At 45.9% G+C, this 71,549-nt stretch overlaps 3 protein-coding genes, 1 long non-coding RNA gene and 1 pseudogene across 7 annotated transcripts; 2 read left to right on the top strand and 3 right to left on the bottom strand.

Annotated features, from left to right (window-relative positions):
* Nucleotides 1–1,538: 1,538 nt before the first annotated feature.
* Nucleotides 1,539–6,810, top strand: LOC123187460 (probable galacturonosyltransferase 7). Its single transcript, XM_044599329.1, has 9 exons — nucleotides 1,539–1,813; nucleotides 1,975–2,006; nucleotides 2,098–2,193; nucleotides 2,588–2,687; nucleotides 3,640–3,701; nucleotides 4,109–4,407; nucleotides 4,737–5,094; nucleotides 5,176–5,718; nucleotides 5,984–6,810. The coding sequence occupies exons 1-9, from the start codon at nucleotides 1,702–1,704 to the stop codon at nucleotides 6,263–6,265; spliced, it is 1,884 nt and encodes a 627-aa protein (XP_044455264.1). The 5' UTR covers nucleotides 1,539–1,701; the 3' UTR covers nucleotides 6,266–6,810.
* Nucleotides 6,619–8,614, bottom strand: LOC123187461 (putative serpin-Z8; annotated as a pseudogene).
* Nucleotides 8,615–38,547: 29,933 nt separating this feature from the next.
* LOC123191497 (ervatamin-B) lies at nucleotides 38,548–42,239 on the bottom strand. The gene is made up of 5 exons (XM_044604210.1): nucleotides 42,140–42,239; nucleotides 40,624–40,859; nucleotides 39,981–40,109; nucleotides 38,993–39,285; nucleotides 38,548–38,909 (listed from the first exon to the last, which is right to left on the bottom strand). The coding sequence occupies exons 1-5, from the start codon at nucleotides 42,237–42,239 to the stop codon at nucleotides 38,906–38,908; spliced, it is 762 nt and encodes a 253-aa protein (XP_044460145.1). The 3' UTR covers nucleotides 38,548–38,905.
* Nucleotides 42,240–42,726: 487 nt separating this feature from the next.
* On the top strand, nucleotides 42,727–44,288 carry LOC123187458 (uncharacterized). The gene is made up of 3 exons (XM_044599328.1): nucleotides 42,727–42,913; nucleotides 43,609–43,901; nucleotides 43,985–44,288. The coding sequence occupies exons 1-3, from the start codon at nucleotides 42,839–42,841 to the stop codon at nucleotides 43,986–43,988; spliced, it is 372 nt and encodes a 123-aa protein (XP_044455263.1). The 5' UTR covers nucleotides 42,727–42,838; the 3' UTR covers nucleotides 43,989–44,288.
* A 30-nt stretch (nucleotides 44,289–44,318) lies between these two features.
* LOC123187459 (uncharacterized) lies at nucleotides 44,319–60,736 on the bottom strand. Of its 4 annotated transcripts, XR_006494013.1 has the most exons (8): nucleotides 60,404–60,736; nucleotides 59,720–60,311; nucleotides 59,292–59,412; nucleotides 58,669–58,784; nucleotides 58,515–58,578; nucleotides 58,099–58,384; nucleotides 44,652–44,707; nucleotides 44,319–44,540 (listed from the first exon to the last, which is right to left on the bottom strand). It is a non-coding gene; the product is annotated as an uncharacterized lncRNA (long non-coding RNA). The 4 variants fall into 4 exon arrangements; XR_006494014.1 differs by lacking the exons at nucleotides 44,319–44,540; nucleotides 44,652–44,707 and adding an exon at nucleotides 44,754–44,924; XR_006494015.1 differs by lacking the exons at nucleotides 44,319–44,540; nucleotides 44,652–44,707 and adding an exon at nucleotides 54,194–54,212.
* Nucleotides 60,737–71,549: the final 10,813 nt, after the last annotated feature.

Here is a 71,549-nt window from a genome sequence, read left to right as displayed (position 1 = left end):
TAGTCAAGTAGAGGCATACTAGTGACACTCTGTTTGTCTATGTATTCACACATGTATTATGTTTCCGGTTAATACAATTCTAGCATGAATAATAAACTTTTATCATGATATAAGGAAATAAATAATAACTTTATTATTGCCTCTAGGGCATATTTCCTTTAGGGAGGGCCTCCACTTGACTTGGGAGGCACTCCTCCCCCCTTGGCCGCCGCCCCCAACCCTAGATGGGATCTAGGGGGGCCGGCCCCCTCTCTCCCCACCTATAAATAGTGGAGGGGTGGGAGGGCGGCCACACCCTTGCACCTGGCGCAGCCCCTCCCCTCCAATACCTCTCCTCCTCCGCGTGAGCTTGGCGAAGCCCTGCCGGAGAACTGCCACTCCATCACCACCACGCCGTCGTGCTGCTATTGGACTCTCTTCCTCAACCTCTCCCTCCTCCTTGCTGGATCAAGGCGCGGGAGACGTCTTCGTTCCGTACGTGTGTTGAACGCGGAGGTGCCGTCCGTTCGGCGCTAGGATCATCGGTGATTTGGATCACGACGAGTACGACTCTATCAACCCCGTTCTCTTGAACGCTTTCGCTTAGCGATCTTCAAGGGTATGAAGATGCACTCCCTCTCTCTCGTTGCTAGTATCTCCTAGATTGATCTTGGTGACACGTAGGAAAATTTTGAATTATTGCTACGTTTCCTAACATGAAATCAGCCCCCTTTTGGTTGGATGGGTTAAGCTCAATGTCGGATCTTTCTCTACTGGAGATGGAAGTGCGGGTGCCGAGATGATCCTTCTAGACCATGCTGGTGTCATTACCTTCTCGGCTTGCCGCTCATTATGGTCTTGCGCCGATGCTTTGCAAGCTGAATTGGCTGGAATGATGAAAGGGCTATCCTTGCTATCAATTGATCGTCCGGTCATTCTCGAGTTTAACTACCCGCAAGGGGTGAATATGGCGAACTTGGAAGCCAAGGACAAATCTCAATATGCCATGTGCACGAGGTGAAGGGACCCATGGGAGAAATGGAATCAATGTTACTCATACTCGTAGAGAGCAATATAATGCTGGCCATTTCCTTGCAAATTTTAATAGGACGGAGGATCCAACTGTTGTTTGGCTTCGCTCTGGTCCGGACAATGTCCCTAGCATGTGTAGGGTTGGACTTTTGAGCTCTTGAGCAATACACACTCCATCGCGCGAAATGTTTTTTTAGAAGATTTAGGAATCAAGTTTTTTTAGAAGATTTAAGGGTTTGAGTTTTTTTGTTGTTGTTGGGAAACTGTAGGGAACTGAGTTGGTTCCTGGTGCCTTCGCTGGCAGCCTGGCGCACGACCCGTTTCAATCGGAGCGGACCTTCGCTGGCAATTTGGCAAAGACGATGACACGAGGCCCATGTGGCACATGTGCCGCACGCACGGCGGCCCACCCACCCACGCCACACTGGCACCCCCCTCGTCCCCGACTCGCTTCACTCCCTCCCCTCCCCTCCCCCTGGCGCAACCAACCCCCCCCCCCCCCCCCCCCCCCCCCCCCCCCCCCCCCCCACGCACGCACGCACGCGCGCCGCTCCGCCCCGCGCCGCACCGATCAAACCCTCCCAACCCCGCAACCGCGTCGCCCAACTCGAAGCATCCCCGCTGGCCCGCACCGACCACGCCGACCCCCACTGCGATGACCAGTAGACGCGCCGCCGGGGACCGGAGCCGATGAAGGCGACGCCGCCGCAGAGGCGGAGGGGCCCGCGCCTGGTGCTGCTCGCGCTCGTCCTCTGCTCCCTGCTCGTGCCCCTCGCCTTCATCTTCGACCGCGCCCCCACCGGTACCCGCCCCCCTCCCTCTCCCTCTCTCTCCCCTCTCCCTCTCTTCCCCCGATTGGGGGTTCGGCGAATGCGGCGCGGATGCGCGCGCGCGCCTGCCTCCGGGTGGATCTGGAGTTCTCTGGATTATTAACCGCCTCCTTTTGACTGGTTTGCGATGCAGGCTACGTGACCACGGACGAGCGGCGCCGACAGGTGTGGCACTGGTTGTTTCCGCCTTTATTGCGGTTGGAGCGCGGCCGGTGGGCGATTCGTGCTGATTTTTTCTTATTTTGTATGGATTTAGGAGGTCGTCTTTCATTCATTCGATCCCGTGGAGCCGATTGGTGGCGGTGGTGGCGGTGGCGCTGTCGATCCAGTCCCCGTCAAAGTAGCGGTACAGGTTGGATGTGCTGCCATACCCCTTTTATCCACGATGTCGACTCTTTTGTAGTAGTAGATTTGTATTGTTCCGTGATGGCGACCTTCGTGATGTCTAGTCATCATCGTTTATGGCGCTTCGTGGTGTGAAGATTCTACTCGGAATTAAGCATATGACGTTCATGGAATGGCAAACTTTTTTTTGGTGTAGTGTCTGTTGTGTGTTAGGCTGTTAGCTTTGTTGAGATACCGTTCTCTTCTTATAATCTTTAGCACCAGGGGGAATGTATTATACTCGATTTTCACTTTGTTTCATGTTCATGGAGTATGAAGGATAACAAAGTATTTCAACAGTGCAGTTCAAGAATGGTCAAATTTGCATCTGCGATACCTCACACCTTCTTTTTCCTTCTCAGGATCCACCCAGGAAGATTTCGAATGGCAGCAGTGGGGTGCCGCCGCCGCAGCATATGCAAATTGATCGCCCCCCTTTGGCTGTCAGTGTTAAACCAAAAGGTACCGCATAGTAACAGAAATAACCCGGTGCCCAGTTAGTTTTGTATTTTTGTCTATGCTTTTGAGATAGGAGTGAATCAGTGAAAGTGTTGCTAGTGCTAGAAAATCATTTACTGAATGTAAGTATGCCTATGCAATTGCAAAGAAACATGGTATACTTATTAGCAAAACCCTGCTGTTTGTGCCTTTGAGGTCTACTCGAGGTAAGTGTACATCACGAATATACCACGTGGCATGATTTAAACCAGTGCTCTTAGGCTGATAATGTGATATGCCCTAAGACTTGCATGTGCTATCTCGGTTTTTCTTTGGTCTCTACCTCTAGCTTCCCTTAAAATTCCTAGTTTACTTTACATAGAAGAAACAATTTATTCTACCCAAATATTTCCAAACAGACTATAACGTGCATGTGCTATCTCGATTTCTCTTTGGCCTCTCACTCTTGCTTCCCTCAAAATTCCTAGCTCACTTTACATACTATTCCCTCTGTTCCTAAATATAAGTCTTCTTAGAGATTTCAATGCGGGCTACATACTGAGCAAAATGAGTGAATCTGCACTCTAAAATATGTCTATGCATTCGTATGTAGTTCTTATTGAAATCTCTAAGAAGACTTATATTTAGGAACGGAGGAAGTAGAAGCAATTTATTCTACCCAAATATTTCCAAACAGACTATGACGTGCATGTGCTATCTCGGGTTTCTTTGACCTCTCACTCTTGTAGTTTACTTTAGATATGAGAAGCAATTTATTCTACCCAAACATTTCCAAACAAACCAGTGTTGATGTTTCGAGAACAACCTCCCTTTCTTTGGATGAGCTGTCTATATGTTTTGTTTTACGTGGAAGCTATTTGTAGGTTGCAGTCCTTTCTTTATTGGTCTTTTATCCTGTATGGTGCATCTGTTTGTTTAGCTTTACATCTGACTCAGTAATTGACGACATATGCAGTTCTTCCGGTACCAAGAACTGAAACGCCAAAGGTTGTGAAGGGATCAACTGAAAGAACAATTGTACGCCTTCTGCATTCAAATATGTACTGTATTTTTCAGAACTGGGCTCAAGCTCTGCTTATGTTTTGACATGTTTAGTCAACAAAATGGAAATTTGGGGGGGGGGGGGTTCTACAGCAGTAGCAGCAAGTATATAATTTTTAGATATTAGATTGTCAGCTCAATCTCATAAAAGATCTTAGGCACACAATGCAAATATTTTCAAATAATTGCGTTCCATATTAGTGGATTGATGTGATAGTGTACTTAGGTAAGCTAATCTTAAGACAATGCTGAATGTACTGCAACCCAGTATCTTTTGGAGTATATAGTACTTAATTTTCCAATCAATGTTCTTATCCCTCCCCTTATCTTTGCATCAATTAGAGTCCAGTGGTTTTGCTATAATGCACATGCATTGCTTTCAGGAAGTTAGCAAGGATATAAAGAGACAAAAGAAAGACCTGAAACCAGATGAAGTGGAAAATTTAAAGGCTTGTCAGCTTGAATTTGGGAGCTACTGCCTCTGGTCAACAGAACATAAAGTAATTATGAAAGATTCAGTAGTGAAAAGGCTAAAAGACCAACTATTTGTGGCCCGCTCATACTATCCAAGTATTGCCAAGCTTCAAGGACAGGAGGCACTTACTCAGGAAATGAAGCAAAATATACAAGACCATGAGAGGGTTCTCAGTGCATCTGCTGTTGATGCTGATCTGCCATCCTTGTAAGAATACATTTTTAACGGTTAAGCTTTTGTTATCTTTTCGTCATTCATTCCATTGTAAATCTTAAATTTCAGTTATGATGACTAGGTTATGGTACCATATCTTAGCAACACACATCAGACTGAAACGGACATTAGAGTGTTACTCCCTCTTTGAAAATACAGTGTATTTACCTGTCTAAATTTGAACTTTGACCGTAAATTTCTCGTACAATATTTTGTTGTTTTTGTAGAAGTAGTAGAAACCCAACCTGCATATAATTTATCAGTTTTCAATATATGAGTTACTACTTTGATAATTCAAATGACAACTGTGCTATTTCGTTCAGTATCAACAAGAAGATAGAGCAGATGGAGCATACAATAGCAAAAGCGAAATCATGCACTGTGGAATGCCACAATGTTGTCAGGAAGCTTCGGCAGATACTTGATATGACCGATGATGAAGCTCATTTTCATATGAAGCAGAGTGCATTCCTCTACAATCTTGGTTCTCAGACATTGCCAAAAACTCACCACTGTTTCTCTATGAGGTTGACATTGGAATATTTCAAATCCCCTTCATTGGATTCTGATGTTTATCCGGCTCGCAAGTTCAATACCCCAAACCACAGGCACTATGTTATACTATCTAAGAATGTCCTTGCAGCTTCTGTTGTCATCAACTCAACAGTTATCAATTCTAAGGTATGTGGGTGATATTTACAATGACTAGCTTGCTGTTATCTTCTGCTATGGGCATTCCTGATGTTCTTATTGTTCTTGTAGGAGCCAGCAAACAATGTTTTTCATATCCTAACTGATGCTCAAAACTTCTATGGCATGAAATACTGGTTTGCCCGAAATTCATACAAAAAGGCACCTATCCATGTCGTAAACTATGAAGAAATGATTTTAGAGAAGCTACCAAAGTTTAGTACGCGAGAGCTGTATTTGTCTGAGGAGTTTCGTGTTCTCATCAGGAGCACCGAGCGGCCCACTGAGCAGACAAGAATAGAGTACTTGTCATTGTTCAGCCATTCACATTTCTTTATTCCTGAAATATTCAAGGATCTAAAAAAGGTGGTTGTATTGGATGATGATGTGGTTGTTCAACGTGATCTGTCTTTCTTGTGGAAACTTGATATGGGGGACAAGGTAAATGGTGCTGTTGAATTTTGTGGTGTAAGACTGGGTCAAGTGAGAAATCTCCTGGGTAAGACAAAGTATGATCCTAAATCATGTGCATGGATGTCTGGGGTGAATGTGATCAATTTGGATAAATGGAGGAAGCATAAAATAACAGAGAATTACCTGCTGCTCCTTAAACAGGTTGGTATAAGCCTTGTCTGTTGGTTTCATGCTACAGTGTATAAAAAACTTAGCTCGCATAAAAAATGGCATGGAAGAAGATTTGGACAGTTTATATGTGGTGTGAAATTCAGTTTATAATAATTACTTGCATGGAATAGGTAGCATGCTGTATTCATTTTTGTTACTGGGCAAGTATCATCATTGTATTAATTTCTGTGTAATACCGAACAATGGTGCTTCATATGGTTAGGACAATATTTATTCTGCTGTTGTTGTGTTGCAGGTCAAGAAAAAAGACGAGGTATCTCTGAGAGAAGCTGCCTTTTCTTTAAGCCTGTTGTCTTTTCAAAATCTCATCTACCCCCTTGATGGGAGGTCGACTCTGTCTGGACTTGGATATGATTATGGAATCGATCCGGAGGTTGCACAGAGCTCTGCAGCATTGCACTACAATGGCAATATGAAGCCTTGGCTCGAGTTAGGCATACTGGACTACAAGAAGTACTGGAGGAGGTTTCTCACTCGAGAAGATCGATTCATGGATGAGTGCAATGTAAATCCGTAGCACACTTGATCAGAACTATCGACAACAGTTTGAGACATCCACTGGCCTCCTCCTTTGAATCCTTCTCTGTCTGACTGGATGCCTGTAGCTCCCAAGAGTTGCACTGTCATTGGCTACCATCTACAACAAACTACACGCAGCAGTTGAACAGGAGAAGAGGTGCTGCCATTGGCTACCAGTGTCGACAGTATTGAGCAGACGCAGCATCATCTGCCCATTGCATTGAACAGATTGATTGATGGTTTCGGGGTCTTGCGATTTTTTATGTAGCAGGTAAAGGATGATGTCTCGTTGTCCAGATTGTTTGGTCAGATCGTCGATGCAAAGATTCATTTCATATTTCTCTCTTTTGCCAATAAGGGCACACACATGTAATCTCATTTTTTTGGCTGTTAGCTGTAGCGTGGTGATTAATTTTTTGGGGTAGTTCTGCGCCTGTGAAACTGTGGATAACCTGTATATTGTTTGCTATACTTCCTCGCGAGGGGCGCACTCATTTGTTATCCTGAGTGGTGCAGTGTCCATGGCTCCTTTCTGCGTCTGAATTGGTGTGTCCATGATTTGGCATGTATCAGTGCACTGAAGGCATGATTAGCACCTCTAATGGCCATGCTATAGCATGTCAATTGAGTACCTAGGCGTGGAACTGAAACTTGGGCAACGACGAATCTGAAACTGACAACAACGAGCCAGCGAGCAATCACTCGAGCAGATCAAACGACCAATGGCTGATTGAAGAAGCAATCAAATAAGCCCGAAGGAACAAATTAACTTGTAAACCTTGCAAAAATATGTAAAAAAATTTGGTCATCATCTCATCTGAAACGCATGGATGTATTCGAAATAGGGGAATTCCAACATCCTACGTAGCTCCTATTGTTTCGAGGGATCGAGGACATGGCCGGCGAAGACGACGGCGCCGGTCCCCTCGTCCACAATGAAATAGGCAAACGGATGATCGGCGACAAAATCCACCACCGGTGGCGGTTGCCTCGGCCTGGCAGCGCACCCTTCCTGCATAAGACACATGGTGACGGCCGCGGCCCTGGTGCCCTCCTCGTTCACCTCGATGACGGCTTTGTGGACGACCTCGCTCAGGACCAGCGGGAGGCCGGAGCGGTCGTCCTCCGTCATGTCGGACAGGTCGGCCGCCTCGCTGAACGGCAGGCGGAGGCCCAGCTTGTTGAGAGACGCCGACGACGCTGTCGTGGAAGGAGAGCTTGAACCTGGGCACACGGAACTCGCCGACGTCCACCTTCTCAGTAGGCAGGTGCTCGTGCAGGAAGCACGGCCGGGAAGCAATCGCGTCGACCAGGCTGCGCAGGCCGTCGTCGGCGTCCGGGAGGAAGATGCACATGGAGAACTGTGTGGAGCTGGAGCTATAGCTGTAGCTATCATTGGAATGGGAGCCGGCGACGGCGAGTCGGGAAGGTGCGGCAGCATGAGAGAATCGACCAGGACGGCCGAGCGGGGCACGGTTAGGGAAGAACGGGGCGGGCTTCGTGGGATCACGATCAACGTCTCTGGGATGAAACGGCGGGCGCGGGCGCGCGCGCACTTCCCCCATCTTGTACTCGAGCTTGAGCACCTTGAACCCGTCGTGCACGGCCACGAACTGCCTCTTCCAGCTCTGCATGAAGGGCACGTCGACGGCGCCGGCGCCGCCGGCCCGGCGGAACGGCGCGTCGGAGGTGTCGCTCTCGTGGAAGGGCTGGTCCCACTTGCCCTTGAAGTAGACGGCGTTGCCGAGCACGACGCGCGTGAGCTCGCTCACCGAGTTCCGGCCGAGCACGGACTCGATCAGGTTGTTGGTGGCGCGCGCCGCCCACGCGTTGATCAGCTGGCGCGACCCCTCGGGGTCGCCGCGGAAGTCCACGGTGGAGGCCTTGGCCCCGTACGGGCCGTCGACGACGGCCTTGCGGAACGCCGGCTTCAGCGGGCAGGCCATGTCGCTCCAGACGCCGCACGCGAACGCCACGCGCGGGCCGCCGGAGCCCGACTGGTCCTGCAGCGCGGCCCCCGCCGCGCGCGCGACGAACGCGTCGAGCTCGCCGCGGGATGGCACGCCGAGGACGCGGAGGATCTCGTCCAGGGTGGCGCCGCGGGCGCCGGCGGCCACGAGGGCGAGCGCGGTGTAGATGGACAGCGGCGAGAAGACCAGGTTGCTGTTTGCGTGCTTGTCGGCCAGAGCCCGCGCGAGGCTGGCGGATAGCGCCAACAGCCCCTCGGAGCCGGCGGAGACGCCGCCGGCAGGCTGCGGCTGATGCCTCCTCGTCGGCCCGCCTCCTCGGAAGTCCATCGTATCGTATCGAATCGATCGCAGGTTTAGACTTTAGAATCGCTGACGGATCTGATTACTTTGCTTCGGTTGCTGTTACGAGTTGCTAAGAGTTTTTGCTATATTTTTTTTTGACACATTAAACCCCTCTTTATTCGTTGGACATCAAGGTTACATCTTTGATAGGGAGAGGGATTAAATCTAAGACAACGCTAACGCACTACAACATACAGACTGCGCCACATCATCGCATGCATACGTGTGGGATTTTTTTTTAGTTTTTAAAATGTTTTATCTTTTAAATGAAAAATCCGATTGAAGATCCGTTTTCATCATTAAATCTCTCGCGACGAGATCTTTGAAACTAGATCTCATATCAATATATTTTGATGAATTTATTTTTGAGTTAAAAGTTACCATGTCTATTGCACATGAATAGCCATGGTGTTCACACTGAAGTTGCCATGATATATTTTAACTATTTTCTACTATATTTAAAAGTAAATTTTGACATATTATAAAATAAGGAATTAAGAAACTAGACTTGTCATGAACCATAAACTAAAAATTGTCATGATACATGCACTTAAAATTGCCATGGTTCATACAAAAAATAATTTTCATGATCAAAGTACTGGAATTGCCATCATAAAAAAACTAAAATTGCCACATGACAACTTTAGTTTAAACACTATGGCAACTACAGTGTAAATGTCATGGCAATTTTTGGGAAAAAAAATCATTGAAACATATCAATATGGGGTCTAGTTTTGAAGATCTCGTTAAGATGAATTTAATGGTGAAAATAGATTTTTAATTAGGAGATAAAACATTTTTAAGCCGTAAACCAAAAAAATTCCTGCTGATGTCATCTGTTCATACGTGGCAAAATGAGTGGTGATGGAGGCGTGTGAGCGATGTGCAAGATGCCACACATGTGGGCGTTAGTTTTTTCATAAATCTATTGGAGCATCATCTAACCAAGTACTAGGAGTAGAAAACCTTGCTCTTCTAGCTAGATCATGCGCTATAACATTTGCCTCTTTGGGGCAGTGTTCATAAACTACATGAGAAAGATCAATGTACATGTTGTAGCAATCTTCGAAAATTGCAGCCGTGGCACCTGCAAAGGACCCGCCCTCTTGCATCATACTGATCATATCAGTATTATCCGAGTTGATAACCAACCTATTGCAACCAACCATCTGTGCTAAATTCAGTCAAAATCTTAGAGCTATAGCTTCAGCTGTAAATACATCTGAGCATAATCCAATCCTCTCATTTGTTGCTGCAACGAAATTACCTTTGTCATCTCTAATGATTGCACCAACTGCCCCTTGGAGTGAATCAGGGTCAAAAGCTGCATCAACATTGAGTTTGACATGTCCCTTCATTGGTTTAGACCAGCCATCATGTTTTACCTTTGCCTTCGGTGAGTTTGAAGTGAAGAAGTTTGTTGCAAGGGTCCGAACTGACATACTAACTTGGCTTGGCGATTTCACCAGCTCTCCATGAACCAACTTTCTTATTTCCCACCAAAGGTACCAGGTTGTCGTCGCCACAATCTCCATGAATCTTGCCTGACCGAGAAGAACGACCTCATAATCAGGAACATTTAGGAGATACTCCAACACCAATCGTCGCATATATGTTCTTCTGTATCGTGTTGGCTCGGGTTTCCTGTTCGATTTCTTTCTCTCCTTTTCCTATACTTACTTATTTTCTCTTTTCCTTTTTTCTAACTTACTAGAGGAACATTGTGCGCTGCAATGAGAGAGAAAAAAAATGCCCGTAGAACATGGCTCAAGATCTACCTATGAATCCAGGTTCTCTATTTCAACATGATGCCCCACCGTGATGAAAAAAAACTTGTTGCCCCACCCGTGTCAACCAACGGAAACAAAAGGAAAACCGTTCTTCAAGGCTTGGTTTTCTAAGAGCAAACATGCCTGCAAGATACAACGGGAGAAGAAAAATACCACACATGTATTCTCTTTCAATACAATGCCCTATTTGTATAGCAGTTTATCATATATCTAGGTGTGTTAACTCTTTACCATAGTCTGAACCTGGATAAACATCATGTCTTTCCTACTTCCTGTGACCATCTAGTCGAGAACACTAGCAGGGGATCCTCTGCTCGAGATCCGATGGTTTTAGCACCGACACCGGTTGGCATTAGGTTTGATTACAGATAAGGAGCTCATGGAGCACCTCGAGGCCAAAGTTAGGGATGGCGGGGCAAGATATTACACTTTGATTGATCGTTTTATATCAATCATAGACATCGGAGAAGGTGTATGCCATACCGATCCTCGAAGCCTTCTAGGTTAGGCGCACATAAATTTGACTGATCATGTGTATCGAAATGATCGCGGATTTGGGCGCACCATGATCCGCAAAAAAAAGTAAGGACGATGCTACACAGCGCGCGCTATGGGTCAGATCTAGCGGCCGGCCATTTTAGGAAAGTTCCCACGCGCGCAACCCCCTCTGCTGGAAAAAGGAAGTTCCTTCCTTCCCCTGCCTTGCCACGCCCCGTCAAAAAAATCCCCCACTTCGCTGCGCGTGATCCCCTATCAACCCAACCAAGAAAACCCTACGTTCCCACCAAATCGCCCAGCAACTTCTTTCTCTCCCCCCCCCCCCCCAGCCACCGCCGCACGGCATGGCCTCCGAGGGGAGAGCTTCCTCACAGCAAGAGCATATAAGAGAAAAAATCAGGCAACAAAGTACGAAAAATATGGGAACGTGGAGGCCTTTGCCGTGCAACTCTCTGTTGCGGATCAGGCAATAATGTGAATAAACGTCTGCAATAAATTGCCCGAAACACAAAGGTAAGGATCTCCTTTTTGGGCAAAAACACAAACGAAATCATGATCCCCTGTAACTAGTGTGACTATCCCTCTGTACCTCCCGTGTTTCTAGTTTTGTACAAAGTCTCTGTACACCCATGCATTCTGAAAAAACTTGACTTGGATCTTGCATCAAAAATTGGATTCTCCCTCTGTACCTCCCCCTGTTGGACCTTGACGCCGTCGAAAAAAGAGGCCGAGCACATGATTTGTGTTTGTGTGCTAAAACTTCCCTACTGCCTTGGACCTTGTTTCTGCAAAAAGAAAGAACAGTGCAGTTGCTTCAGTAGGGTGGGTAAGATGAAAAACTTGCATCGTGTGAACTGTGAGGAGTCCAAACTAAAAAACTGTTTCAATGCATAAGCTGATTTGCCTACTAAAAAATCCCAGATAAAAACTGAAAACTGAAAATGACAAAAGAAGAGTTGCTTACAAAAGGTACAAAAAGTCTGAACTAGTAGCAAAAGAAAATGCCTACATCCTTTTAATTCTTCTCTAGCATTCACTAAGTTTTTGGGGATGATGAAAAAAATGCATATACCCTGAGTTGCTTTACAGATTGTGTATATGTCTATGTTTCTGAAGTTGTCGCTTACATGTAATTTCCTTTCTATTCTAAAAAATGTGCAGATGGCTGGGCTTGATTTGAATAAACTGACTGATGACTTTGCTGATTGTGATGGTGGCCCACTATACTGCTACTGCACCCAAGCCTCACCTGAAAAAGTGCCTATTTCTATTTGATGGGGTGGGTGAGGGGAAATACCCAATGGTTCCCGGGGACATCTGTCCGCGGAATCTCACCATTCATTGCGACATGATCTGCCCCCCTGCTATATGTATTTTGACATTTTCCTCTGTATAATTTCCCTACGTTTAATGGGCCCCTCCATTGCACTGAACGCGTCTGCTACTTGCCAACTGCCCAAGCGTCTTACACACTCCACCTGCGCCGTAGCCTTTCGGCCTCCAGGTTATGGTCCTGTCCTCTACTTACTGGACATAGTTTATCCAGTCCATCAATGCCAATTTACCCATTAGGAACTGTGCGTATTACATGTCTCAGTTAGGGGCTTAACTACGACATGCACGCTCACTCAATTCGCTAAGCAACCAAGTCTTATTACCACTCCTGTTTTGTAGACATTATTGCCCGACTTAATTAATGGATGTGTTAGGCTGGTCATAATGGGGAGTAACTTAGACTAGTGTCATGCATATGATACTAGCCTAAGTTACTACCTTCATAATGCAAAGTAACATAATAATAGTATCTTAGATGGCTTCATTTATTAGCTTGTAGACTCATCTTATCTTGGAAAACGATATGTTACAGTAACATATTATGTTACCATCTCTCATTAATTACTTGCCACATAAACAAAAATTTCTTGGAGGGCGCTATGTTACTAGCTAAGTTACTTCCACTATGAGTAGCCTTATATGACTGGATTAGTGGCATAACATAATTTAAGAACTCGATCTTGCCTGGCGATGCTCTTTGTTCTTCCCCTCCCAAGCAAAACTTGATTGGGACACCACGAAGGGGACGACACTGTTAAAAAAGGCCTTATTTTAAGTATTTTTCTTCGGATATTTGAATATTTATTTTTCAGAATATATATATCAAAACACTTTTGGGACGCAGCAAATATTTTTGGTGGAATAACCTTCAGGATATTCTTGGTGGAACAAAACTTGATGGGAGATTTTCTTCACGAAACTTTTTATACGAGTACACAAGAAGGTCAAGTTTATTTCCAAAAAAAGTTTCAGATTTTTTCGACTTTTTCCGTAGTTACTAAAAAAATTCACATATCAGGTGTATATACAATTTGAATATATATATATATATATATATATATATATATATATATATATATATATATATATATCCAAAAAAAACTGGGATAACAACATAATTTTTGCGGAAAAACTTTCATGATATTTTGGCAGAACGAAACAAAATCAACTCTATACAAGTTACTACTCACACTTTTTGTCCTTTAATTTTTTTTTGCACTGGAGTCAACGGTAGTTTTTCCTTCATGAAACTATTTATATGAGTACGAAAGAAGGTCAAGTTTATTTCAAAAAAGGTTTCAGCTTTTGCAAACTAGCTTGCAAAAGCGTCTTACATTATGGGATGGAGGGAGTACAAACGATTCCCATATAGGATGTATATACTTTAAATGAACAATTTTTGGATATTTGGATATTTGTTTTTCTTTTTTGCGAGGGGAATATTTATTTTTCGGAATATATATATACAAAAACTTTAGGATAACAAATAATTTTGGTGGAATAACTTTCATAATTTTTTTGGTGGAACAAAATAAAACCAACCATAGCTGCGTCAATTAATTTTGATCGGAGGGAGTACTTGTGCTTAACCAAGCCAAGAATACCATGCGTGAGACTAAGATCGTTTCATAAAAAAAAACAGCATAATCTAGCCACCGAAACACATTAAAAAATGTAGATAACTTTTATCTTCACATGGACTGCTTGGAACAACAACAAAAATTGTTCATCATAATCATGTGCTTATCTTAACCAAATTAGGACTGATTAATTACGCAAATAAAACTAGACTGGCGTATTAAAAGTACCGTGCGGCTTACCAATGTTCAGTCGTCCACATTGCCTAATGACAGGTTCTGACACGAGCCACCTTTGAATAGAATAAAGCGTGTTTCAGTAGAGTGGCATTTATCCAGTGTCAGAATGGACCGCGTCAATAACTCAATACACTGCTGAAGATCCTGTTCCAGCCTGTACTGATGTCTGTATCGCATTGTTGTAGCAGCATATAACTGCTTTACCATCCGAGCTAGCTGACCGTATATCCATATTCGTTACTTTAGATACTGATCACGAGGCACCTGCGCACGCTGTGGATACCGGAAACATATACCATAGACAAACGTCCACCTCCGGTGGGTGAGTCTCCAGATTTGCTGACTGCTCCTGTCCACGAAGTTCTGGGTGTGAAGTTTTGTGTTTCGGCCGCTGTTGCTACTCGTTTGTTTGATGCGACGATAACTGAATCACACCCGCCCCTGCCTTGTTTGGCCCAGCTACAACTCTGCCTACAACTGGAGTTTGATGGACTTTGATGCAAGTGATGAGACTGAGGTTTGGTCTAGCCCTCAAGAACCTTTTGTTGACATGGAGTTTGAGTCATTGATGTGGAGTGAATTGCAAAAAACCACTACATTGAAGCGTAGGTTTGCAGAAAAAACTCTTCTACGAATTTATTACAGAAAACACTGATTTCAGATCTAATCATTTGCAGAAAACACTGATTTCAGATCTAATCATTTGCAGAAAACACTAATCACTCGCTTTAGGCATTTTAATCTCGATAGATGACGTGGCATAACGATCACATAGACGGCGTTAGGTGACTAAGTATTTAGATTTATAAAACAGTCCCTGTAACTTTACAGGGATACCCTTCAATAAAAATAAAGGAATCAGCTCCAGATTTGGGCTGCCCAAGCACCCGAGCACAGCAGCAACACGCTGGCCATGGGGCTCGTTGCCGGGGAGCAGAGGGCAGGGGCGGGTGGGCCGCACCTCGTCCTCGCGCTTCGCATCCAGCCGCCGCGGCTCGCCTCTGCTTCCTCCCGCGCCTCCGCCGCCGCGCTGTTGCAGGAGCATGTGCTGCGCGCCGCTTGCGCTGCTCGCGCCCGAGCTGAGCGCGGATGCGTTTTGCATCCTGCCATGGCGGCTCGCCTTTGCTTGCTCCCGCGTCTTCGCGTCGCTTCCGCCGCTCGCGCTCGAGCTGAGCGCGGCCAGCGCGGCTTGCCTCTGCTTGCTCCCGTGCCTCCGCGCCGCCGCTGTTGCGCGCCACCATGCCACTCTAGGAGCCTGTGCTGGGCGCCGCTTCAACCGCTCGTGCTCAACCTAAGCGCGGCTACGCTTTGTGTCCAGCCACCGCGGCTCGCCTTTGATTGCTCCCGCGCCACCGCGCTCGCGGCCGCGCCGTCGCCTTGCGGTCGCCCCCCGCTGCTGCTCGTGGCCGTGTCACCGCGCTGCCGCCGCTGCTCGCATTGCTCGCCTAGGCCGCGGCGGCGCTGGCCTCCGGTCCCGATTGGATCGTGTGGGGGTTGGGGTAATTGTTTTTTGTAAGGCAAGGGTTGTTTGCGAAGAATACCAGTCAACGTTGTCTATTGTGCCGTTATGCCACGTCACCAAAATCGGGCCCCACCTATTATGATAGTTCTTAAAATGCCCAAACAGATGGTTCAGTGTTTTCTGCAAATGATTAGGCCAGAAATTAGTGTTTTCCGCAATAAATTCGTAGAAGAGTCTTTTCTGCAAACCTATACTTTAATGTGGTGGTTTTCTGCAATTCACTCCATTGATGTGTGCTAAGGATTACTACAATGCCTATGCTCCCAGGCTTGGTTTATCGGTTAAATCTACGACGCCGATAAGTGCCACACGTGTGAGTGTTAGGGGTCTGCCCATACATTTTATGTGGTGTATAAGAGGAACAGCCCACACACCTACGTGTGGGCAAAACAAGTAATGCCCACACACCTCTTTTCTCCCCTCCTGATCCCTCTCACATGCGTGCGTGTGGGCAAAATAGATAACGCCCACACGCCCCATACGTCAGGCCTTGTACCTCGTGGTCCCGCACGCCCCGCGTGACAGTCACTGCGCGTCCTGCAATTGCCATGGTCCAGACCCTCGTCCATGTTCGTTTAACTGCATTTGCCATGTATGGTCTGGTCTACTGCAGTTGCCATGATTTCAAAACTTTAGGAGTTGTCACTCACTAACACTAGGCAGTTGCCATGTAGCACTACAAAAAAGTATGGCAAAAAAAACATGTTCGGGTATGTGCTCACAAGCACGCTAGGGCAATTGCCACGTAAAAGGAGTTGTCATCTGCTTACGTGCACGCTAGGGCAGTTGCCATGTACCATGCAAAAACACATGGCAACTCGGGTAAAAGAAAGTTGCCATCTGCTTACAAGCAAAGCTATGGCAGTTGCCATGTATCCTGCAAAAACACATGGCAACTGCCAGCTTTGGGTATGGGCGAGGAGACGGGCGTGTGGGCGAAGTGATAAACGCCCCCACACCAGCCCCCTCGCGTGCGTGAAAACTGGTGTGCGGGCAAATTGCTAAACGCCCATACACCAGCCCTGTGTGGTGAAAAAAGACGTGTGGACGACCGGATGAACGCCCGCACACCAGTTTAGTCCTACGTGACATACAAAAACTGCTAGAACGCGCCAAGATTCGTGCAGAATTGGTTGGACGAGGATCCATGCGTGTGAGCGAGTTGCCAGACGCCCATACGTGTGGGTGATAGTGTTTTCGTAAATCTAACACGTCTAAGCGCTCTGCTTACACTGGTGTGCTTGAGAAACAGACTTTTGTGTGCAATAAATCTAGGAAGCCAAAAAATGATGATGTGGGTCAGACCCCTTTGACGGTTGCCTCCTGTTCAGATACCAAAGATAGTGCTGGTGATGCTGCTGCTGTGGGGAAGTGTGCAAGTTCAAGCTCTAAAAAACCCTCACCATCGCCAAGCAAAAATGCGAAGAAGAGGAGGGAGTTCACGTCGAAGAGGCCACTTAGCTTATTGGTCTATGCGATTTTGTTCTCTTTTTGTTTGCCGGTAACTTAGTGTATTGGCCTTAGTCGAATCCGTTTGAGTGGCGTGAGTGTCTTGTTATTGGGGGTTTTGGCGACTTAGTGTCGTCGGGTACTCGGGTTGCCCCCCAGATCACCCACATCCCCCATGTGGGTCACGTCGGCTATGTGTTATGTGCTGGTAGGCGACTCCGTGCCTTGCCTTTGGGGGATGTTGTTGTGAAACACAACTTTGCCATGTGTAGGCTTGGTTCTCAGTGTTCGTTCCCGTGGGCGCACAGACCGATTCACTACTAGGAGAAAGCTTATAGATAACATCTTAGCATTAGTGTTGGTCAATGAGAAGGCACTACTGCTAATTAGCAATAACGCGTGCTACACACCAGCGCTACAGATAGAAAGTTAGCAGTAGCACTGGCCCGCGGACAGGCGCTACTGCTAAGTGGTCTCACGCCATGATGTGACCGTGCCCCACAGGTTTGCCATAGCACCAACGCGGGTCAGGGGCCCATGCTACTGCTAAACATGTTAGCAGTAGCGCGTGCTTTTGGCCGGCGCTGCTGCTATGGCCAGCCCGGGCCCAGCTGCCCGTCCCCACTTAGCAGCAGCGCTGGGCTTGGACCAGCGCTACAGCTAATGTGGTTAGCAGTAGCATTGATCCATGACCCACGCTACTGCTATGTTAAACATTATCCGCCCGTGCCTGTTCATCACTCTCCCCTGTGCTACTCTCCGTCTGCGCCCAACCGTCCTCCTTCTCCTCCCTCGTCGCTGCCGTCGCTGCATTGCGCCGTTCTCATCGCCCCGTCCTCCTCCCTCCTCTAGCTGCCCCTCCTCCCTCCCCCTGCTCCTTCCTCCTCTAGCTGCACCTCCTCCTCCCTCCTACCTCCCCTTGCTCCTTCCTCCTCTAGCCGTACCTCCTCCTCCCTCCCCCTGCTCCTCCTCCTCTAGCCGCCCCTTCCTCTCTCCCCATGCTCCTTCTCCTCTAGCCGTCCCTTCCTCCCTTCCCCTGCTCCTCGTCCTCTAGCCGCCCATCCTCCCTCCTCTCTCTCCTCCCTCCCTCCCTCCTGCCTCTCTCCATCCTTCCTCCCTTTGTTCTTGTAGAATGTAGTTTTTTTTAATGTTTTTCAAATACAATAGAATGTAGAATGTAATTTTTTAGTAAATGTAGGGTTTATAAGATATTTAGTATTGTAGATTATTCGAATAGAATAGAAAATTTTCAATAATGTAGATTATTTGAATAGAATAGATTTTTTTAGTAATGTATGGGAAAAAGAACCAAATACCTTTAAATATTTAGTTATGCTTCATATACAAATGAAATGTTAGGGCTATAAGATGTACTGCAAAAAAAATCAGGTATGGATTTTTTTAGTATTCTACTACTCCCTCCGTCCGGAAATACTTGTCGGGGAGATGGATGTATATGGATGTATTTTTGTTCTAGATGCATCCATTTTCATCAATTTCTACAACAAGTATTTTTGGACGAAGGGAGTATATAATTAAGACAAGAGTAAAACAAGCCATCACGTTTGTTCACATATGCGAATATTTTTAACCCCGTTTGATTAAAATAACAACAGTTGAAATTTAAAGTTTCTTATGTAACATGTAAAAATATATGTACAAACTGTATTGAACTTTTATGTTGTGATACGATTTTTCCCAGACGTCCCGATCCCCCCCCCCCGCGGCTATCGTGTCGCCCCTCACGGGCGACTCGAGAGCGACCTAACCCTAGCCTCGCCGCCCCCTCCCTCCCCTCTTCCCCTCCCCACCGCCACCCGAGGCGATCGCCTGCGCGGCTGCCGGTGAAGGTGGTGGCGAGGCTCTGCTGCTCTGCGCTGCAGGGGGCCTTGGATCTCAGGGTGGCGGCCCTGATTGGCGAGGGCGTGTCGATCTCGTCCGGCGGATGGCGCCGCCGGTGCTGGCCGTCCCCACTGAACGTGTTGGCGGCGGGGGGGCGGTGGAGGCTCGTCGCTGTTGCGGGCTGCGCCGGTTGCCTCGGTTGGCTTGCTTCCCGGTCTCCTCTCCTCTGTTGTGGTCCTCCCTCGCCGATCTGGGCGCTTCTCCTCCGGGCCGCCAGATCTGGCACATGAGGGTGGGTGGTGGCTGTCCTAGAACGGGGGAAACCCCTGGTTGACCTCCCGTCGACCCCGACGACGGCGGCGCTCCGGTGTCGATCTCCCTCCTGAGGGCGTGTCGGGCTTCTTCGTCACCGCCTTCCTCTTCTCCCACGATCCCGGGCGAAAGCCTTGGCCTTGCTGGTCGAAAGGCGGTGGCGCTGTGGTGTCTCGGCCCTCCTTGGAGGCGTCGTTCAAGGGAGGGTGAGGTTGTGGTCTCGCGTCAAGGTGCTTGGTGGCGGCGGCGTTGCTCCGCTCTCCGGGATGACGGCTATGGTGTGACGAGGTGGCCCCCTGCAATCCTTCAATGGCTCTTCATCTTGTTCGGCTCTGGGCAGCCGGCCGGTAGACGACGTCTGCGTGTTGTGGCATGGTTCAGACGTAGGGGCGATTGGATCTCCCCTCCGGCAAGGCTCGGGGCGGCTAGATCTGGAGCCATGCTTTTCTCCATGCAGCTCAGGTCCTCTCTGTCTTCACTTGTGCAGTCTATTGTTTGCAGTTGCTCCGCTGTTCTAGCTTGCGTAGAGTTCTCCGGCAGCTTGACCCTGTTTTCGCTGTGGTGGTGCCCTGCTCGCCATTGCTCTGCTTAGCTCTGTAATGTGTGTGCACGCCGCCAATTTTCTTTCAGTTTTTCTTCAAGATTTCACCTTTGTAGCAACACTGTTGTATTCTAGCCGGTTGATGGCTTCATTAATTTGAAGTCAGGCTTTACGCCTTTTTCTCTAAAAAGAACTTTTATGTTGTCACGTTAGATGCATAGAGGAAATAAAAAAGGAAAACTTTTAACTTAAACCGGCTGATTTCTCGCTGCGTCAACCGCGTCGCGAGGCGTCGGATCGAAGTCGATCGTACGGCGCGCTTTGCTCGCATGCAGACTCGCATGAGTTGGCCCGGAAACACAACCACGTTCTCACGGGGGCCACCAACTGGCAACCTTATCTTCCTGGAGACCAGCATGCATGGACCACCAGTTCCTCATCTTCTCCAAAACGCGTTCCTCTTTATTCGTCTCTAAGCTCCAGTTCTCTCCGCCATGAGAGTACCAGCGGCGGCCACCATTTGCAACATCAATGGAGCACGGTGACGCAGCGTGCGACAGTGGCAGTGCGTGGTGGAGATGGCGAACGCCGCGACGCGCGGCGCGACGACGGTTGCTTCTATGCAGTACGTGGCGGCTACGGGGGTTGCTGTTATGCAGAGCGTGGTGGTGACGGTGCATGGCGGCGACGACGGATGATGTAGCACGCGACGACGATTGCGATGCAGCACTCGCCGGTGCTGCAATGGCTGTCGGCTACATCAGTCATTGCCGCAAGAAGTGGGGTATCCTCATCGGCGTTGACTGCTACAAAGCAACAACACGGCGTCCGCGAGCTGCTGCAAGGCGGCCTGTGCAGCGAGGGACCGACGTCCACCGGTTCTGTGGAGTGGAGCTCGTGCTGTAGCCCATCCACGACTGCTGCAAGTCATATTACCTCGACGGTCCGACATGGTCTGAGAGTGGTGCTGCAATGGAGCATCGCCGGAGAGGGCCATCGGTGCTTGCTTTGGAGCTTTTGCTGCGCTACACGGTGCTGGCATGGAGCTCCATTGGAGCATCGCCAGAGCCGCGGTGCTGCGTTAGCTTTGCAAGCGTCACGCACTGCTCCCATGAAGTTGCAATGGAGCATCGCCGGCGGCCGTCATGCGGCATACTAGGGCCGGCGTGGTGCCTCCTGCAACGTCACCGCTGCTGCTGCATACTATGCCCAACAGCCCTCCAACTTCTGTAGCATTGTCATTGTTCCGTCGGCGAGGGACGCATCGGGACTGTGGCTAGCACTGCACTCATTGGGGTCGCAGCGTCACCGTGTCAGCGCCTCCAACTCTACACGCATCAGACAAGCACCTGACGAGAAGGATTCAACCGGCAGCGACCCAGTCGCTGCCCAGCGGCCCACCAGGGAGAAGAAGCCCAACCCACTCGTCACCGGCCCACAGTGGACGAAGTGAGCCCAACAACCTCCGGGTACTTATTCCACCCCGACCGAAGAGGAGAGCATCCAATGGATCAACAAACCGGCGGCGGCACGAACCTTAGTTCATCTCCATCTCCTGTTCCTCCCCAAATTCGTGTACCCTTGCCTGTAATCGCCATAGTAATACAGATCAATACATCCCTACCCTTACATCTGGTATCAGAGGCCAGACCACCACCTTCCTACCACCCCGATCTGGTGCAATTCGTGGAGACCAGACGTCTTCGCCATGCTTGTTCGCTTCTTGAGGCCATGGATCCGTCGATCCAAGCCTTCCTCGACTGCTGGGAGTCGCTCATCGCCGCCAACACCAAGGCCCAGCAGGTGACCGCGGCCAAAATCAACGACCTCCTCACCTGGAAGCCGGATCTGGAGCGTCGCGTCACCGATCTCAGTGAGGCCGTGACGGCGCTGCAACTCGCAGCGTCGACTTCTACACCACCAAGCGAGGACGCGCTCCAGGCTCCACCACCGCCAGCGATGCTCGGCACCGATCCCGGTGTCAGGGCAGGCGCGGCTCGCGTTCCTCACGGGTCTGATGACCACGGCGGCTTCAACATCTCACAGGGCCCGTCGAGGGCGCAGTTCCAGACGCCCCCACCGCTCTCGGCAAACGGTCAGAGTGACCCTCCCCCCTCTCCCAACGTGCTCTCTCCCTTCGTGCACGCCAGCCAGCTCCTCACCGGGCTTGGGCAGGCGCATCCGTCTATTTCCTTTCTGCAGTTCTCGGGAGAGAACCCCAACTTGTGGAAAACGCTCTCTGAGCAGTATTTCACCATGTTTGGGATCGCACAGTCGTTCTGGGTACCCATGGCTGCTTTGAATTTTTCTGGTCCGACGTCAATTTGGCTTCAGTCGATCCAAAAACGCCTCTCTGATTTCGACTGGAACTCTTTCACTCCACACCTATGTACACGATTCGGCCGTGATCGGCATCAGATGCTGATCCAACAGTTTTACACTGTCCGGCAAACTACTTCAGTCGCTGGTTACATTGAGAAGTTTGAATTAATCATAAATCACTTGAGCTCCTATTCCGACACTATACATCTGTTTTATTTGCTCACTCGATTTGTGGAGGGTTGAGGAAGGACATCCGGGCGGTGGTCCTGGTTCAGTGGCCACCGGACCTGGACACGGCTTGCGCCCTCGCCTTGCTGCAAGAGGAAGTGGCTGATGGCGCGTTCGGCGCGTTACCACGGCCACCCGAGTCGACTCCAAGGCCAAGCATGGCGCTACCACTTCCTCCACCTCCACCGCGCCCCGCTCCTCCGTCAGGGGCTAGTGATTGTCGAGGGACGGAGGCGGCACGCGCAGACACATCCAAGGTGAAGGCGCTGCGCGATTACCGTCGGGCCCACGGCCTCTGCTTCAAATGCAGAGAACGCTGGGGCACGGCCACACCTGCCCGACTACAGTCCAGCTTCACGTCGTCGAGGAAATGGTGGAGCTCTTCGACGTCAACGACAACCAAGAGGACAACGGAGCTCCCACTCCACCGTGTGACACTGCCATGGCCATCTCACGCTCAGCGCTGGACGGTAGTGTCTCGCCCAAGGCGTTCCAACTTCTCCCCACTATGCAAGGGCAAGAGGTGCTGTTACTTGTCGACAGTGGCTGTTCTACATCCTTCATCGACCAGAAGCTAGCACAGCAGTTGAACGACGCCACCCCTCTCAAGCAACCGTGTCGTGTTCGTGTGGCGGATGGGGGCGAGCTGACATGTACTGCATCCATTCCAGCCTGCCAACGGTCCCCTCAAGGCCACGATTTCGTCACTGATATGAAGATACTTCTGTTGGGGAACGTAGTAATTTCAAAAAATTTCCTACGCGCACGCAAGATCATGGTGATGCATAGCAATGAGGGGGGAGAGTGTGATCTATGTACCCTTGTATATCGACAACGGAAGTGTTAACTTTGGTTGATGTAGTTGTACGTCTCCACGGCCCGACCGATCAAGCACCGAAACCACGACACCTCCGAGTTCTGGCACACGTTCAGCTCGATGACGATCCCCGGACTTCGATCCAGCAAAGTGTCGGGGAAGAGTTCCGTCAGCACGACGGCGTGGTGACGATCTTGATGTACTACCGTCGCAAGGCTTCGCCTAAGCACCGCTACAATATTATCGAGGACTATGGTGGAAGGGGGCACCGCACACGGCTAAGAATATGATCACATGGATCAACTTGTGTCTCTAGGGGTGCCCCTGCCTCCGTATATAAAGGTTCAAGGGAGGGGGGCTGGCCGGCCAAAGAGAGGCCCGCCAGGAGGAGTCCTACTCCTTCTGGGAGTAGGACTCCCCCCTTTCCTAATTGGAATAGGATTCAAGGAGGGGGAAAAGAGAGAGAGAGAAGGAGGGGGGCGCCGGCCCCCTCTCTCCTTGTCCTATTCGGACTAGGGGGGAGGGGCGCGCGGCCCAGCCCTAGCTGCCTCTCCTCTTCTTCCACTAAGGCCCATTAAGGCCCATATCGCTCCCGGGGGGTTCCGGTAACCTCCCGGTACTCCGGTAAAATCCCGATTTCACCCGGAACACTTCCGATATCCAAACATAGGCTTCCAATATATCAATCTTTATGTCTCGACCATTTCGAGACTCCTCGTCATGTCCGTGATCACATCCGGGACTCCGAACAACCTTCGGTACATCAAAATGCATAAACTCATAATATAACTGTCATCGTAACCTTAAGCGTGCGGACCCTACGGGTTCGAGAACAATGTAGACATGACCGAGACACGTCTCCAGTCAATAACCAATAGCGGAACCTGGATGCTCATATTGGCTCCTACATATTCTACGAAGATCTTTTATCGGTCAGACCGCATAACAACATACATTGTTCCCTTTGTCATCGGTATGTTACTTGCCCGAGATTCGATCGTCGGTATCCTATACCTAGTTCAATCTCGTTACCGGCAAGTCTCTTTACTCGTTCTGTAATACATCATCCCGCAACTAACTCATTAGTCGCAATGCTTGCAAGGCTTAAGTGATGTGCATTACCGAGAGGGCCCAGAGATACCTCTCCGACAATCGGAGTGACAAATCCTAATCTCCAAATACGCCAACCCAACATGTACCTTTGGGGACACCTGTAGAGCTCCTTTATAATCACCCAGTTACGTTGTGACGTTTGGTAGCACACAAAGTGTTCCTCCGGCAAACGGGAGTTGCATAATCTCATAGTCATAGGAACATGTATAAGTCATGAAGAAAGCAATAGCAACATACTAAACGATCGGGTGCTAAGCTAATGGAATGGGTCATGTCAATCAGATCATTCACCTAATGATGTGATCCCGTTAATCAAATGACAACTCATGTCTATGGTTAGGAAACATAACCATCTTTGATCAACGAGCTAGTCAAGTAGAGGCATACTAGTGACACTCTGTTTGTCTATGTATTCACACATGTATTATGTTTCTGGTTAATACAATTCTAGCATGAATAATAAACATTTATCATGTAATAAGGAAATAAATAATAACTTTATTATTGCCTCTAGGGCATATTTCCTTTAGTCTCCCACTTGCACTAGAGTCAATAATCTAGTTCACATCGCGATGTGATTTAACAGCAATAGTTCACATCACCATGTGATTAACACCCATGGTCCACATCGATATGTGACCAACACCCAAGGGTTTACTAGAGTCAGTAATCTAGTTCACATCGCTATGTGATTAACACCCAAAGAGTACTAAGGTGTGATCATGTTTTGCTTGTGAGATAATTTTAGTCACCGGGTCTGTTATATTCAGATCCGTAAGTATTTTGCAAATATTTATGTCAACAATGCTCTGCACGGAGCTACTCTACCTAATTGCTCCCACTTTCAATATGTATCTAGATTGAGACTTAGATTCATCTAGATTAGTGTCAAAACTTGCATCGACGTAACCCTTTACGATGAACCTTTTGTCACTTTCATAATCGAGAAACATATCCTTATTCCACTAAGGATAATTTTGACCATTGTCCAGTGATCTACTCCTGGATTACTTTGGTACCTCCTTGCTAGACTTATAGCAAGGCACACATCAGGTCTGGTACACAGCATTGCATACATGATAGAGCCTATGGCTGAAGCATAGGGAACATCTTTCATTTTCTCTCTATCTTCTGCAGTGGTCGGGCATTGAGTCTGACTCAACTTCACACCTTGTAACACAGGCAAGAATCCTTTCTTTGCTTGATCCATTTTGAACTTCTTCAAAATCTTGTCAAGGTATGTGCTTTGTGAAAGTCCAATTAAACGTCTTGATCTATCTCTATAGATCTTTATGCCTAATATGTAAGCAGCTTCACCGAGGCCTTTCATTGAAAAACTCTTATTCAAGTATCCCTTTATGCTATCCAGAAATTCTATATCATTTCCGATCAGTAATATGTCATCGACATATAATATCAGAAATGATACAGAGCTCCCACTCACTTTCTTGTAAATACAGGCTTCTCCAAAAGTTTGTATAAAACCAAATGCTTTGATCACACTATCAAAGCGTTTATTCCAACTCCGAGAGGCTTGCACCAGTCCATAAATGGATCGCTGGAGCTTGCACACTTTGTTAGATCCCTTTGGATCGACAAAACCTTCCGGTTGCATCATATACAACTCTTCTTCCAGAAATCCATTCAGGAATGCAATTTTGACATCCATCTGCCAAATTTCATAATCATAAAATGCGGCAATTGCTAACATGATTCAGACAGACTTAAGCATCGCTACGGGTGAGAAGGTCTCATCGTAGTCAACCCCTTGAACTTGCCGAAACCCTTTTGCGACAAGTCGAGCTTTGTAGACAGTAATATTACCGTCGGCGTCAGTCTTCTTCTTGAAGATCCATTTATTCTCAATTGCTTGCCGATCATTGGGAAAGTCAACCAAAGTCCACACTTTGTTCTCATACATGGATCCCATCTCAGATTTCATGGCTTCAAGCCATTTTGCGGAATCTGGGCTCACCATCGCTTCTTCATAGTTCGTAGGTTCATCATGATCTAGTAGCGTGACTTCCGGAACTGGATTACCGTACCACTCTGGCGCGGATCTCACTCTGGTTGATCTATGAGGTTCAGTAGTATCTTGTTCCAAAGTTTCATGATCATTATCATTAGCTTCCTCACTAATTGGTGTAGGTGTCACAGAAACAGTTTTCTGTGATGCACTACTTTCCAATAAGGGAGATGGTACAATTACCTTATCAAGTTCTACTTTCCTCCCACTCACTTCTTTCGAGAGAAACTCCTTTTCTGGAAAGGATCCATTCTCAGCAACGAATAACTTGCCTTCGGATCTGTGATAGAAGGTGTTCCCAACTGTCTCCTTTGGGTATCCTATGAAGACACATTTCTCCGATTTGGGTTTGAGCTTATCAGGATGAAACTTTTTCATATAAGCATCGCAACCCCAAACTTTAAGAAACGACAACTTTGGTTTCTTGCCAAACCACAGTTCATAAGGCGTCGTCTCAACGGATTTTGATGGTGCCCTATTTAACGTGAATGCAGCTGTCTCTAATGCATGACCCCAAAATGATAGTGGTAAATCAGTAAGAAACATCATAGATTGCACTATATCCAATAAAGTACGGTTATGACGTTCGGACACACCATTATGCTGTGGTGTTCCAGGTGGCATGAGTTTGTGAAACTATTCCACATTGTTTTAATTGAAGACCAAACTCGTAACTCAAATTTTTTTTCTCTCCGCGATCAGATCGTAGAAACCTTATTTTTCTTGTTACAATGATTTTCCACTTCACTCTGAAATTCTTTGAACCTTTCAAATGTTTCAGACTTATGTTTCATCAAGTAGATATACCCATATCTGCTCAAATCATCTGTGAAGTTCAGAAAATAACGATACTTGCCGTGAGCCTTAACACTCATCGGACCGCATACATCAGTATGTATTATTTCCAATAAGTCAGTTGCTTGCTCCGGAGAACGGAGTCTTAGTCATCTTGCCCATGAGGCATGGTTCGCAAGCATCAAGTGATTCATAATCAAGTGATTCTAAAATCCCATCAGCATGGAGTTTCTTCATGCGCTTTACACCAATATGACCTAAACGGCAGTGCTACAAATAAGTTGCACTATCATTATTGACTTTGCATCTTTTGGTTTCAATATAATGATTATGTGTATCACTACGATCGAGATCCAATGAACTATTTTCATTGGGTGTGTAACCATATAAGGTTTTATTCATGTAAACAAAACAACAATTTATTCTCTTACTTTAAATGAATAACCGTATTACAATAAACATGATCAAATCATATTCATGCTTAACGCAAACACCAAATAACACTTATTCAGGTTCAACACTAATCCCGAAAGTATAGGGAGTGTGCGATGATGATCATATCAATCTTGGAACCACTTCCAACACACATCGTCACTTCACCCTTAACTAGTCTGTGTTTATTCTACAACTCCCGTTTCGAGTTACTTAATCTTAGCAACTGAACTAGTATCAAATACTGAGGGGTTGCTATAAACACTAGTAAAGTACACATCAATAACATGTATATCAAATATACTTATGTTCACTTTGCCATCCTTCTTATCTGCCAAATACTTGGGGCAGTTCCGCTTCCAGTGACCAGTCTGCTTGCAGTAGAAGCACTCAGTTTCAGGCTTAGGTCCAGAGTTGGGTTTCTTCTCTTGAGCAGCAACTTGCTTGCTGTTCTTCTTGAAGTTCCCCTTCTTCCCTCTGCCCTTTTCTTGAAACTAGTGGTCTTGTCTAGCATCAACACTTGATGTTTTTCTTGATTTCTACCTTCGTCAATTTCCGCATTACGAAGAGCTTGGGAATCATTTCCGTTATCCCTTGCATATCATAGTTCATCACGAAGTTCTACTAACTTGGTGATGGTGACTAGAGAATTCTGTCAATCACTATCTTATCTGGAAGATTAACTCCCACTTGATTCAAGCGATTGTAGTACTCAGACAATCTGGCACATGCTCACTAGTTGAGCGATTCTCCTCCATCTTTTAGCTATAGAACTTGTTGGAGACTTCATATCTCTCAACTCGGGTATTTGCTTGAAATATTAACTTCAACTCCTGGAACATCTCATATGCTCCATGACGTTCAAAATGTCTTTGAAGTCCCGATTCTAAGCCATTAAGCATGGTGCACTAAACTATCAAGTAGTCATCATATTGAGCTAGCCAAACGTTCATAACGTCTGCATCTGCTTCTGCAATAGGTCCGTCACCTAGCGGTGCATCAAGGACATAATTCTTCTGTGCAGCAATGAGGATAAACCTCAGATCACGGATCCAATCCGCATCATTGCTACTAACATCTTTCAACACAATTTTCTCTAGGAACATATCAAAATAAACATAGGGAAGCAACAACGCGAGCTTGATCTACAACATAATTTGCAAAATACTACCAGGACTAAGTTCATGATAAATTTCAGTTCAATTAATCATATTACTTAAGAACTCCCACTTAGATAAACATCCCTCTAATCCTCTAAGTGATTACGTGATCCAAATCAACTAAACCATGTCCGATCATCACGTGAGATGGAGTAGTTTCATTGGTGAACATCACTATTTTGATCATATCTACTATATGATTAACACTCGACCTTTCGGTCTCCGTGTTCCGTGGCCATATCTGTATATGCTTGGCTCGTCAAGTATAACCTGAGTATTCCGCGTGTGCAACTGTTTTGCACCCGTTGTATTTGAACGTAGAGCCTATCACACCCGATCATCACGTGGTGTCTCAGCACGAAGAACTTTTGCAACGGTGCATACTCAGGGAGAACACTTCTTGATAATTAGTGAGAGATCATCTTATAATGCTACCGTCAATCTAAGCAAGATAAGATGCATAAAAGATAAACATCACATGCAATCAATATAAGTGATATTATATGGCCATCATCATCTTGTGCTTGTGATCTCCATCCTCGAAGCACCATCGTGATCACCATCGTCACCGGCGCGACACCTTGATCTCCATCGTAGCATCGTTGTCGTCTCGCCAATCTTATGCTTCCACGACTATCGCTACCGCTTAGTGATAAAGTAAAGCATTACAGCGCGATTGCATTGCATATGGCTTCATGTCTTGACCATATGGCTCCTGCCAGTTGCCGATAACTCGGTTACAAAACATGATCATCTCATACAATAAAATTTAGCATCATGTCTTGACCATATCACATCACAACATGCCCTGCAAAAACAAGTTAGACGTCCTCTACTTTGTTGTTGCAAGTTTTACGTGGCTGCTACGGGCTTAAGCAAGAACCAATCTTACCTACGCATCAAAATCACAACGATAGTTTGTCAAGTTGGTGTTGTTTTAACCTTCGCAAGGACCGGGCGTAGCCACACTCGGTTCAACTAAAGTTGGAGAAACTGTCACCCGCAAGCCACCTATGTGCAAAGCACGTTGGGAGAACCGGTCTCGCGTAAGCGTACGCGTAATGTCGGTCCGGGCCGCTTCGTCCAACAATACCGCCGAACCAAAGTATGACATGCTGGTAAGCAGTATGACTTATATCGCCCACAACTCACTTGTGTTCTACTCGTGCATATAACATCAACATATAAAACCTAGGCTCGGATGCCACTGTTGGGGAACGTAGTAATTTCAAAAAATTTCCTACGCGCAGGCAAGATCATGGTGATGCATAGCAATGAGGAGGGAGAGTGTGATCTATGTACCCTTGTAGATCGACAACGGAAGCGTTAACTTTGGTTGATGTAGTCGTACGTCTCCACGGCCGACCGATCAAGCACCGAAACTACGACACCTCCGAGTTCTAGCACACGTTCAGCTCGATGACGATCCCCGGACTCCGATCCAGCAAAGTGTCGGGGAAGATTTCTGTCAGCACAACGGCGTGGTGACGATCTTGATGTACTACCGTCGCAGGGCTTCGCCTAAGCACCGCTACAATATTATCGAGGACTATGGTGGAAGGGGGCACCGCACACGGCTAAGAATCTGATCACGTGGATCAACTTGTGTCTCTAGGGGTGCCCCTGCCTCCGTATATAAAGGTTCAAGGGAGGGGGGCTGGCCGGCCAAGGAGAGGTGCGCCAGGAGGAGTCCTACTCCTTCTGGGAGTACGACTCCCCCTTTCCTAATTGGAATAGGATTCAAGGAGGGGGAAAAGAGAGAGAGAGGAGGGGGGCGCCGGCCCCCTCTCTCCTTGTCCTATTCGAACTAGGGGGGAGGGGCGCGCGGCCTAGCCCTGGCTGCCTCTCCTCTTCTTCCACTAAGGCCCATTAAGGTCCATATCGCTCCCGGGGGGTTCCGGTAACCTCCCGGTACTCCGGTAAAATCCCGATTTCACCCGGAACACTTCCGATATCCAAACATAGGCTTCCAATATATCAATCTTTATGTCTCGACCATTTCGAGACTCCTCGTCATGTTCGTGATCACATCCGGGACTCCGAACAACCTTCGGTACATCAAAATGCATAAACTCATAATATAACTGTCATCGTAACCTTAAACGTGCGAACCCTACGGGTTCGAGAACAATGTAGACATGACCGAGACACGTCTCCGGTCAATAACCAATAGCGGAACCTGGATGCTCATATTGGCTCCTACATATTCTACAAAGATCTTTTATCGGCCAGACCGCATAACAACATACGTTGTTCCCTTTGTCATCGGTATGTTACTTGCCCGAGATTCGATCGTCGGTATCCTATACCTAGTTCAATCTCGTTACCGGCAAGTCTCTTTACTCGTTCTGTAATACATCATCCCGCAACTAACTCATTAGTCACAATGCTTGCAAGGCTTAAGTGATGTGCATTACCGAGAGGGCCCAAAGATACCTCTCCGACAATCCGAGTGACAAATCCTAATCTCGAAATACGCCAATCCAACATGTACCTTTGGAGACACCTGTAGAGCTCCTTTATAATCACCCAGTTATGTTGTGACGTTTGGTAGCACACAAAGTGTTCCTCCAGCAAACGGGAGTTGCATAATCTCATAGTCATAGGAACATGTATAAGTCATGAAGAAAGCAATAGCAACATACTAAACGATCGGGTGCTAAGCTAATGGAATGGGTCATGTCAATCAGATCATTCACCTAATGATGTGATCCCGTTAATCAAATGACAACTCATGTCTATGGTTAGGAAACATAACCGTCTTTGATCAACGAGCTAGTCAAGTAGAGGCATACTAGTGACACTCTGTTTGTCTATGTATTCACAAATGTATTATGTTTCCGGTTAATACAATTCTAGCATGAATAATAAACATTTATCATGTAATAAGGAAATAAATAATAACTTTATTATTGCCTCTAGGGCATATTTCCTTTAACTTCCCCTGGGCACTTACGATGCTATCCTCAGCATGGACTGGTTGGAGCAACACAGCCCCATGACAATTGATTGGAAGGCGAAGTACATTCAGTTTCCCACTCCTATGGGACGGGCTCACCTGTTCGGCCATGAAGCCAATTCCACCACTTGCCATGTGATCAACAGAGTCTAGGTTCAGAATCTGCATCGCCAAGGCTCCCTGTTACATGTCATCATCCTGTATCAGCTTGAGGAAGGGGCAAACGACACTCCAACAGAACCACCTGAGCCGCAACAACTCCTGGCTGAATTCGAGGATGTATTCGGTGAACCTTCAGGCCTCCCACCACACCGCGCCTGTGACCATACTATACCTCTTGTTCTCAGCGCGCAACCTGTTAACATCCGACCTTATCGACACAAACCTGAGCACAAGACAAAGATTGAGTGTCAAGTGGCGGAATTGCATCAGTCCGGTGTGATCCAACGCAACCAGAGCAACTTCTCTTCGCCTGCCATTCTAGTCAAGAAGAAGGATGGGACTTGGCGGTTATGCATCGACTACCGCCACCTCAATGCCATGACCCGTATCAGCAAGTTTCCTGTGCCAGTGATAGAAGAATTGCTCGATGAGGTGGTTCTCAAAGCTCGATCTTCGAGCCTGCTACCATCAGATACGGCTGGCTGAGGGCGAGGAGTTCAAAACGACATTTCAAACACACTCATGGACATGGCATTATGAATTCAAGGTTCTGTCTTTTGGATTGGCGGGCGGGCCACACATTCATCGGTGCTGTGACAGAACATTACACCCACTCCTCCGACACTGTGTCCTCTTGTTCTTCGACGACATCTTGGTATTTAGCAAGACTTGGGAAGAACATGTTGACCACCTCAGGCAAGTCCTCGAGCTGTTGCGTAGAGATCATTGGAAGGTCAAGTGCTCCAAATGTGAATTCGGCCAGCAACAACTGTCCTATCTTGGTCACGTCATCAGCGGCAAAGGGGTAGCTACGGAGCCCAGCAAAATTCGCGCGGTACAAGCTTGGAACACACCCAAGGATGCCAAGGAAGTGCGCCAATTCCTTGGCCTTGCAGGGTACTATTGCCGTTTCGTCCACGAGGTTGGAGTGATAGCCATGCCTCTATTCAACCTACTCAAGAAAGGGGTGCCGTTCGTCTGGACAAATAACACGGCACAGGCGTTTGAGCTGCTCAAGCAACACCTGATTACAGCCCCAGTACTCGCACTCCCCGATTTCAACAAGACCTTCACAGTGGAAACAGACGCCTGCGACAAAGGAATTGGCGCGGTTCTGCAACAGGATGGCCACCCCATCGCCTTCATGAGCAAAAGTCTGAGTCCCAGGTACCAAGGACTGTCCACTTACGAGAAGGAATACCTCGCGATCGTCGTCATCGTGGACCAATGGCGGCCTTACCTTCAACACAGCGAGTTTATCATCCACACGGACCAGAAGAGCCTGATACATTTGGAGGAGCAAAGGCTCTCAACACCTTGGTAGCAGCGTGCATTCATGAAACTACTAGGCCTGCGATACACCATCCGTTACAAAAAGGGCACAGAAAACACAGCCGTCGACGCCCTATCCAGAGCTCGTCGCAAGATCTACTGTTCAACGTCACTTCTTGCCAGCCCTCATGGCTCGAGGATGTCATAGCCAGTTATAACTGCAATCCGCAGGCGCGGAAACTGCTGGAGTAGTTGGCAGTGAAGGAAGATCCAAGGGGCGTTTCTCATTACAGAATGGAATTCTGCAATTCCGTGGGCGCATTTGGTTGGGTGGATCGATCGAGCTCCAATAGCGCATCATGGCAGCTTTTCATGATAGCTCGATTTGCGGCCATTCAGGGTTCCCAGCAACCTTCTGGCGCGTCCGTCGCCTCTTTGCATGGCCAAAAATGAAGACGCATGTCCTGCAATATGTCCGCTGATGCCCAATTTGTGAGCAGGCTAAACCAGATAGAGCAACATCGTCGGGGTTGCTTCATCCACTGCCCATCCCGCAACAGCTATGGGAAATGATCACGATGGATTTTGTTGAAGGCCTGCCTCAGTCCGGTAAATTCAACTGTCTCTGGGTTATAGTGGACAATTGCACCAAGTTTGCTCATTTTCTTCCGTTGACACACCCGTATACAACAGCAAAAGTGGCCCTCCTCTATATGAACAACATGTATAGGATCCACGGATTCCCTGCAGCCATTGTGTCTGATCGTGACCCGGTTTTCACTGGCCACTTTTGGAGGGAGTTGTTCAAGTACGCCGGTACAGAGCTACGGTTGAGTGCGGCAAACCATCCACAAACTGACGGACAGACTGGAAGAGTGAACCAGTGTGTGAAGACCTACCTCAGATGTTTTGTGCACGCGTGTCCGACACGGTGGAGTCACTGGATTCCACTTGCCCAGTTCTGGTACAATGCCTCTCACCACTCCAGCATTGGGATGTCGCCCTTCAAAGCGATGTTTGGGCACGAACCCCGGCACTGGGGGATCACTCCTACTTCTGAATGCATAGTTCTGGCACTCCATTCTTGGCTGGATGAGCGTGCAGTGGTGCAGGACCTGCTTCAACAACACCTCAATAGAGCACAACAACACATGAAGGCCCAGGCAGACAAGCGCCGATCGCCTCGTACCTTTGAGGTGGGCGATTCGGTTTACCTTAAACTCCAGCCATACATTCGAACCTCCGTCGCCCGACGAGCCAACCACAAGTTGTCGTTCAAATACTATGGGCCATACCAAGTCATCGCCAAGATCAATGATGCTGCATACAAGCTGGACCTCCCTCCTCACTCGCAAGTTCACCCAGTCTTCCATGTGTCTCAGCTACGCTACTGTCTTCGATCGGGTACGCCATCCAACCCTACCCTTCCACACCATACTGATGCACCGGTCATGCCCGTTGCAGTCCTCCAGCAACGTTGGCGCAAGAAGAACGACGCCATGGCCGAGCAAGTCCGCGTTCGCTGGTCCGATGAGTCGGCCTTCGGGGACACTTGGGAGGATAAAGCAACTCTGCAAGCTCGATTCCCGACAGCTGAGGCTTGGGGGCAAGCCTCGTCGCAAGGGGGAGGGGATGTCAGCGCCCCCAGCTCTACACACATCGGCCAGGCACCTGACGAGAAGGATCCAACCGGCAGCGACCCAGTCGCTGCCCAGCGGCCCACCAGGGAGAAGAAGCCCAACCCACTCGTCACCGACCCACAGTGGACGAAGTGAGCCAAACAACCTCCGGGTACTTATTCCACCCCGACCAAAGAGGAGAGGATCCAGTGGATCAACGAACCGGCGGCGGCACGAACCCTAGTTCATCTCCATCTCCTGTTCCTCCCCAAATTCGTGTATCCTTGCCTGTAATCGCCACGGATCAATACATCCCTACCCTTACACACCGCTGCTGTGACATCGCCGGCGTGGGTGCGACAGCGGGCGCGTCAGTGCTGCAGTTGCCTGTTTTCTCTTTGCACCATCGCTGAGGCGAGTGTTGAAGCAGCGCGGGGGCTGCTGGATCCAAGACGAGAGGAGAAAGGACGAACGGGTGGCTGAACTGATATAATCAGACGAGCTACATGCGCCTAATCGGACGGTTTGCTAGCCAGATGATTTCTTTAGAAAATCATCCGGCTGATCCATAGCAGCCGCCAATAAAAAAACAAGAAATATTACTACATACGTGTCCCATGACTATATAGATTTGGAAGTAGTATAGCAATTTGGAAAAAATAGGCCATATACGATATGAACTCTTATTTCTAATCGGAGGAGCAGAATAAGATGGTACGAAGCCGTACGTCCCCAGGTCATCTCAACTCAACGACTAAAAAAAACCACCTGTAGGCTGTCGTGCCCGACCTTGCTTCTTGGAGGGGAGGTTATGGAGCCGTCGCCGAGGGCATGAGAAGAGTGAGGAAACCACGACCATAATGAAGTAGACACCAGCTGGAGGAGCTGCATGCTCGACACATCGATGAGCCTGGACACAAGGCACCTATAGGTCCCCGGCTGAACCGCGCACGACCTCCAGCGCCAGGAGCTACTTTAGGGTTGAAGCACATTTGTCTGCATGGACATCCACCCAGGCAGCGCGCCATGAAGGTCGCGGCATGCAAACAAACTGCCGCTTTGAACAGCAAACAGAGGCAGATCATCAATTTGTTTCTGGTGCCGAAACAAGATGTCACTGGCAGACTTCGCCAACAATAAGAGGAAAAGAACATTGGCATAGCTTGATGTGTCAAGGCATGGATACATGCCGCGACCTTGTTTTGTTTTCGTTTGCCTTTTGCGGCGACTTAGTGTATTGGCCTTAGGCGAAGCCATGTAAGTGGTGTGGCCTTATTCTTCCATATACCTGCAGTGTGCCTCAAAAAACATTGCCTACTAACATACACTCTTCTTCTAGTGCGTGCAAAAAAAATCCTTCTATTGTCCTAAACTATGTCCATTGTTATTTGCCCCCATAGAAAAAAAAGAGGCATGTGTAGATGTATGCAATATGAAGACAGTGTTGCTTGATACCCTTGTAAAAAAATACAACCCTAAATTACTATTGTCTGTGTTGCCTACATCCTACTGTCTACCCCATTGGATAAAAAACAGAGCCCCACTTGTCATCTTCCCTCTTGGTGCCGGCATGGTAAAATCCCTAAAATACCATCGTCTATTCACTAATTCATATCCACTGTTCTGCCTAGGAAAAAATGCACTATTGCCTATTTATATCTGTTCTATTGCCTGAAAAAACCCTCTTCTATTGCCTAAATTAAATCCGTCGTTATTGCTAAAAATTAACAAATCGGCTTTCAGTAAAAGCCTCCACCAACCTTGAATAGATGGAAGAGCCCCCTCAAAATTGCAATTGATTGTTTCTCTGCTTCCATACATTCTAGAGTGTCAAGAAATTGTGATTACCTTGAATAAGGGGCGATTCCAGCAAGCAACCACAAACATCAAACATGTCCTGAAGATTTACATTAGTATTCCTGTGACAGCGCTGTTCCATCTATTTAGACTAGTATGTGCAAAAGCAGACCAACACTCAGTACTGAACATGATGATGCAAGGTGAGTGATGCCTGTATCATTTAGGTGATGCAAAAAAGGTCGCCTGCATCATTGAGATGGTGGACCTCTCTATTGCCTAATTTATTCAGTATTATTGCCTACATCTCGACCAGAGTGTTGTATGTGCCTTAGAAGAACATACGCCAGATTTAGCACGAAATTGAATGTACTAGTTCACCCTGAAATATGCAACCTGCAGAACACCTCAAAATCCTCTCGGGAGTTTTAGCACGAAAACAGTAGCTGATAAACTCCATCCCTCTCTCCAAAAAATTCACTGCAATTGCGATGCGGGTGTGGATTTGTTGGCCTGCAAGGATTCGCCCTTGGTGTGAATTCCCCAACATGCGATTCCGGCCGCCTGGCCCCCGATTTCGGCGACCGCGACGGCCAAATCCCCCTAAAGTGAGGGCGTGGGGCGCGGGCTTAGCGGTTCGCTGCGCCATCGTTGTTCACCTCTCGCGTCACCGGCGGGCTCCCTCCTGTTTCTCTCGTTGTTGAGCGATCTTCTCGGTCGACTTAGGGTGGTTGCTCCTGGCCCACTTGCTCCTCGCCGACGTTATCACGTTATCTGTCACGTGGCGTGATCGCGCGATGATCGGTCCAGCGTCGGTCGCTTGCGACGCCCCGACCGCGCGCACGCGTCGCCCATCAATTGGGAATAAAAAAAGAAAAGAAAAAATCCGCATGAATCTCCGCGTAAAATCAAATGGTGTACTCCCTCCTTCCATCTATACAGGGCCTAAGTTTTGAATCTATTGTACCAAGGCTGTTGCATAAAAAGAGGAGCAAATATTAGGAATAGTACTTGGCCAACCAAATCGCATGCAAGATTTTTTCTGGGCGCCGTGTAACCCGCTCTTCTCCCTCTCTATTAATCCCTCACATGCAACGTCCTCTCCCTCTTTTTCTGCATGTAACTCAACAATAACTCCTCCAGGCCTTCATACATTGGCCAAAAAATGAGCTCGCTCCTATTAAGTTCATGGCTCTCTGCATGCATGCAAATAAATGCTGCCAGCATCGCATTTTACTAGGAGGACTGCGCACAACCTGCGAGGGGAATTAAGTGGGAGACGCATCGGGTAGCTCGTTCGGCCTTCTATAGATGAAAAAATGAAATTTAGGGTTAGGCCTTATATACTCCCTCCGGTCCTTTTTACTCTGCATATTAGGTTTGTCTGAAGTCAATCTCATCCAACTTTGACCAAGTTTATATAAAAAAATATTGACATTTACATAACAACACCAATATCATTAGATTCATCTCGGAATATATTTTCATATTATATTTATTAAATATTATAGATGCTAATAATTTCTAATATAAATTTGGTCAAACTTAGCTAAGTTTGACTTTCGACAAATCCAATATGCAGAGTAAAAAGGACCCGAGGGAGTACATGGAAGGAGGGAGTATGATTTAGATGTGACTTAGTTAATTCTCATCCAGATGACAGCTAGCCACGTTGTCAAATTTGTATCATTTCGATTTAAAAAAAACCGTATCATCTCAGCTTGGGTTTCTTTGAGTTCCTTCTCTTTTGTTTCTGTGCGCACGCTACAACTTCGATTTTCCAAATATTGATCCTGTAGGTAGTTCTGGTTGCCAATTCAGTGCCAACTTTGAAGTTGCAACTTAAGCTCCAAAGGTACGAGCTTAAAATTTATTCTCCTTGCCAATCCTTATATATGCCTCTAATTTATGCTTTGTTTGTTATGTATCACTGCATTGTGGATCAATTGGAAAACTGCGGAAGCAGGGCGGCTTTATAGTCGATCTATATGGCATTATTGCTAGATCCAGTGTCAGACACCTACCTCAATTTTAAGTGAAAGGTACTTCGCTTCTATAAATTGCTGATCCAAGTTGTTGGTACCTACTCAACATCATCTTGTTATACTCTTTCCGTCCCAATTTACGTCTCCCATATTTGTGTAGATATGGTTGTATCTAATAACAATAAAATCTACTTCGACCGTCCCATAATGTAAGACCCTTTTTGACACTGGTGTAGTGTCAAAAAACGTCTTACATTATGGAATGGAGGGAGTAGTAATTTGGGACGGAGGTAATACATGACTTGAGACACGATGGTCTAAGTGCAGCATCGGATCATAAGTTGATCAAAAAGAGCACGGAGCCAATTGAACTGGTAGCTCAGACTCCAAACAGAAACATCGTATCACAAATCAGCAAAAAGAGCTCGAGCCAATTGAAGCAGGTAGCACAGATTCCAAACAGAACTCAAACCAATGGAAACATTGGAGTGTGACGAGCCACCAGCAGCATTAGCAGTCCACCGTAAGCCCACCTACCTGCATGCAAAACTGATGGTTAATGCCACACCTTAACGTTGACGTTATAAAACTTCCTTAACGACAAAGATACGTTGTCTTACTTGAAACAGGCAGGGCAGCTCTCACTTCGAGTTTTAACCTTAGGAACCATAGAAGCTCCCAGGGGAAGAACAACATTGGTTAGGACTCTGAGAGCCCCCTCCACATGACACGTGTTCCTCGGTAGAAAGAAGATGTTACGGTACTGGCCCCGCCATGTTATGCCCCATCGCCTTCGGTTTCGGTACGAACTTATGCCGATCCAGCATTCGCCCTGTAGTGGACACTCACCATATCCGAGTAGAAGCACAGAGTGGTTAACTGGACTAGGATTGCGAGGAACTTCAAGAAAACCCTGCAACAAAAAGGGAAATGAAAATAAACTAGTAAGAATAAACAATTGCAAGAACACCAAAATGTACCTTAACGCAACTATCAGATGTGACCAGAAGGCCCAAAGACACGTATTGATCAGCAGTTTAACATCAAGGTAACACTTTCAGAGAAGTCAAAATACCCTTTTATAATGCCTAAACTTGCTGTTGGTATACACATAATATGCAACACCCGAATGTTAGATGTAGTTAAATACCATGTGCTAAACAAGAGCAACATGGTCATTTCATAGTTAATCAAAATGATTTTGTTGCAACAATCTAGTGAAACTGGAACATAGGATCAATATTCCTCAAATTGGGTATCAAGCAAAGTCATATTCCAACAACTACCAGATATTCTCGAACATGTTACATCATATCCATATCACGATGTCTTGACAAGAGACGGAACAAAGCATCAACATTCTACAATTTTGTGAGGTAAAGCACAGGCATCAACCGTATCATCCTAAGCAAATCAGTCTTATACTCTTATATATTATTAAAATTGAAGATCCAAAGGAAGATGCACAGAACGTAAGAGCAACATGGGCATTTCCTAGTAGATCAAAATGATTTCATTTGCACCATTCTACTCATCCAGCTAACTTAAACAACATGTATCAATCAGCAGTTTAACCCCTAAGTAACACTTCCAGAAAAGTCAGAATACCTTGCTGTATCTCCTAAATTTGCTGTTAGTGTAGATAGATGCCACAACAGGCTGGTAAGCAACTGCATACTTCACAACTTCTTCCGTCGGTTCTACAGCCGCCCAGTTAGCAATAGTTACTCCCGCAGCCTACACAACAAATAATATTATTAGCTCAAATAGTTTTAGAGATATAGGGGATAAAAGGCTTCAATTCAGAAAGCCAATGAGGTTCCAATCGTCTTAGCATAAGTCGATCTCAAAACAAGACAACAATTGTCGGATGTGACTCTAATAACACACACATTTTCTGCCATTGAAGCCCCACTATTAAAAATATACATGCAAAACACTGGTCACAAGTGGTCACATATGACTGGACTAGAATGTTACCAGCGGAGATGGCTTCTACCGCACATCATGCAAAAAAAATCTCACCGGTAACCTCTTTGTATATGCATCAGAATACTTGCAACGACTTCCTCTAGCAAGCTTGGTGGCTTACTTTTACAAGGCAAATCCGTTCCAGATTTCAACAAGTCATGCTTACCAGGCAAATCATCATCCAGTCCAACAAATTTGATACTTTAATACACAAAGGTAAGCAATATGAGCATACAGTAAATGAAACAAACAAAAAAGGCAATCAAGAATCATGTTATACCTCAACAGCCTTGCAGGGACCTCTGATACCACGGTAGGGGTAATCAGTCTCAGATACGACCCCACCATTTCTGGTGATGAAGTCAAAGACATTCTCTGTCCATCCACCTTCGCAGCCATGATTGGTCACAGTATTCCCATCTAATATATGTTGGGCCGAAAGGTGGATACTTGCTTTGTTAGTCAAATAGTTCAAAGAATAAATACTGCCAAGACCAGCAATGATGTAGCTCGCTTCTGCAGTAATTATAAATTCCATTAATCACTAATAACAATACAAAAACCAGTTCAACTAAGGCAACAAAAATTACCGTACTGAATCAGCTAAATTAAATCCTATCAATTAAGCTCTATTATGTAATAATATTTAAATCCATTAAAGTTAGTTAATCTAGAAATTCATACAGCATGGGCACCAAATTTGACCGAATTGCGTCATTTACTATGCACTATACTCCAATATGACATTCTCAAGAAGGGTCTAATTTGAAAAACTATAAAGCTACACATTGTGCAACTACCTACCCAAAGAATAGCAGAATATATCGCTAAACCCTACAACTTACACGTGCATAGAACTCTGCACACTATTAGTGCTCACAACCAATGGATTGCAACAGACAAAGTAATTCCAAATGCATGCCAAACTTGCAGTTTATCCGTATCCAGCAAGTGCGTGAATACAACTCCAGGGCCTTACACTATGTTACTTACCACACTTAAGTTGGATTTCGCACTGAGAAACAGCTCCAGGCACTTGAAGCCAATTCACAAACTTTGGCAGTCCATCAGAACCATTTGAAACTTGAATTGGCTTCAAGTGGTTCAAATGGTTCTGATGGCGTTTCAAATGGTTCTGATGGACTGCCAAAGTTTGTGAATTGGCTTCAAGTGCCTGGAGCTGTTTCTCAGTGCGAAATCCAACTTAAGTGTGGTAAGTAACATAGTGTAAGGCCCTGGAGTTGTATTCACGCACTTGCTGGATACGGATAAACTACAAGTTTGGCATGCATTTGGAATTACTTTGTCGGTTGGAATCCATTGGTTGTGAGCAGTAATAGTGTGCAGAGTTCTATGCACGTGTAAGTTGTAGGGTTTAGCGATATATTCTGCTATTCTTTGGGTAGGTAGTTGCACAATATGTAGCTTTATAGTTTTTCAAATTAGACCCTTCTTGAGAATGTCATATTGGAGTATAGTGCATAGTAAATGACGCAATTCGGTCAAATTTGGTGCCCATGCTGTATGAATTTCTAGATTAACTAACTTTAATGGATTTAAATATTATTACATAATAGAGCTTAATTGATAGGATTTAATTTAGCTGATTCAGTACGGTAATTTTTGTTGCCTTAGTTGAACTGGTTTTTGTATTGTTATTAGTGATTAATGGAATTTATAATTACTGCAGAAGCGAGCTACATCATTGCTGGTCTTGGCAGTATTTATTTTTTGAACTATTTGACTAACAAAGCAAGTATCCACCTTTCGGCCCAACATATATTAGATGGGAATACTGTGACCAATCATGGCTGCGAAGGTGGATGGACAGAGAATGTCTTTGACTTCATCACCAGAAATGGTGGGGTCGTATCTGAGACTGATTACCCCTACCATGGTATCAGAGGTCCCTGCAAGGCTGTTGAGGTATAACATGATTCTTGATTGCCTTTTTTGTTTGTTTCATTTACTGTATGCTCATATTGCTTACCTTTGTGTATGAAAGTATCAAATTTGTTGGACTGGATGATGATTTGCCTGGTAAGCATGACTTGTTGAAATCTGGAACGGATTTGCCTTGTAAAAGTAAGCCACCAAGCTTGCTAGAGGAAGTCGTTGCAAGTATTCTGATGCATATACAAAGAGGTTACCGGTGAGATTTTTTTTGCATGATGTGCGGTAGAAGCCATCTCCGCTGGTAACATTCTAGTCCAGTCATATGTGACCACTTGTGACCAGTGTTTTGCATGTATATTTTTAATAGTGGGGCTTCAATGGCAGAAAATGTGTGTGTTATTAGAGTCACATCCGACAATTGTTGTCTTGTTTTGAGATCGACTTATGCTAAGACGATTGGAACCTCATTGGGCTTTCTGAATTGAAGCCTTTTATCCCCTATATCTCTAAAACTATTTGAGCTAATAATATTATTTGTTGTGTAGGCTGCGGGAGTTACTATTGCTAACTGGGCGGCTGTAGAACCGACAAAAGAAGCTATGAAGTATGCAGTTGCTTACCAGCCTGTTGTGGCATCTATCTACACTAACAGCAAATTTAGGAGATACAGCAAGGTATTCTGACTTTTCTAGAAGTGTTACTTAGGGGTTAAACTGCTGATTGATACATGTTGTTTAAGTTAGCTGGATGAGTAGAATGGTGCAAATGAAATCATTTTGATCTACTAGGAAATGCCCATGTTGCTCTTACGTTCTGTGCATCTTCCTTTGGATCTTCAATTTTAATAATATATAAGAGTATAAGACTGATTTGCTTAGGATGATACGGTTGATGCCTGTGCTTTACCTCACAAAATTGTAGAATGTTGATGCTTTGTTCCGTCTCTTGTCAAGACATCGTGATATGGATGTGATGTAACATGTTCGAGAATATCTGGTAGTTGTTGGAATATGACTTTGCTTGATACCCAATTTGACGAATATTGATCCTATGTTCCAGTTTCAGTAAATTGTTGCAACAAAATCATTTTGATTAACTATGAAATTACCATGTTGCTCTTGTTTAGCACATGGTATTTAACTACATCTAACATTCAGGTGTTGCATATTATGTGTATACCAACAGCAAGTTTAGGCATTATAAAAGGGTATTTTGACTTCTCTGAAAGTGTTACCTTGATGTTAAACTGCTGATCAATACGTGTCTTTGGGCCTTCTGGTCACATCTGATAGTTGCGTTAAGGTACATTTTGGTGTTCTTGCAATTGTTTATTCTTACTAGTTTATTTTCATTTCCCTTTTTGTTGCAGGGTTTTCTTGAAGTTCCTCGCAATCCTAGTCCAGTTAACCACTCTGTGCTTCTACTCGGATATGGTGAGTGTCCACTACAGGGCGAATGCTGGATCGGCATAAGTTCGTACCGAAACCAAAGGCGATGGGGCATAACATGGCGGGGCCAGTACCGTAACATCTTCTTTCTACCGAGGAACACGTGTCATGTGGAGGGGGCTCTCAGAGTCCTAACCAATGTTGTTCTTCCCCTGGGAGCTTCTATGGTTCCTAAGGTTAAAACTCGAAGTGAGAGCTGCCCTGCCTGTTTCAAGTAAGACAACGTATCTTTGTCGTTAAGGAAGTTTTATAACGTCAACGTTAAGGTGTGGCATTAACCATCAGTTTTGCATGCAGGTAGGTGGGCTTACGGTGGACTGCTAATGCTGCTGGTGGCTCGTCACACTCCAATGTTTCTATTGGTTTGAGTTCTGTTTGGAATCTGTGCTACCTGCTTCAATTGGCTCGAGCTCTTTTTGCTGATTTGTGATACGATGTTTCTGTTTGGAGTCTGAGCTACCAGTTCAATTGGCTCCGTGCTCTTTTTGATCAACTTATGATCCGATGCTGCACTTAGACCATCGTGTCTCAAGTCATGTATTACCTCCGTACCAAATTACTACTCCCTCCATTCCATAATGTAAGACGTTTTTTGACACTACACCAGTGTCAAAAAGGGTCTTACATTATGGGACGGTCGAAGTAGATTTTATTGTTATTAGATACAACCATATCTACACAAATATGGGAGACGTAATTTGGGACGGAAAGAGTATAACAAGATGATGTTGAGTAGGTACCAACAACTTGGATCAGCAATTTATAGAAGCGAAGTACCTTTCACTTAAAATTGAGGTAGGTGTCTGACACTGGATCTAGCAATAATGCCATATAGATCGACTATAAAGCCGCCCTGCTTCCGCAGTTTTCCAATTGATCCACAATGCAGTGATACATAACAAACAAAGCATAAATTAGAGGCATATATAAGGATTGGCAAGGAGAATAAATTTTAAGCTCGTACCTTTGGAGCTTAAGTTGCAACTTCAAAGTTGGCACTGAATTGGCAACCAGAACTACCTACAGGATCAATATTTGGAAAATCGAAGTTGTAGCGTGCGCACAAAAACAAAAGAGAAGGAACTCAAAGAAACCCAAGCCGAGATGATACGGTTTTTTTTAAATCGAAATGATACAGATTTGACAACGTGGCTAGCTGTCATCTGGATGAGAATTAACTAAGTCACATCTAAATCATACTCCCTCCTTCCATGTACTCCCTCGGGTCCTTTTTACTCTGCATATTGGATTTGTCGAAAGTCAAACTTAGCTAAGTTTGACCAAATTTATATTAGAAATTATTAGCATCTATAATATCTAATAAATATAATATGAAAATATATTCTGAGATGAATCTAATGATATTGGTGTTGTTATGTAAATGTCAATAATTTTTTATATAAACTTGGTCAAAGTTGGATGAGATTGACTTCAGACAAACCTAATATGCAGAGTAAAAAGGACCGGAGGGAGTATATAAGGCCTAACCCTAAATTTCATTTTTTCATCTATAGAAGGCCGAACGAGCTACCCGATGCGTCTCCCACTTAATTCCCCTCGCAGGTTGTGCGCAGTCCTCCTAGTAAAATGCGATGCTGGCAGCATTTATTTGCATGCATGCAGAGAGCCATGAACTTAATAGGAGCGAGCTCATTTTTTGGCCAATGTATGAAGGCCTGGAGGAGTTATTGTTGAGTTACATGCAGAAAAAGAGGGAGAGGACGTTGCATGTGAGGGATTAATAGAGGGAGAAGAGCGGTTTACACGGCGCCCAGAAAAAATCTTGCATGCGATTTGGTTGGCCAAGTACTATTCCTAATATTTGCTCCTCTTTTTATGCAACAGCCTTGGTACAATAGATTCAAAACTTAGGCCCTGTATAGATGGAAGGAGGGAGTACACCATTTGATTTTACGCGGAGATTCGTGCGGATTTTTTCTTTTCTTTTTTTATTCCCAATTGATGGGCGACGCGTGCGCGCGATCGGGGCGTCGCAAGCGACCGACGCTGGACCGATCATCGCGCGATCACGCCACGTGACAGATAACGTGATAACGTCGGCGAGGAGCAAGTGGGCCAGGAGCGACCACCCTAAGTCGACCGAGAAGATCGCTCAACAACGAGAGAAACAGGAGGGAGCCCGCCGGTGACGCGAGAGGTGAACGACGACGGCGCAGCGAACCGCTAAGCCCGCGCCCCGCGCCCTCACTTTAGGGGGATTTGGCCGTCGCGGTCGCCGGAATCGGGGGCCAGGCGGCCGGAATCGCATGTTGGGGAATTCACACCAAGGGCGAATCCTTGCAGGCCAACAAATCCACACCCGCATCGCAATTGCAGTGAATTTTTTTGGAGAGGGATGGAGTTTATCAGCTACTGTTTTCGTGCTAAAACTCCCGAGAGGATTTTGAGGTGTTCTGCAGGTTGCATATTTCAGGGTGAACTAGTACATTCAATTTCGTGCTAAATCTGGCGTATGTTCTTCTAAGGCACATACAACACTCTGGTCGAGATGTAGGCAATAATACTGAATAAATTAGGCAATAGAGAGGTCCACCATCTCAATGATGCAGGCGACCTTTTTTGCATCATCTAAATGATACAGGCATCACTCACCTTGCATCATCATGTTCAGTACTGAGTGTTGGTCTGCTTTTGCACATACTAGTCTAAATAGATGGAACAGCGCTGTCACAGGAATACTAATGTAAATCTTTAGGACATGTTTGATATTTGTGGTTGCTTGCTGGAATCGCCCCTTATTCAAGGTAATCACAATTTCTTGACACTCTAGAATGTATGGAAGCAGAGAAACAATCAATTGCAATTTTGAGGGGGCTCTTCCATCTATTCAAGGTTGGTGGAGGCTTTTACTGAAAGCCGACTTGTTAATTTTTAGCAATAACGACGGATTTAATTTAGGCAATAGAAGAGGGTTTTTTCAGGCAATAGAACAGATATAAATAGGCAATAGTGCATTTTTTCCTAGGCAGAATAGTGGATATGAATTAGTGAATAGACGATGGTATTTTAGGGATTTTACCATGCCGGCACCAAGAGGGAAGATGACAAGTGGGGCTCTGTTTTTTATCCAATGGGGTAGACAGTAGGATGTAGGCAACACAGACAATAGTAATTCAGGGTTGTATTTTTTTACAAGGGTATCAAGCAACACTGTCTTCATATTGCATACATCTACACATGCCTCTTTTTTTTTCTATGGGGGCAAATAACAATGGACATAGTTTAGGACAATAGAAGGATTTTTTTTGCACGCACTAGAAGAAGAGTGTATGTTAGTAGGCAATGTTTTTTGAGGCACACTGCAGGTATATGGAAGAATAAGGCCACACCACTTACATGGCTTCGCCTAAGGCCAATACACTAAGTCGCCGCAAAAGGCAAACGAAAACAAAACAAGGTCGCGGCATGTATCCATGCCTTGACACATCAAGCTATGCCAATGTTCTTTTCCTCTTATTGTTGGCGAAGTCTGCCAGTGACATCTTGTTTCGGCACCAGAAACAAATTGATGATCTGCCTCTGTTTGCTGTTCAAAGCGGCAGTTTGTATGCATGCCGCGACCTTCATGGCGCGCTGCCTGGGTGGATGTCCATGCAGACAAATGTGCTTCAACCCTAAAGTAGCTCCTGGCGCTGGAGGTCGTGCGCGGTTCAGCCGGGGACCTATAGGTGCCTTGTGTCCAGGCTCATCGATGTGTCGAGCACGCAGCTCCTCCGGCTGGTGTCTACTTCATTATGGTCGTGGTTTCCTCACTCTTCTCATGCCCTCGGCGACGGCTCCATAACCTCCCCTCCAAGAAGCAAGGTCGGGCACGACAGCCTACAGGTGGTTTTTTTTAGTCGTTGAGTTGAGATGACCTGGGGACGTACGGCTTCGTACCATCTTATTCTGCTCCTCCGATTAGAAATAAGAGTTCATATCGTATATGGCCTATTTTTTTCCAAATTGCTATACTACTTCCAAATCTATATAGTCATGGGACACGTATGTAGTAATATTTCTTGTTTTTATTGGCGGCTGCTATGGATCAGCCGGATGATTTCTTTAGCTAGCAAACCGTCCGATTAGGCGCATGTAGCCCGTCCGATTATATCAGTTCAGCCACCCGTTCGTCCTTTCTCCTCTCGTCTTGGATCCAGCAGCCCCCGCGCTGCTTCAACACTCGCCTCAGCGATGGTGCAAAGAGAAAACAGGCAACTGCAGCACTGACGCGCTCGCTGTCGCACCCACGCCGGCAACGTCACAGCAGCGGTGTGTAAGGGTAGGGATGTATTGATCTGTGGTGATTACAGGCAAGGGTACACGAATTTCGGGAGGAACAGGAGATGGAGATGAACTAGGGTTCGTGCCGCCGCCGGTTCGTTGATCCACTGGATGCTCTCCTCTTCGGTCGGGGTGGAATAAGTACCCGGAGGTTGTTGGGCTCACTTCGTCCACTACGGGCCGGTGATGAGTGGGTTGGGCTTCTTCTCCCTGGTGGGCCGCCGGGCAGCGACTGGGTCGCTGCCGGTTGGATCCTTCTCGTCAGGTGCCTGGCCGATGCGTGTAGAGCTGGGGGCGCTGACATCCCCTCCCCCTTGTGACGAGGCTTGCCCCCAAGCCTCAGCTGTCGGGACTCGAGCTTGTAGAGCTGCTTTATCCTCCCAAGTGTTCCCGAAGGCCGACTCGTCGGACCAGCGAACGCGGACTTGCTCGGCCATGGCGTCGTTCTTCTTGCGCCAACGTTGCTGGAGGACTGCAACGGGCACGACCGGTGCATCAGTATGGTGTGGAAGGGTAGGGTTGGATGGCGTACCCGGTCAAAGACAGTAGCGTAGCTGAGACACATGGAAGACTGGGTGAACTTGCGAGTGAGGAGGGAGGCCCAGCTTGTATGCAGCATCATTGATCTTGGCGATGACTTGGTATGGCCCATAGTATTTGAACGACAACTTGTGGTTGGCTCATCGGGCGACGGAGGTTCGAATGTATGGCTGGAGTTTAAGGTAAACCGAATCGCCCACCTCAAAGGTACGAGGCGATCGGCGCTTGTCTGCCTGGGCCTTCATGTGTTGTTGTGCTCTATTGAGGTGTTGTTGAAGCAGGTCCTGCACCACTGCACGCTCATCCAGCCAAGAATGGAGTGCCAGAACTATGCATTCAGAAGTAGGAGTGATCCCCCAGTGCCGGGGTTCGTGCCCAAACATCGCTTTGAAGGGCGACATCCCAATGCTGGAGTGGTGAGAGGCATTGTACCAGAACTGGGCAAGTGGAATCCAGTGACTCCACCGTGTCGGACACGCGTGCACAAAACATCTGAGGTAGGTCTCCACACACTGGTTCACTCTTCTAGTCTGTCCGTCAGTTTGTGGATGGTTTGCCGCACTCAACCGTAGCTCTGTACTGGCGTACTTGAACAACTCCCTCCAAAAGTGGCCAGTGAAAACCGGGTCACGATCAGACACAATGGTTGCAGGGAATCCGTGGATCCTGTACATGTTGTTCATATAGAGGAGGGCCACTTTTGCTGTTGTATATGGGTGTGTCAACGGAAGAAAATGAGCAAACTTGGTGCAATTGTCCACTATAACCCAGAGACAGTTGAATTTACCGGACTGAGGCAGGCCTTCAACAAAATCCATCGTGATCATTTCCCATAGCTGTTGCGGGATGGGCAGTGGATGAAGCAACCCCGGCGATGTTGCTCTATCTGTTTTAGCCTGCTCACAAATTGGGCAGCAGCGGACATATTGCAGGACATGCGTCTTCATTTTTGGCCATGCAAAGAGGCGACGGACGCGCCAGAAGGTTGCTGGGAACCCTGAATGGCCGCCAATCGAGCTATCATGAAAAGCTACCATGATGCGCTGTTGGAGCTTGATCGATCCACCCAACCAAATGCGCCCACGGAATTGCAGAATTCCATTCTGTAACGAGAAACGCCCCTTGGGATCTTCCTTCACTGCCAACTACTCCAGCAGTTTCCGCGCCTGCGGATCGCAGTTATAACTGGCTATGACATCCTCGAGCCATGAGGGCTGGCAAGAAGTGACGTTGAACAGTAGATCTTGCGATCGAGCTCTGGATAGGGCATCGACGGCTGTGTTTTCTGTGCCCTTTTTGTAACGAATGGTGTATCGCGGGCCTAGTAGTTTCATGAATGCACGCTGCTGCCAAGGTGTTGAGAGCCTTTGCTCCTCCAAATGTATCAGGCTCTTCTGGTCCGTGTGGATGATAAACTCGCTGTGTTGAAGGTAAGGCCGCCATTGGTCCACGGTGACGACGATCGCGAGGTATTCCTTCTTGTAAGTGGACAGTCCTTGGTACCTGGGACTCAGACTTTTGCTCATGAAGGCGATGGGGTGGCCATCCTGTTGCAGAACCGCGCCAATTCCTTTGTCGCAGGCGTCTGTTTCCACTGTGAAGGTCTTGTTGAAATCGGGGAGTGCGAGTACTGGGGCTGTAATCAGGTGTTGCTTGAGCAGCTCAAACGCATGTGCCGTGTTATTTGTCCAAACGAACGGCACCCCTTTCTTGAGTAGGTTGAATAGAGGCATGGCTATCACTCCAACCCCGCGGACGAAACGACAATAGTACCCTGCAAGGCCAAGGAATTGGCGCACTTCCTTGGCATCCTTGGGTGTGTTCCAAGCTTGTACCGCGCGAATTTTGCTGGGCTCCGTAGCTACCCCTTCGCCGCTGATGACGTGACCAAGATAGGACAGTTGTTGCTGGCTGAATTCACATTTGAAGCGCTTGACCTTCCAATGATCTCTACGCAACAGCTCGAGGACTTGCCTGAGGTGGTCAACATGTTCTTCCCATGTCTTGCTAAATACCAAGATGTCGTCGAAGAACAAGAGGACACAATGCCGGAGGAGTGGGTGTAATGTTCTGTCACAGCACCGATGAACGTGTGGCCTGCCCGCCAATCCAAAAGACAGAACCTTGAATTCATAATGCCATGTCCATGAGTGTGTTTGAAATGCCGTTTTGAACTCCTCGCCCTCAGCCAGCCGTATCTGATGGTAGCCGGCTCGAAGATCGAGCTTTGAGAACCACCTAGCTCCGTGGAGTTCATCGAGCAATTCTTCTATCACTGGCATAGGAAACTTGCTGATACGGGTCATGGCATTGAGGTGGCGGTAGTCGATGCATAACCGCCAAGTCTCATCCTTCTTCTTGACTAGAATGGCAGGCGAAGAGAAGTTGCTCTGGTTGCGTTGGATCACACCGAACTGAAGCAATTCCGCCACTTGACACTCAATCACTGTCTTGTGCTCAGGTTTGTGTCGATAAGGTCGGATGTTAATAGGTTGCGCGCTGAGAACAACAGGTATAGTATGGTCACAGGCACGGTGTGGTGGGTGGCCTGAAGGTTCACCGAATACATCCTCGAATTCAGCCAGGAGTTGTTGCAGCTCAGGAGGTTCTGTTGGAGTGCCGTTTGCCCCTTCCTCAAGCCGATACAGGATGATGACATGTAACAGGGAGCCTTGGCGATGCAGATTCTGAACCTGGACTCTGTTGATCACATGGCAAGTGGTGGAATTGGCTTCATGGCCGAACAGGTGAGCCCGTCCCATAGGAGTGGGAAACTGAATGTACTTCGCCTTCCAATCTATTGTCATGGGGTTGTGTTGCTCCAACCAGTCCATGCTGAGGATAGCATCGTAAGTGCCCAGGGGAAGTGGAAGGAAATATGCCCTAGAGGCAATAATAAAGTTATTATTTATTTCCTTATTACATGATAAATGTTTATTATTCATGCTAGAATTGTATTAACCGGAAACATAATACATGTGTGAATACATAGACAAACAGAGTGTCACTAGTATGCCTCTACTTGACTAGCTCGTTAATCAAAGATGGTTATGTTTCCTAACCATAAACAAAGAGTTGTTATTTGACTAACGGGATCACATCATTAGGTGAATGATCTGATTGACATGACCCATTCCATTAGCTTAGCACCCGATCATTTAGTATGTTGCTATTGCTTTCTTCATGACTTATACATGTTCCTATGAGATTATGCAACTCCCGTTTACCAGAGGAACACTTTGTGTGCTACCAAACGTCATAACGTAAATGGGTGATTATAAAGGTGCTCTACAGGTGTCTCCAAAGGTACATGTTGGGTTGGCATATTTCAAGATTAGGATTTGTCACTCCAATTGTCGGAGAGGTATCTTTGGGCCCTCTCGATAATACACATCACATAAGCCTTGCAAGCATTGCAACTAATGAGTTAGTTGTGAGATGATGTATTACGGAACGAGTAAAGAGACTTGCCGGTAACAAGATTGAACTAGGTATGGGATACCGACGATCGAATTTCGGGCAAGTAACATACCGATGACAAAGGGAACAACGTATGTTGTTATGCGGTCTGACCGATAAAGATCTTCGTAGAATATGTAGGAGCCAATATGAGCATCCAGGTTCTGCTATTGGTTATTGACTGGAGACAAGTCTCGGTCATGTCTACATTGTTCTCGAACCCGTAGGGTCCGCACGCTTAAGGTTTCGATGACAGTTATATTATGAGTTTATGAGTTTTGATGTACCAAAGTTAGTTCGGAGTCCCGGATGTGATCACGGACATGACGAGGAGTCTCGAAATGGTCGAGACATAAAGATTGATATATTGGATGGCTATATTCGGACACCGGAAGTGTTCCGGGTGATTTCAGAGAAAACCGGAGAGCCGGAGGATTACCTGAACCCCCCGGGAGAAGTAATGGGCCATATGGGCCTTAGTGGAGAGAGAGAGGGGCAGCCAAAGGTGGGCCGCGCGCCTCCTCCCCCCTGGTCTGAATTGGACTAGGAGAGGGGGGGCGGCGCCCCCCTTTCCCTCTCCCTCCCCACTTCTTTCCCCCTCCTAGTAGGAGTCCTACCTACTAGGAGGAGGACTCCTCCTTGGCGCGCCATAGAGGGCCGGCCGACCTCCTCCCCTTGATCCTTTATATACGAGGGCAGGGGGCACCCCTTGACACACAAGTTGATCCACGTGATCATATTCTTAGCCGTGTGCGGTGCCCCCTTCCACCATAGTCCCCGATAATATTGTAGCGGTGCTTAGGCGAAGCCCTGCGACAGTAGTACATCAAGATCGTCACCACGTCGTCGTGCTGACGGAACTCTTCCCCAACACTTTGCTGGATCGGAGTCCGGGGATCGTCATCGAGCTAAACGTGTGCTAGAACTCGGATGTGCCATAGTTTCGGTGCTTGATCGGTCGGGCCGTGAAGACGTACGACTACATCAACCAAGTTAACGCTTCCGTTGTCGATCTACAAGGGTACGTTGATCACACTCTCCCCCTCTCGTTGCTATGCATCACCATGATCTTGCGTGTGCGTAGGAATTTTTTTGAAATTACTACGAAACCCAACAGGTCATGCGTGCATGGTGTGTCTGGTCGGATGCGTGTGTTCTCTGCTCCGGCCGGTGTGCATGTTGTGGTGTACATGGTGGACGCGTTTGGTTACTTGCACCATTTTTTGCCACTTTGCATACTTGACCCATCTGGGTCTGGTTGAGCACATGCAGGCAAAAAACCACCATATGCATGTCGATTGGTTGCCTGCATCAAGGTCCAGATGGTGATATGTTGCTTGGTTGCACGTGTTTGTGCTTTAGGGGTGATTAGATGCAAAGCACGACTGTTTGGCTATGTGCAAGTAGCTATTGTACTCACCATTTCAAAAGTGGTGGCCTTACCACCGCATCACACAATAGACACAACAAACTATCAGATCACAACACACAACACACTTTACAGCAGAAGAAGAGAAATCACAGAAAAACAACACAACAAGAACAACAATAACAGAAGAACAGGTAGACCATACTTAGTAGTACGATTAAGTTTAAGACAGCAGGGCATCCCGTGCCCCAGCTAGACCCTAGGGTGCTGATCCCTAGGCAAAATATACAAATTTAGCAGCAAAAGGGACGATCAAGCTTAAGTTCAGACCTAACTTAGTTCATATATACTTCCTACGATCTAGAGATTGACAACCTAGAGGGTGTGGCAGATGTCTCTGACAGAGCTGTGCTTGGAGCACCAGACCGTGCAGATGTTGTAGGTGTTGGTGTTGTAGATCTACACCTTCAGGCCCATGCCGGAAAGCCACAGGACAACAAGGTCGCTGAGGACGATCCTGTGTCACGGACAGAAATACTGCTAGCTGCACCCAAGCACCATTCGCCCCTTGAAGATCATTACCTAGACCCAGAACTCGCACCACTTGTTTGTAGACAGGCTGACCACTCAAGGCGGCTTGACAAGCATGGCAATGTCTTCCTCATCCTTGATCTACACGTAGAACCTTATAGGGTCCCACGTTCCCCCCTCGTGGCCTATCCTAGGCTTCCTGCCAGCGCCGAGCGGCACGCTCATGGCCTCCACCCTCCCTGGACCCACCGCCCTCTTCAACCAGCGATTTGTGGGGATAAGGTCCTCGACAGCCTCAACGCCGATGACCTGCACTCCTCTGTCGGCTCTACCCCACTCCATCTTCATTATCTTGTCAGGAAAGTGGACAATGGTTAGCATAGTGATGATCATTGGCAGTGATCATTTGCAACTGTTTTTGATTAGTGGCAGTTGCATTTGAGTCGTGCTATGGTTAGATCGTAGCCACAAGTGCAAATGCCAATGATCAGTGCTATTAGATCATGCCAAATGCACATGCTCAACTTTGTCCTTCTACTATTTTTGGCATTTGCGGTTTTGTCCTACTAGCATGCATATGCATAAAAGCTATGCTGATTATGCAATCATGTAGCCGGATCACGCACTATCAATGTGGCAACATACACACTATAGAGCATAATCATGCAAAGACGAGTACCAAAATAGCAAGAACATCACCAACACAACAAAGAAAAAGCACCAAATTAGCAACGTAGGCAGTATGAATGTGGCATGCACAAACCCATATGCATGAATGTAGCATGAGTAAGGCAGGAACATTCTCATCTAACCACTACGAACACTAGTATTGCTCTGATTCAACCCAAATGTAGTGGATTCGGATCAAATCCGATCGAATCAAATCGGATCCAATCCAATGTTAACAATCAAATCTAACATTGCCCTACTAACCCTAAATACGAACTCATCTGCAGGGGGGAATAGAAGCTTACCGAAGCGGGTAGCTATGGAGCATACACCTGCCATGGAGAAAATCCTGGCAGGAACAGGGGTGGCGCCGCGGCAGAAGATGAGCCGGCCATTCCAAGGGCCGCGGCCGTGGTCCTCGTCACGCGCCGAGTGGAGGATGAGTGCGACGTCCTCGAGCTTCCCTCCCCTTGCACCAGGCGCAAGGGGGAAAACCCTCGAATGGGGGTAAAAATACCCCCATACGTGGGGCCGGCCAAAGCCGCAGGTGGTGTGGTTTGTAACCCCGCCGTCGTCGAGCCCACGATGATGAGGTCCGGCTCAGGTGGCGATGCTGGTGGATTGGCCCATGGCAACGACATTGCACAGAACTTGGATGGCATCGAAGCGCCGCCGTGAGATCTCGACCGGAAGAGGGGAGGCCAGCAATCCAGCACTCCTGGATGGGGTTGCTACCAGCGATGGTTGGAGTGGGGCGGGGCGGTGCGACGGTGCCTCTGCCATCGGAGACACCGAAGGGGCAATGAGGGGCGAGTGCATGTGAACTGCAGCGGGAGGTGACTGTAGAAAGCGTAGAAAGTTATGAGACGTCTCCCACGCTTCCCCACACGTGCAGGCACTCGCCGTGCGTGGCTCAAGCAATTGTGTCTCTGGAAAATGGCTGGTTCGGCCGTTCCTACAGATGTAGGCCTAGAGTTGCTTTGAGGTTTGTGCGGGCCAGAAACACAAGCAGCCCAAGCAACCAAACAGGTCGATTCATCCTGCGCTAGCCTCAATGGGGTGTATACGGGCTACCAAACACAAACACATCGGTGTGTCCGACCAGATGAGTGTGGTTTGCTTCGACCGGTGAGTTGTGGTCATGTGAAGTGGCGGAGATACAGTGCCAAATATGGGCAGGCCGATACAAAGAAAAGCCCATTATTTTTCTCAAATTGGCCCACTCTAATATGAACCCCCGTTGCTTTTTCTCCTCTGGGATGCGCGGCCAACGCCTAGCGAACATTGTTGTAGCTCCGGCGGTGGTCATGTGTGATGTGATGTGTGTGCTATAGCCAACATGCTAGGCGTGCATGTTGGTTCTCTGGTGTGTGCTATAGCCAAAATTGCAGCAAGACTTGAGAGGGCAAAAACATCACCTAGTACGAGCAGCATAACTCATCGTCATCATCCCCCCAAGTTAATTTGGAAAAAATTTTGTCCAAATGACCTCGAAGGCCTTTGGAAAATTCGCAAGGCCCCCTAGATAATGTTAGCTTTAGTTTGGATGGAAAGTGCCATAAACAAATGTGGTTCGTCACAGGAACCCCACTACCATCACCATTGGGAATGGTGCATGAGCCCCATTTTCGGATCCCCTTGGTTGCATGGTAAGGTCATCTCCAAGGCGGACCCATAAACCGCCCGCATCCATTCGAACCGCGCTGTCCGAACAACAGAGAACCAACCAATGGGGGCCTATATTGGTCCGCAGGGTGATCCGGGCGTGGTTTCTGCCGCAAACCGGAGACAAACGTGGGGGAGCTTTGCGGGAGTCTGGACACCAGACACGTAGGACTCCGACACCCTGGCCCACCCAAAATCCTTCCCGGACCCCGCGCCTCCATACTCCCCATTTTCTCTCCTCCTTTCTCTCTTGCCTTCGCCGCCGCCACGACACACCCCTGCCGAAACTCTATGTCTCCATCGTGTCTAGCATTCCAGCCGTGCTCTACCCCGCTTCTCCTCCATTGTTGTTCAACCTCAGTCCTCCAACCGCCCTGCGAGGTACCATCCACTACTGCTATATTGAACATGCTTGACAACTGTTCGATGAATTGCCAGAGCTAAGAAACAATTTCCCTTCTTTCTAGCAATGGATTCCGACTTGGGAGTACATATACGAGCACTATGTTGAGTTGTCTGATGGCTCGTCCGACGAGGAGTACTCAGATGAGACGTCGATGATGCACGCGGTCCTTGAAGACGTGGAACGTGCGGAAGAGCGTGTTCCCAATCTCAAGGGATCAATCAAGGGTTATTGAGTGCTCAGCCACAACAGGGAGCGCAGCCATTTGACACTGATGAACGAGTACTTCGCCTTAGATGCACTCTTTGCTGACTATTTTTATCGGTGTTTTCGGATGTGCAAGGCAGCCTTCGATCGTTTGTACAACGGTGTCTGGTCCTATGATGACTACTTCATCTTGAAGGACACTGTGAAAACGATTGGGTTCTCTGGTTAGCAGAAGTGCAAGGCCGCACTCCGGATGCTTGCATATGGCACGACCGCTGATTCGTGGGACGGGTACCCAGATGTGTGACAGCACATGTGGAGATGCCATGGTCGGGTTTGCAAATATCGTGGTCGAGGTGTTTGGACCTTAGTACCTAAGAGAACCAACTGTGCCAGACATCCAGAGGCTCTTGGCAATCTCAGAAGTAAGAGGGTGGCCAGGTTTGCTTGGATCCCTTGACTGCATGCATTGGAAATTGGAGAACTGCCCGAAGGCTTTACAAGGGCAATATCAGGGTCATGTTAAGAAGCTCACCATCATTCTTGAAGCAGTTGCATCACATGATCTTTGGATTTGGCACGCTTTTTTTGGCATGCACAGGTCTCACAATGACATCAATGTGCTGCAACAATCACCGTTATTTGCGAGGCTGGCCCAAGGAAAAGCTCCTCCTTGCTACTATACTATCAATGGACATGAGTACAACATGGGCTACTATCTAGTTGACGGTATCTATCCTCATGTATCTTTGTCAACACTAACTCAAACCCAGTTGGCCAAAAAAATATTTTGTCCAAATGGCCTCAACAACCTTTGATAAATTCGCAAGGGCCTCTAGATAATGTTAGCTTTAGTTTGGATGGAAGGTTAGAGAAGCCTCCCGCGTCCATGTCCATGGATGAATGCTGGAAGAAATTTGCGGGTCGCCGCTGAAGATGACCTAAGATAAAAGAATCCCTACACAATCAAATGGCCCATATCCAAAAGCTAATCTTTTTACTGGACGCACCTCCGCGATATTAACCTTGAGGAGGGCATCGAGGATCACATTATTTAGAAGTTCATAACTAGTGGCCATTATATGGTGGCCTTTGCTTAGGACGCAATTCTTGGGGGCATGTGCACCACGATGAAAAGAACTGTTTGAAAGGCATGGGCACCTCCAAAGATAAATTATTTTTTTGTTTGGCTATGCAAAATAGAATTTGGACTGACACAAACACGACTATACAAATTGTGGCTTATGTACCTTGTGTAAAAGAGAGCAAGAGTACGTGGCACACCTTTTTTACAAGTGCCGGTTCACCAAGGCTTTGGGGATTGTGCTCGAGAGTTTTGACATTTCCTCTTGGAATGACAAGCATTCCGTCAAGGAGTGGTGGCTCAATATGTCCGTCAAAACTTCCACCCCAAGTACGCGGCGCCGAACATCCTCCTAGTCTCCTAGATGCCATCAACAAGGAGGCCACTTCTTGGCTATTACCGGACCAAAGCGACCGAGGCAAATCATACCAGGAGAGTAGCGACCTTGTTCCGTATGTTTATGCCATGTAGAAGTTTCTTTAACCCCTTCATTAATAGAGAAGGCAAATATTATGCCTATGTTAAAAATAAATAAAACAACAGTAAAAAGCGCACTGCAGGTCAAGCACAAGCACGGTGAAATGAGAACCAATGATCAGACTACTTGAATGTGTACCTTGATACGCGTGTCTTCAATCAATCCATGGTCACGCACCAGGTGGCCTTGACACGGTTCATATCTGCGGAAATGAAACGACCAATTAGCTCGTATCTTCAAAACTGGAAATTTCAGAGAAGGACCGCCCTTGGAATCAGATAAAGACACGGACCTATTAGCTCAGCATCTAGTTGTTCATCGGTCAGGCTTCCGGAAGCGGAAGCAGTGGAGTATTTGCCATTTTGCCAACAGACTTAGATCCCTGAGTTGGCTTGACAACGCAAAGATCTGCAAACGAGAGGAAAGTTGAATCAGCTCGAATGTACAGAAGCGGTAAAGAAGACAAGTCAGTTTCAAAGGATGGAATAAAGAAAAAAAAATCATATTTCTACTTGAGTCCGCACACCATCAGACGGCTTGTGTACGTACATATATTTATAGTTATTAAACTTATCCTATGCTGTCGTGAGAATTTGCCTTTGTCGACCAAGTCCCAAAGGCACATGGACACACAAATGCCTCGATCTCCCTCACAATCACGAGGCCAAGCATGAACAAGGCACGCCAGAGTGAGGATAACATAACTCCATGAAATGTGGATTTCTCACGTTTAGTAGGAAATCTAAGAGGCGCATACACATGTAAATGACCTGCTGACACACTGCTTGCACGAACAAAACCTCGCTAGTGAGAATAGGAACAAGAGTTGGGGCGTGACACAAATGAAACCTGCACAGAACAATTAACTCGGATGTACAGAAAGTGAGCTAATACAGAATTAGGAAAGCAACATACCTTGAACCAGAACAATCTTGCACCTTCTTCTAATCCACCGACTAGAGTTGTGCATCTGTCTGGCCTCTTGAAGCCGTAAGTTTCCGTTAGATATGAGAAAGATAGTTGAATCATCTCGAACCTACAGCAGAACGAAAATGAGAGAATGAAACTCTGTTTCAAAGGTATAATACAACAATCATCGTACTACCTACTCCCTCCGTTCCTAAATATAAGTCTTTATAGAGATTCCACTAGATGGACTACATACGAAGCAAAATGAATGAATCTACACTTAAATGCATCTATATTCATCCGTATGTGGTTCCTAGTGGAATCTCTACAAAGACTTATAGTATTTAGGAACGGAGGGAGTATTAAACATAGTCTAGGTCTTCTCCCGCCTCAATGAACTCTGCTTCGTCCTATGAACACTCCTCCTGACTTACCCGCCGTGGTCTCAGAGGCACATGCACGGGCCTATGCCTCGGGCACCCACTCAGCCGGCCCGCCGGGCATGAACAGTGCTCGCCGGAAGAAAGGAGGTGCAGAGGACAACATATATAGTCCAGCACACCTTCTCGTTCTCCATGTCACATGAAGAAGCATATGCCGTGGATTCCATCCCGGTCGCCTGGGCCATGGCTGAGCAAGAGCTCGCCGGAGATCTGCAGGACTTTCAGAAGAGGAGAGGAATTCCGATTTCCGAGAGGCATATGTACATGCAAGCTAGTGCTTCAGACATCATCACGGCCACATCGCCTTCATGCATGCACAAGAGCTCGGCGGAGTTCATCAGGAACAATAGTTATTTCAAACCAGGAAAAGAACAATTAACTCAAGGCATACACAAGGACAGAAGACAAAGAACATATATGTCCAATAAAAATTAGAGAGGAAAACAGAAGCACCATGCACCATGCAAATCCTAATTCATTGACTCGGAGTTCTGCCTCTGTCAGGCCAATTAATTGAAGCCTTGCCGGATCACATTTAAGTTGGGCGATTTATGTTCATACCGACGTCATGATTGCTTTGGATCTGCGAAAGAGAGCAAAGTTGAATCAGCTCGAATAGACGATACAAGGAATCAAATCAAGCTCTGTTTGAAAGGATTAATAAGAAACCCATACCTTGAAGCATAAACCAAAGGTTCATGCCATGGACTCCTAAGGAATCAGCCTCCTGGCATGTGCACCGTAGTCCCATGGGCACATGTAGGGCCTGCGCCTCGGCTCCCTCACGGCCACCGCCTTGTCACATGGCCATGCATACGCCTTTAGGGCACCATCTCGGCCGAGGCTGGGCAAGAGATCGCCGGAGGAAGGTGGAGATGGGGAAGACTTTTGTGAGGAAAGAGGAAAAGTACCATGGCCGACGGGACGAGAGAGACGATAAGCCACGAGTCTATCGCGGTGTAGACGGCTCCCGTTCACCAGATCCGTATTCGCAGGGGACCTACGGGGTGTAGGAGAGCTGTATCCGTGTCTTTTCTACTTGACAGCTTCCTGTCCGGCGTGATTAAAGGGACTAATCACTGCTTTCCAGCGTCTCTTCGATCCAGCCGCCGCCACCGCCGTTTCTTCTCTCCAGACTCACTTAGGCTGGTCATAGTGGGGAGTAACTTAGACTAATAACATACATATGTTACTAGTCTATGTTACTACCTTCATAGTGGGTAGTGTCATAGGTGTGGTAATATAGTTGCCTTCATTTATTACTTTGTAGACTCATTATGCATTGGAAACCGCTATGTGATGGTAACATATTATGTTACTCTATTTGCCTCTCTCCTCATTAACTACTTGCCACATCATCATTTTTGCTTATGTGGCATCTATGTTACTACCTATGTTACTCCCACTATGACCAGCCTTATTCCTCTGTCTTCTCGTTCCCCATCCCGCTCCAGCGCTCCTACTCCCGAAGCACACATCATGGCTAGGAAATTAATGGATATTTCCGTTGTAGCTGATTTCTTTGACCCACTATTAGTTTCTCCATCTCACTTCCCCATGGATTTCCCTATAAGTACTTCCATCGAGCGGGCGGCATCAGGCCACACTTCATCGGCCCAGTCTCTTTGCAAATTGCAATTTTCTTGGGTCAACAGCTTCGCTCACAAAGTTCTTGTAATTTCCGATTCTGAGTCCTTTTCCAATTCATCTTTGGACTGTTTTTTTTTTGTTTTTAGTGATTCTCTGACTGATCTTCTCTACTGTACAGGCTGCTCATTTGAGGAATACAAGGACCATAGCTAGATGGCAAGATCCAACATGCTTGGGACTGGATAGTTGGATTTCTTCAATACTCCGACAAATTTAGGTGTTCCCGCTCCTTTCCTGTAAAAATGTTGCCTAAAAAGCATTTGTCTGGTTCTGAGAAAAGAAGAAAGAAAAAGGCAGAAAAAGAGTTCATTGATACTCAAAAGGGTGCTATGCACAAATTTCTTCCTAGGAAAGTCGTTGCTGAGAGTTCGAATCAATTAGATCAACAACCCGTAGAAGCCTTAGATTCTACAAATGATCACAATCAGGGCAGAAATTCGGGTGAGCATGAAAATGATGCCAATTCTGAAAACCCAATTCCTAATGAACAAGAAACTAGTCCTTTAGATATTTATGACCCTCAGAACTGGGAGAATCTTCACAATAAGTCTAGAAACATTTTAGTTGAGAAGGGGCCTAGAAGGGACTATAATCTTGTGTTTCAATCGGATAATACTTCTAGTTCTAGACATTTTTCATATGCGTACTACTCAAGAAAGTTAAGCAATGGTGAGGTAAGTGATAGAAAATGGTTAGTGTACTCTAAACACGTGAACAAAGTTTACTGTTTTTGTTGCAAGCTGTTTAAATCTCAAGCTAGTAAAAATATGTTGGCATCTGAGGGACTATGTGACTGGAAACATCTAAGTGAGCGGCTTAAACATCATGAGAATAGTATCGAGCACCTCACTAATATGAACACGTGGAATGAACTAAGAGTGAGACTACGTAACAATCAAACTATTGATAAGGATGTGCAGCTTGAAATTGCAAAAGAAAAAGAGAGGTGGAGGCAAGTGTTAGTAAGAATTATTGCTGCCGTGAAATTTCTTGCTAAACATAATCTGGCTTTTCGAGGAACAAATGAGAAAGTTTATCAAGATGATAATGGTAATTTCTTGGGGGTAGTTGAAATGATTGCAGAATTTGATCCCATAATGCAAGACCATATTAGGCGCATCCAAAATAGTGAAATTCATCATCATTATCTTGGACATAAGATCCAAAATGAGTTAATTGCTCTTCTTGCTGATAGTGTTAAGAGTTCTATCTTGAGAATAATTAAGGATGCTAAATATTTCTCTGTAATTCTGGACTGTACCCCGGATGTAAGCCATGAAGAACAAATGACTTTAATTGTGAGGTGTGTTAACATGTCAAGTACCATTACAAAAGTAGAGGAATTTTTTCTAGAGTTCTTGAAGGTTAATGATACATCTGGACTAGGACTTTTCAAGGAGCTAATAGATGCACTTAAATCTCTTGATTTGAATCTTAATGATGTTAGAGGTCAAGGGTATGATAATGGTTCTAACATGAAGGGAAAATACCAAGGGGTTAAAAGTTGATTGCTTGAAATAAATCCAAGAGCATTATACATGCCATGCGCTTGTCATAGTTTGAATCTTACACTTTGTGATATGGCAAAATCTTGCGGCAAAGCTATTACGTTCTTTGGAGTTGTGCAGCGAATTTATGTTTTATTTTCAAGTTCTACCAAGAGATGGAAATTATTGCGTGATAATGTTTCAGACTTGACTGTGAAATATTTGTCTACTACGCGTTGGGAGAGTCGAATAAAAAGTGTTAAAGCAATTAGATTCCAAGCTCCTCAGTTGCGTTCAACTTTATTAGAATTGGAAAGAACTTCTGATGATGACCCCAAAACTAAGAGTGATGCAAAATCTTTGGTTAGTGCACTTGGAAATTTTGAATTTTTACTTGGCATGGTAATTTGGTATGATATTTTATTTGCTGTAAACTTGGTTAGTAAGAAGTTATAGTCTAAGTTTGTGTGCATTGATGCTACACTTAAGCTAATTCAAGAGACAATTTCATTTTTTAAGAAGTATAGAAATGATGGCTTTACATCTAGTATGCAGATTGCAAAATCTATTGCATCTAAAATGAACGTAGAACCTACATTTCCTACAAAACGTCGTGTTACCAGGAAAAGACATTTTGATGAATTGAATGAAAATGATCAAAATGATGAAGAAGTGCAAGCAATCGAGGAGTCATTTAGAGTAAATTATTTTCTTGTCATGATAGATGTGGCAATTGGTTCACTGACCAAAAGATTTGATGAGCTAAAGTCATTTTGGAAGTATGTTTGGTTTTTTGTTCATCTCGAAAGAATTGAAGTCATTAGAGGACGATGCTCTAAGAAAATGTTGCAGCAACTTTGCAAATACTTTTACTCATAACAACTCATCAGATGTTGATTCAAATGATTTGTTTTCCGAATTGAAAGTTCTACAAATGATTTTGCCAAATAACCTCATGTCAGCTGATGAGATTTTTGAGTTTGTTCGAGCTGCAGATTGTTACCCAAATGCTTCAATTGCTTACTGAATCCTCCTAACCATACCTGTAACTTTAGCATCGGCTGAGAGAAGCTTTTCCAAGTTAAAATTACTGAAAAATTATTTGAGGTCAACTATGTCCCAAGAAAGATTGAATGGTCTGGCCATGTGTTGTATTGAGAAAAGCATGTTGGATAATATCAATCTTGATACAGTAATTGATGATTTTGCTTCAAAGAATGCTCGAAGAAGTCATTTCCTATGATTACATGTCTTTAACTTTTGCTCAGTTTGTTTTTTCAGGTAAGAGACTTGCTGGAAAGAAGACTGCTCCTCGTTTGGTCATTGTTGAAGTACTTCTGCTGGGCTGAGGACACAAAGTAGCATCTTGTTTTCTCCAGTGTTAGGAATCCTATCTTCATAGTTATATAAAAATTGAGAGTTTGTTGGTTGTTGCCAAGACATGCATGTGCATTCCTATTTGTCCATGCTGTATTATGAGACGTTATTTGGTAATGAAATTTCCTATGACTTTCTATCCAAAAGGAACTTTGTGCTTTATACCACTAATGGGCCCACTTTTTAAGTTTGCCCCGGGCCTCTGAAAAGTCAGGACCGGCCCTGAGCAAAAACCACTATAGAAAGATCCCAAGCAAACCTCTAGAAAGATGCTCCCAAAACGCAGGCGCCTGCGCGCGGGCCCCGTGTGCACTAACGCCGAAAGTCACACACATGCATCTACCAGGATTTATTGAGCCCGTGGCACTGAGGTGTGGCCACTCTGCGTCGTCGCCAGTACGCTTTAAATCTAGGCCCGGCATCTTCAAACGGACCCCACTTCTTCTCTCATATCTCGTCCGGACCCTAAAAAAAACCCATTAAAGCATATCCAACGGGCATCTTGAAACGCCGACCCTCAAACCTCCCGCGACCGTCTAGACCGCGCTGTCCAAACCGTGGGAGCCATCCAACGTGGTCCTATATCGGTCCACGACGCAGTCTGGATGCATTTTCCCCCATAAATCGAAAACAAACATGGTGGGGAGGGGGGGGGATTGCGGAGTCCGGACCGCTGTCACGCCCGCTTCTGACCACCCTGACCCACCAAAAACCCCTCACCCACCCCTCACACACTTTTTTTCCGATGCACGCGCCGCATTCATGCCGACCCAAAGCGTGTAGAGGTCGGCATTAATACCGCGATGTGACCGAAGGGAGGGAGGGCGGCGCTGACCGATGCGACTTCTCGGCAGTCGCCACTTCAATGTGGACATAGGTTCCTGAGGAACCAACTCAGGTCACTGCGCTACATTGATCCAGCTGACCGGCCCTTCGCATGGCCTGGTCGCGGCTATGTAAGCCACGCTCCGGCGTCGTCCACATCACATCCTCCTCCTCCCCTCTCCTTGCCCATCTTCCTCCACATCTCCGGTGATGGACAAGTCCTGGGCGTCGGCGCCCGCAGGCGGTTCCGGGGGCGAGATCTGGCGGATCATGGCGACACCGCCCTCGAACTACGGGGTCGTCGTCCTCATCAGTTGGCGGCTCCTCGACGCGGGCGGAGATCGTCGAGAAGAACCAGCAGTCAATGCCGCAGCAGTTCGCGCTGGCGGTGCCGAGCCAGGCCTACGCCACCATCATCACGGAGTTTGAGGAGCAGATAGAGCTGATGCTCCGTCGTCCACATTAGCGGCCTGGCTCCGCCACCAGGGACGCTCCTCTTCGTGAAGCCGGAGCCAGCATCCCCTCCACGCTCTCCAAATTGGAAGCTGCGTGAAGGAAGAGCGGCTCTCGCCGCCACCCGAGGCGTCGTCAAGGAGGACCGTTGCATGCCGTTGTCCCTGCCCATGGCACGCAGTCGCATTCTCCACTACCTCGGCAGCGGCGGGACCAACGGCATCTGTTCGTCGTTCCGGAGCACTATGACGGCGCAGGAGCACGTCGATCGGGATCAGTGCCGGCGAGGTAGCCACAACGCTGCGCGTTGGTCCATCTTCATCATCATCCCGGCGCTCTCCATGACGAGGAGGGAGTAGTTCACCCTCGGGGCTGAGGGTATGTACCAGTAGCTATGTGTTTGATCTCTCTCTCTCTCTCTCTCTCTCTCTCTCTCTCGTGTTCTTGATTTGGCACGATCTTGATGTATCGTGACCTTTGCTATTATAGTTGTATCTTATGATGTTTCTCCCCCTCTACTCTCTTGTAATGGATTGAGTTTTCCCTTTGAAGTTATCTTATCGGATTGAGTCTTTAAGGATTTGAGAACACTTGATGTATGTCTTGCATGTGCTATCTGTGGTGACAAGGGGATATTCACGTGATCCACTTGATGTATGTTTTGGTGAGCAACTTGTGGGTTCCGTTTGTGAACTTATGCATAGGGTTGGCACACGTTTTCGTCTTGACTCTCCGGTAGAAACTTTGGGGCACTTTTTGAAGTTCTTTGTGTTGGTTGAATAGATGAATCTGAGATTGTGTGATGCATATCATATAATCACACCCACGGATACTTGAGGTGACATTGGAGTATCTAGGTGACATTAGGGTTTTGGTTGATTTGTGTCTTAAGGTGTTATTCTAGTACGAACTATATGATAGATCGAACGGAAAGAATAGCTTCGTGTTATTTTACTACAGACTCTTGAATAGATTGATCAGAAAGGATAACTTTGAGGTGGTTTCGTACCCTACAAGAATCTCTTCGTTTGTTCTCCGCTATTAGTGACTTTGGAGTGACTCTTTGTTGCATGTTGAGGGATAGTTATATGATCCAATTATGTTATTATTGTTGAGAGAACTTGCACTAGTGAAAGTATGAACCCTAGGCCTTGTTTCAATGCATTGCAATACCATTTACGCTCACTTTTATCATTAGTTACCTTGCTGTTTTTATATTTTCAGATTACAAAAACCTATATCTACCATCCATATTGCACTTGTATCACCATCTCTTCGCCGAACTAGTGCACCTATACAATTTACCATTGTATTGGGTGTGTTGGGGACACAAGAGACTCTTTGTTATTTGGTTGCAGGGTTGCTTGAGAGAGACCATCTTCATCCTACGCCTCCCACGGATTGATAAACCTTAGGTCATCAGCTTGAGGGAAATTGCTACTGTCCTACAAACCTCTGCACTTGGAGGCCCAACAACGTCTACAAGAAGAAGGTTGTGTAGTAGACATCAAGCTCTTTTCTGGCGCTGTTGCCGGGGAGGTCAGTGCTTGAAGGTATATCTTTAGATCTTGCAATCGAATCTTTTTGTTTTTTTGTTTTATCACTATTTCAGTCTATAAAAGAAAACTACAAAAAATGGAATTGAGGGGCCTCAATATGCTTCATCTTTTTAATGTCTTCCATGAAAATAAGGATTCCGATAATTGTGCTCAATTGCTAGAGGAAGAATGCATTAAAATGTTTGGCACAAAATATTTGAATGATGAGAATGATTGCAATGTTGTTAGTATGAATTCTTTGAATACCCATGATGCTAATTATATGCAAAGCCACAAGCTTGGGGATGCTATGTTTGATGAAGATGATATGTTTAGTCCCCCAAGTTTTGATGAGCAAGTTTATTATGACGAAAGCATGCCTCCTATTTATGATGATTATTGTGATGACACGTATTCTATAAAGAATAAAGATAACCATGAAACTTATCATCATGATTTTAATTTTCAATTGGATTATGCTTCACATGATAGTTATTTTGTTAAGTTTGCTCCCACTACTATTCATGAGAACAAATTTGCTTTTGTGGAGAGTAATAAAATTTCTATGCTTGTGCTTCATGAAAATAATGCTTTATGTGCTGGTTATATTGTTGAATTCATTCATGATGCTACTGAAAATTACTATGAGGGAGGAACATATGCTTGTAGGAATTGCAGTAATATCAAGTTTCCTCTCTATGTGCTTAAAGTTTTGAAGTTATGCTTGTTTTGCCTTCCTATGCTAGTTGATTATTGTTCCCATAAGTTGTTTGCTCACAAAATCCCTAAGCATAGGAAGTGGGTTAGGCTTAAATGTGCTAGTCATATGCTTCATGATGCTCCCGTTATGTTTCAATTCTTATCTTTTATGTGAGCATCATGGTCATCATCATGCCTAGCTAAAAAGGCAATAAAGAAAAGTGCTTGTTGGGAGGCAACCCAATATTTACCTTTACTGTTTTTGTGTGTTCACATGATTATGCTACTGTAGTAATCATGTTTTATAGCTTTTGTTTCAATAAAGTGCCAAGTAAGACCTTTAGGATAGCTTACAGTGATAGTTATTTGATCTTGCTGTAGAAAAACAGAAACTTTGCGTGCACGGGATTAGTTTTCATAAATCACAGAAACGTGCTTTGCAGTTGATTTTTTTGCAGAAGATTAATAAACAAATTGCTTAGGACTTCCTAATTTGGTAGAATTTTTGGAGCTGCAGAAGTATTCGAGAGTTACAGATTACTACAGACTGTTCTGTTTTTGACAGATTCTGTCTTCTATGTGTTGTTTGCTTATTTTGATGAATCTATGAGTAGTATCGGAGGATATGAACCATAGAGAAGTTGGAATACATTAGATATTACACCAATATAAATTTAGAATGAGTTCACAACAGTACCAAAAGTGGTGATTTATTTTCTTATACTAACGGAGCTTATAAGTTTTCTGTTGAGTTTTGTGTTGTGAAGTTTTCAAGTTTTGGGTAAAGATTCGATGGACTATGGAATAAGGAGTGGCAAGAGCCTAAGCTTGGGGATGCCCAAGGAACCTCAAGGTAATATTCAAGGACAACCAAAAGCCTAAGCTCGGGGCATCCCCTCTTTCGTCTTCGTTCATCGGTAACTTTACTTGGAGCTATATTTTTATTCACCACATGATATGTGTTTTACTTGGAGCGTCAATTTATTTTGTTAGGATTTGCTTGCTGTTATTTAGAATAAGGTTTTGCATCTTTATTTCCAATAAAAATGTCAAGGATAGCCTTTACCATGCTTATTTTGCAAGTATACATGTTGCTGTTTCAAAACATAAAGTTTATCGCTGTTGCAAAAATTCCCTAGAAAAGCCAGAAAATGATAAAATGTTGAAACTTTTTGCATATTAAGCTCTTATAAATTCTCTACAGTGTGGTAGAATTTCATAATGTTTGGAGTTAGGGAAGTATTGATACTCTTGCATTCTTTACAGACTGTACTGTTTTGGCAGATTGCTGTTATGTTTGCATTGTTTGCATATGTTTGCCCGTTTAATGGTTCTATTTGAGGATAGGAGTGTTAAATATGCAGAGACATTTAGTATTCAATGTCTAATAATAATTTTTGTGATTTGCTATAGTAGAGAATGATAAGGTTTTTGCATTTGTTTATACTAACTTATCTCACGAGTTCTTGTTGAGTTTTGTGTGAATGAAGTATTTGAGATTTAGGAAACCGTGATATGAGAGGAATTAAGGAGACATAAAAGCTCAAGCTTGGGGATGCCCAAGGCACCCCAAGAATATTTCAAGAAGTCTCAAGCATCTAAGCTTGGGGATGCCCCGGTAGGCATCCCACCTTTCTTCTTCAACAATTATCGGTTAGTACCGGTTGAGCCTAAGTTTTTGCTTCTTCACATGATGAGTGCTATCTTTGAAATGTCATTTTATTTTATTTTGTTTTGCTTGCTGTTTTAATAAAATACCAAGATCTTAAATTCTTAAATGTTAGAGAGTCTTCACATAGTTACATAATTATTCGACTACTCATTGATCTTCACTTATATCTTTCGGAGTAGTTTGTCGTTTGCTCTAGTGCTTCACTTATATCCTTTCAGAGCACGGTGGTGGTTTTATTTTGAAGAAATAGTTGAACTCTCATGCTTCACTTATATTATTTTGAGAGTCTTTTAGGACAGCATGGTAATTTACTTTGGTTATGAATTTAGTCCTAATATGATGGGCATCCAAGAGGGATATAATAAAAACTTTCATATAAAGTGCATTGAATACTAAGAGAAGTTTGATTCTTATGATAGTTTTGAGTTATGAAGGTGGTGATATTATAGCCATGCTAGTAGAGTAATTGTGAATTTGAGAAATACTTGTGTTGAAGTTTGTGATTCCCGTAGCATGCACGCATGGTGAACCGTTATGTGATGAAGTTGGAGCATGATATATTTATTGATTGTCTTCCTTATGTGTGGAGGTCGGGATCGCGCGATGGTTAACTCCTACCAACCCTTCCCCTAGGAGCATGCGTGTAGTACTTTGTTTTGATGACTTGTAGATTTTTGCAATAAGTATGTGAGTTCTTTATGACTAATGTTGGGTCCATGGATTATACACACTCTCACCCTTCCACCATTGCTAGCCTCTCTTGTGTCACGCAACTCTTGCCGGTACCATAAACCCATCATATACCTTCCTCAAAATAGCCACCATACCTACCTATTATGGCATTTCCATAGCCATTCCGAGATATATTGCCATGCAATGTTCCACCATTCCGTTTATTATGACACACTCCATCATTGTCATATTGCTTTGCATGATCATGTAGTTGACATCGTATTTGTCGCAAATCCACCATTCATAATTCTTTCATACATGTCACTCTTGATTCATTGCACATCCGGGTACACCGCCGGAGGCATTCACATAGAGTCATATTTTGTTCTAAGTATCGAGTTGTAATTCTTGAGTTGTAAGTAAATAAAAGTGTGATGATCTTCATTATTAGAGCATTGTCCCATGCGAGGAAAGGATGATGGAAACTATGATTCCCCCACAAGTCGGGATGAGATTCCGGACTAAGAAAAAAAGAAAAAGAAAAAAAAGATGCAAAAAAAGAGAAAAGGCCCAAATAAAAAAATGAGAGAAAAAGAGAGAAGGGACAATGTTACTATCCTTTTACCACACTTGTGCTTCAAAGTAGCACCATGATCTTCATGATAGAGAGTCTCCTATGTTGTCACTTTCATATACTAGTGGGAATTTTCCATTATAGAACTTGGCTTGTATATTCCAATGATGGGCTTCCTCAAAGTGCCCTAGGTCTTTGTGAGCAAGCAAGTTGGATGCACACTCACTTAGTTTCCTTCTGAGCTTTCATACACTTATAGCTCTAGTGCATCTATTGCATGGCAATCCCTACTCACTCACATTGATATCTATTGATGTGCATATCCATAGCCCGTTGATACGCCTAGTTGATATGAGACTATCTTCCTCCTTTTTGTCTTCTCCACAACCACCATATTCTATTCCACCTATAGTGCTATGTCCATGGTCACACTCATGTATTGCGTGAAAGTTGAAAAAGTTTGAGAATACTAAAGTATGAAACAATTGCTTGGCTGAAACCGGGGTTGTGCATGATTTAAATATCTTGTGTGATGAAGATAGAGCATAGCCAGACTATATGATTTTGTAGGGATAGCTTTCTTTGGCCATGTTATTTTGAGAAGACATGATTGCTTTGTTAGTATGCTTGAAGTATTATTGTTTTCATGTCAATATTAAACTTTTGTTTTGAATCTTATGGACCTGAATATTCATGCCACAATAAAGAAAATTACATTGATAATTATGTTAGGTAACATTCCACATCAAAAATTCTGTTTTTATCATTTACCTACTCGAGGACGAGCATAAATTAAGCTTGGGGATGCTTGATACATCTCCAACGTATCTATAATTTTTGATTGTTTCATGCTATTATATTATCTGTTTTGGAT

The sequence above is a fragment of the Triticum aestivum genome, chromosome 2A (genome assembly GCF_018294505.1).
Source record: "Triticum aestivum cultivar Chinese Spring chromosome 2A, IWGSC CS RefSeq v2.1, whole genome shotgun sequence".
NCBI lineage: Eukaryota > Viridiplantae > Streptophyta > Magnoliopsida > Poales > Poaceae > Triticum > Triticum aestivum.
This window is presented reverse-complemented; position numbering and strand designations above follow the sequence as displayed.

What these genes read in the sequence shown, in the direction of transcription:
- LOC123187460 (XM_044599329.1), top strand. Translation starts at nt 1,702, where the DNA reads ATGAAGGCGACGCCGCCGCAGAGGCGGAGGGGCCCGCGCCTGGTGCTG. An exon ending in CGGACGAGCGGCGCCGACAG is followed by an intron (nt 2,007 to 2,097) that starts GTGTGGCACTGG and finishes GTATGGATTTAG; the next exon opens with GAGGTCGTCTTTCATTCATT. An exon ending in CAACAGTTATCAATTCTAAG is followed by an intron (nt 5,095 to 5,175) that starts GTATGTGGGTGA and finishes TTGTTCTTGTAG; the next exon opens with GAGCCAGCAAACAATGTTTT.
- LOC123191497 (XM_044604210.1), bottom strand. Translation starts at nt 42,239, where the DNA reads ATGGTAGGGGTAATCAGTCTCAGATACGACCCCACCATTTCTGGTGAT. An exon ending in CGCAGCCATGATTGGTCACA is followed by an intron (nt 40,860 to 42,139) that starts GTATTCCCATCT and finishes TAATTACTGCAG; the next exon opens with AAGCGAGCTACATCATTGCT. An exon ending in GTCCCTGCAAGGCTGTTGAG is followed by an intron (nt 40,110 to 40,623) that starts GTATAACATGAT and finishes TTTGTTGTGTAG; the next exon opens with GCTGCGGGAGTAACTATTGC.
- LOC123187458 (XM_044599328.1), top strand. Translation starts at nt 42,839, where the DNA reads ATGAAGTATGCAGTTGCTTACCAGCCTGTTGTGGCATCTATCTACACT. An exon ending in AATTTAGGAGATACAGCAAG is followed by an intron (nt 42,914 to 43,608) that starts GTATTCTGACTT and finishes TTTTTGTTGCAG; the next exon opens with GGTTTTCTTGAAGTTCCTCG.